Source organism: Rhipicephalus microplus, chromosome 7, assembly GCF_043290135.1.
Source record: "Rhipicephalus microplus isolate Deutch F79 chromosome 7, USDA_Rmic, whole genome shotgun sequence".
NCBI classification, from domain to species: domain Eukaryota; kingdom Metazoa; phylum Arthropoda; class Arachnida; order Ixodida; family Ixodidae; genus Rhipicephalus; species Rhipicephalus microplus.
In genome coordinates, this window is record NC_134706.1 from 128,734,066 (window position 1) to 128,806,154 (window position 72,089).

General features: G+C 46.2%; 1 protein-coding gene across 3 annotated transcripts; it reads right to left on the reverse strand.

Moving 5' to 3' along the window:
* Positions 1-9,819: 9,819 nt before the first annotated feature.
* Positions 9,820-55,462, reverse strand: LOC119186999 (cytochrome P450 3A16). 3 transcript variants are annotated; one of them, XM_075868293.1, is made up of 14 exons: positions 55,318-55,462; positions 35,635-35,731; positions 34,978-35,036; positions 34,368-34,464; positions 29,457-29,582; positions 25,964-26,216; positions 24,800-24,930; positions 23,580-23,691; positions 16,931-17,024; positions 16,485-16,593; positions 16,318-16,406; positions 15,271-15,411; positions 11,716-11,881; positions 9,820-10,015 (listed from the first exon to the last, which is right to left on the reverse strand). In XM_075868293.1, exons 1-14 carry the CDS (start codon positions 55,371-55,373, stop codon positions 9,932-9,934), a joined length of 1,614 nt encoding a protein of 537 aa, XP_075724408.1. In that variant the 5' UTR covers positions 55,374-55,462; the 3' UTR covers positions 9,820-9,931. The 3 variants fall into 3 exon arrangements, with proteins under 3 accessions (XP_075724408.1, XP_075724406.1, XP_075724407.1); XM_075868291.1 differs by lacking the exons at positions 34,368-34,464; positions 34,978-35,036; XM_075868292.1 differs by lacking the exons at positions 34,368-34,464; positions 34,978-35,036; positions 35,635-35,731 and having other exon boundaries at positions 55,318-55,451.
* Between the last annotated feature and the right edge of the window lie 16,627 nt (positions 55,463-72,089).

A 72,089-nucleotide genomic window follows, 5' to 3' on the forward strand; every position in this document is an offset into this window, starting at 1 on the left:
CCGAAGTTTCTCTTCCAGGAAACCTCACGTCTTCAATAGGCCACTCTCCAAGCTTCGAACTTCTTCGCCGGAAACACGTCGGCTTCCCACACGCAGCTGTTGCCACGCGTCTTCGCTCGATAGCGGTAAACACACGCTCTTGCTTGTAGCTCGAGCCTTTACCCCTCAGGTGGAAATCCTCTTCATCTCCTGCCTTGTCGCTACGGACAAAACCTTCGCCGACTACACGGCGGTATACCCTACGCGCTCTTGCGCTAACTTCCGTCTCCTCCTGATCTCTCATCTCGGCTGCTCGGTTAAATACCTTGCGCGCGACATTCCAGACGGTTCTCGTCATTTCGTCGGCGCGATACGCAGCGAAGGCTGGGAAGAGGGCGAGACGGTTGGAACGCCCTCCGCGGCAGATGACTCAGCTCGGTATGACCACGCCTATTTCCTTCTGGAACTTTCCAGCGCTATCTCAGCCGCCGATGTGGGGCGAGGAGGTTCGTCGGCGAAGCCACGCTTCCGAGGGGAGAGAACGCGCCCCGGGGAGCCTTTAGATGTTTGTTTTCTTTTTCTTTTTTTTTCGTTGACCTCGCGCGTCTCTCTGGGCGCGTTACCGCGAGAATTTGGCGGCGCGCCCATTTTTAGCGCTTGTTCTGTGACAACTTGTCACGTAATCAACACGGACTACTGTGTGTGCGATAGAGGTACGCACGTATTGGCACATCGGGCAGCGTCTTGTGGATAGCCATCCACCAGGCATTGCTCATCGGAGCATCCGGAGACAGTGCAGGATGTGATACAGGAATAGCCGACAAATCAAGGCAGCCGTGGAGTCTCGCTAGTGACGTACACTTCCTGCAGAGCTAGTAGATCGCACTCGTCCTGAAGCAAGCGCTGGTTAAATTCGCAGTGTCGCCGCCGCAACGAGTTGGTGTTTACCTGGAGGACACGTGGAGGGCGCCTGGGCCCTTGACTAGCCATGATGGCTGAAAGTTTTCTGCAAGCCACCGGCCTGGAGGCAGATGACTTTCAGCGGACTGTCCGATGGGAGGAGTTCACCGACCGTCCGCAGAGTGACCTTCAGTGAGGCGATGATGGCGTCTCGCGGATCCTCCCGTAGTTGCGGCACGGCCTCCGGGGAAAGCGCCGCAGCCGGTGTAACAGGAGATGCATGGGAAGCAGTACTAGGTGGCACCGAACGGGCACTGGCCTACTGGCGGACAAGGGTTGGTACTGGGCGTGGTGGACGGGAAGCGGCCCGTGCTTACTTTCGCTTGGCTGCGCTAGCAGGCGGGCCCGTCGGCTGCGGATGATTTTCTTCCTGTACCATGATCCGCACAGCTCATCTGGAAAGCGGTACTGAAGAGGAGGCCAGGATGGTGGCCTCCTTGCGTGCCTCTTGCCATTTACGACAGGTGGGAGTATTCGCTGCGTCGTTATGACCACAGTTTACAGAATGTGCTCTGGCAGCACAGCTCTCTGTGGAGGCACGACTCCGACCACAATGTAGGCAGCATTTGGTGTGCCAGCAAATGGCTGTCGCGTGACCAAGGCGGCCACACTGCATACACTGCAATGAACGCGGCCTAGCAGGGAGCACCCGACACCACATCTTGATGAGGCTCACGTGCTCTGGTGGGACAGGGCCGGCAAACCGCAGCGTGACTGCATTTCTGCCTTGTACCGTAGACACCTCTGAGACGCTCGACTCAATGCCCTGCAGCAGCCTGTGATCCGCAAGGTCACCTTCCACACCATTTAGGTGTCCTGTGCTGTACCCTCGGTCAGCAGGAATTCGGGCGGACACGGGAATGCCGCCGCGCTCCGTGACACCAAGAAGCTCCTCCAGGCAGTCCTGGGAGGTCACGTCGGCTGCCACGATATTTCTCGGGGCTGTAGACTCGCACCTTGATGACACCACGCCACGAGGATAGCGCAGACGCCAGCATCAAGTGCGATCTAAGAATGAAGGCACTGTTCAGTGCTGATGGCCGAAATAAAACTGTCCCTGCTACAGCTGGGTCAACGGGAATCTCAGGAAACGTGGCAAGTGCCCTTGCACGTCGACGGGCCTCTTTTGAGCACACAAGAGTGAAATTTTCCGCAGCTGGAACGCTAGCTTGTGAAGCAATATTTTCCGCCGTGCTGGCGCTGTGAGGAACCTCCTGTGTGCATTGAGGTTGCGACGCGGTTGTAGTGCCTTTGTGCACCACAGGTTGATTGGGAGCTGCCGTGTATCGTGTGACCCACAGCGCTTTGACTTGTCCTTCTTCACCGTGTTTATGGTCATTGGCTGTGGATTATGTTTGAAAAAATCCGCAGCTGGGTGCTGTGGAAGTTGTGGCGTCGAAATAGCTGTGCTCAGCTCAGGCATTCCACCACCATGTACTGAAATCTGCACTGGACGCGGCAGTACGTCACAGCTCTCAGAGGCGTCCGTACATGGCGAACTTGGTTCCCGTTGCGCACGCCTTCGTGGAGCGTCGCACTTGCTTTTGTCGTCTTCGCTGCATTGTTTATGGGAGTCCGCGGAGTCCATAAGTTTGTCATCTATGGACGCAAGCTGCGGGCAATGGCTGGGGTTGAGCGAGTACATTGAGGCACTAAAGATGACATGGGTGGAGTCACCTGTTGTAAAGACCCTGATGATCATACTGTTGGACAGGCAGGAGGGCTCGGCAGCACAGCGATGGCAGGAGCGGTCATGATTCTAGCTGTAGCTGCTGAGGAAGTGGCGCGTCTCGTCTGCCACAAGTCCACAATAGTGGCGGCGTTCGCTTAGGGGGCCTCAGAGATTCTGAATTTCTCATAGCTTTTGATAGGCCCCAACAATGCCGCTGAAGCACTAGGCGAACGGCGATGGCACTGGCGAGGGGCTCGCGTACCGGGTGGTGCCGACTGAGCCATAGGAGCATTCATGCCTCGCGATGGGAAAGATGCGACTTGAAAGACTACCGATGGCCGTTAAAAGCAAAGTCACAGTCAACGCCTCCTAGGTATTACACAGTCAATGAGTGAGTATCACTGGCCGACTCACCCTAGATGAAACTGAGAGAGAGATAGGTTCAGGAAAGGAAACGACGCCACGTCTGCAGCACTTATTGGGAGCACCACCCAGCGCCTGTATGGGGGAGGGGGAAGAGCACTTCAAGGATGTGAAGAAGATAGAAGAAGATAAATGGCGTCCATGACCAAGGACTTGGCGGGTGGCTTCTATAGCCGGTTGTGTAGTACTGTGTCCTCAAAGAAGCGAAGAACCGCCTTGAAGACCTGGGTGTGGTGCCGTGCAGAAAAGAGAAAGTTCCTCTGTGTAACCGTGGGCAGACCGGGGCGACGAAGTGCGGTGAGCAAGACTCCGCGTTGTGTGCGACGCGCTGGGCAAACCCACAACAGGTGCTCGATGGTTTCTTCTGCCCCGCACGCAGTGCACGCAGAGGACAAGGCTCTGCCAATGTGATGACGCCGAGACGAAGGCCAGTAGCAGCCGATGCGTAAGCGAAGTAGCAGGGACCTCTCCCCCTTGGTGAAATCCCGGTCAGGCAGCCGGGTAGGTCGTTCCATCCTTGCTACACGATCGTCAGGGTAGCAGTGTAGCAGCAGCCTCCTCAATGTGAGCCTCAAAAACTCTAAGCGACTACAGTAGGCAGACAGGAACGGCGAAGTGATGTGCTTCTTTCGCCAGTGCGTAGGCCTACTCATTTCCGTGGATTCCCACATGAAATGGGATCCAGTACAGAGGAACATCAACGCCCCCGGCAAGGATGGCATGCAGTTTGGTGACGAGCACCTGCGCTGTGAAGCCTGCCCGTTCCGGCTTTGCCATGGCTAGCAACACAGCTCTTGTGTCGCACACGACCGCCACGGGCACGTTGGGGGGTTCGCTGCCAAGAGTTCAACTGTCAGGTGGAGACCGGCCATCTCTGCAGTGGTAGAACAGGCCACAAAAGGCACACGGCAGAAGGCTGTCCAACCAAGTGCTGGCGTAACGCTAGAAGCTGCGGTGGCTGAGCCTGTGTCTGGGATGACGGCGCCGTTTGTGTACGCAATAAGCCCTCCAGGCAGCTCTTCCTCTATCTTGGAGGCAGAGGCCTGCTTGAGTGCACAAATGGGTGGGTGACGCTTGGAGAATCCTCCCTTAGCAGCGTTGATATCCGCTGGTTTTTCTGTTAGTGGGGGAAGGGGGACGGCTGGAGGCACCAGTTCCACAGCTGTTTGATAGATCTGCAGCAGCTCGCCCATGCGAGGTCCTGGTCGACTTTGCAGTCAGGCAAGTAGGGGGCACCCATCAGGCGCATCGGCTAGCCGATGATTGTGTAGAAGCCCACGGTGCTTTAGAAGCAGGGAAAGAGGCAAGACGCCTCTGCCAGGGTAGCTGCGACTTGGGAGGACCACGGCAGGCTGAGGACACAGCAAATGAAGCCCCTAAGCCTCTTACTCGAGGCACTCCAAAAGCCACCGAGGAAGTATTGCTACGGGAAATGGGTACAGCAGCCATGATGCTCCTGCTGCCGTGTGAAGACGAAGAGCACAGGATGTTGAGCAGCCGCGGCCCCTAAGAAAAATGCCCTTCACTGCCTTCTGTGTTCTCTTCACCATGCATATGGCTTTCTTGACAGCGGGGGCCCAGGACAGCCGAAGGTCGATGCGAAGCCCGAGGTAAGTCGCCACACTCTTCCACGGTATTGTGTTGCCCTCGATGGTTAGACGTGCCACTATTTTGCATGTTCTTGGTCTGGGGTTCACAAGAAGTGCCTTCGTTTCGGCTGGAGAGACAGCCAGACCTACAGATGCGACAAGGACGACTACAGCATTCAGTGTATTTTGCAGGCAAGATCGGACAGTTCGTATTTTCCTAGTAGGGCCGCAGTTCCACAAGGCGACGTCATCAGCATATGGAGAACATTGGACTGGGTAGCGCTGGCCAGAAGGATTGACACCTGGCAGGCGTGCCAAGACGATGTTGAATAAAAAGAGCTCAGTACAGAACCCTGTGGAACCCCTGTCGATACCGATTGCGCAGACCGGAGCGCGTGCCTGACTTTCACGTGGGAAATCGGCCCGACAGAAAGCCCTGCACAAAGCACAGCATGCGGCAGTGCACGCCTAGGGCTGATAGTGCCTGCATGACTGCCGGGTTAGGCAGGCGATCAAAGGCATTCTGCACGTCTAGGGTTGAAACAAGTTTCCAAGGTAGCGACACCTTTCTCATTCTTCGTTGCCTATGCTGCTGGAGCGCCCCCTAGAAGGTTCAAGACTTTCGTCAAAAAGCGAATGTTCGTGTTGAGTTGCTACGGTGAATAGACGTATATAAAAAGATGGAACGAAATGAGTCGTTGAAAACGGTTACCTTAAAGAACGTAAACGGTACTACACAAGAGCAAGTGGGATGTGCGTTACTGAACTGCCAACGTTGTGCAATTTTATATTTTACGCCACTAGGCATGGCGTCTCGCATCGTACATCGTCAAGGTATAACTAGTCCACTTCTCCGAATGTGTTTTGTTTGTGCTGTTATACAGTGAACGCGCTTCTTGCTGGATCCTGTCAGTGACCACAGGGCCTGACGTTGTAAAAGCGATTACTTCCAAACAGCCACGGCCAGACTGGTACGAACGCTTGACCAAAAGCACTTCGATGACGTTTTTGTTGAATGTGCCCATTTGGACAATCGTGATGTAAGGTGATTCTGGTGTGGTGCTCGGAACTTCCTGAAAAGTATGAGTTATTCTGGTGAGGTGTCCTGAAGCAGCGCATTTCGGTTTTTTTATGCCACGTTCTGGTCAACTGGTCAAGCGTGACTTATTTCTGAAGGTGCGTTGATTACACCCTCCAGCTGCTCTGTATACGTGCATACACAGAAGTATTTGTAAAAACTGAGATGCACTAGACGCAGATTAGACGCACTCGTGGCGTTTCAATAAAAAACGACAATTAAACTAGCTGCGCAGATCCGCGTAGACATACGTCGACGGAGTTGCACGATAGCATTCGCGTGAAAAGTTTCATAGCTACACTTCACGGTGCGCTTCATCAAGAATTGTACGAGGTAAGTTGAGGAGAGCGAAACTGTTTTCTGTTATTTTATGGCAACGCAACCTTGGTGAAAAACGCGGATATTGCATTCAACGAGCACCGCGAAACAATCTTGACTTGGCACTCACTTAAACGATCCTCCTCTTCAGTTTATGTCCCAGCTACGATTTCGTCTTCGGTCATGGCGAGAATCCGACTGGAGCCATATGCGCATGCGCACTTGTTTTGAACCTTTTGCTTAATGATAAATAACACCACCAGACATTTGCAAGATCACGTGCAAGAAATGCACAAATTACAGACGCGGATGGCTGAGAGAAGAAGGGGTAAACAGAGAGTGAGGAGAACGGCTCGAGAACAATGATTAACGCTATCTTGGAAACTTGTTTCATCTAGGGACCTTAGGCTCCAAAACGTCAGTAAGGAAGTATTGTTAGGCATTTCGGAAGGCGTAATTGTCTCCCACGCCCTAGAATGCGAGCCGTATCTACGCTGGTTGAGCGTAGAGGCGGCCATGTTGCCTCGAAACGCCGGTCCCAGCGTAGCGGCGTCTCCAACGTAATCGGGTGACAATCGGCCGTAAAGTTCCTGAAAATCGGCCCACCTGAATTATGCTAGTATCCGCGTGTTTCCAGTGAGTTGCCGTAGCGAATGATGCTTGTCTTCACGGGGTACAGTGAAGTTGCCCGTGGTTCCAGCCGAAAATTAGTGGAGCCGAAGCGCAGCACGGCCTACACCATCGCACGCTGGCAGTCCCCCCCCCCCCCCCCGCTCTGAACAATGAAGCCTATGGAATATTCTTCACATGGTTCCCATCAACTTCTTTGCAAAACTATGCATGCTTTCAAGGCACACTTCCTAATGATATCAGGGTCACGGTAACGTTGTGAGACAACAATATGATTATGAGAGACGCCGAAGTGGAGGGCTCTGGAAACTTTGACCACCTGGAGTTCCTAAACATGCACCGAGGTAATTGGGCCTCAAACATCTTCGCCTACTTATGAAAAGATTACATCTTCCTGAAGGGAACTATGAGGAGATGCGAAACCGGAGCGTTGCTTCTCACGGGTTGCGTCACGGGTTCAACCGCGCTAGCACGGGAAGCAAAACAGTAGTTTGGGCTAGTTGGTTGTGGTTCATTATGAAAGATAGAAGTGGGGAGCAGTACGTAACATCGACTGGAGCATAGAAAATCAACACAAGCGCACACTCGCAACCGAAAATTTATTGAAGGTGCAACACATATATGGCTTACAAAAATTGTCACGTGTTGCAAATTCTCTCGCCTAAAAAAGTATAAAATGAACGCTATTCCGCAAAAATTCCAAAAAATATCATCAAGGCGCATGTGCCCAAACAGAAAAGACAAGAAAAAATATACACAAGCGGCTGAATTAACCAAAAATTATTAGTGCAGTTTTTACCATATAAGTGTTCTTTCTCTGAAATGGCAATGAAGGGGTGGCTAACACTTGTTTCGCCGCACTTCCTAATGTGGAATGATTCGATTAGTTTGCGGGTGGTTTTATCGCTATGCTTTATTAGGACAGTAGCATCCACAAAAAAGTGTCGAATTTTCTATAAAACATAGCGATAAAACCACCCGCAAATTGATGGATTCATTCCGCAATAATTAAAACTTCGCAGTGTAAGCGTTAACTAAAAGCGAACTGCGGGTGTGCGCCCAATCGGAGTCTTCTGTCTCTGACGGCTCATTAGCAGCGATTGCCATGTTCCAGTAGTAATCATCGTTCTATCACTACGTGCTTTGCGCCTACTCAGGTTTATCTTCAGCGCAATGCCACGATGAGTCCCAACGTCAACGTCGCCGCCAGTGTAAATGTTAAAGCCTGCTGTTTTCTTCACATTGTTATATTTAGCGGGAGATGATGCCATAAATTCGCTTAGGTGCTCGTCGCTCGTTTGTACTGCGTCAGTTGTCTCCGGTTGCATAATGCGGCTCGCATGACACTGGCATTCAAGGAACAGGTGCGCCAGGGTATCCGGTGCACTGCAAAGCGGGCTATGTACCCATGTTTCGTTGTGTACAGATGGTGAATGAGTGTTCTATGAGTGTATCTGGTGTTCTAGAGAAGTCTGAATACATGATTCCTGCTTTATTATGGTTCTGGACATGGTGGAGGGCACACCCGTTGCTCCTGTCGGTAATGTATAGGAGTAGCGACGAATATGTTTTCAGTACATCCTTCGTCTCTTCAGCCGCGGGTCGAGTATCCTGTGGGCCGCGAGTTGCCCGGCTGACGTGCTTGCGGTCCCCTTCGATTACCAGTAGACTCTCGCAACCTGGCCCTCGTATAACGCATGTGTATAAGATTCGTGGGCTTCGCCACTTCAAGATCACATAAAACGAAATTGGAAGGCATTGGCAGCATGACCGTCAATGCTAGTCGCTAAAAGGGTTTGCAACCGTTTCTTATAAAAAATTAACAAACTGAGCAAGTGGCGAATAGTGACTGGCCACTGACAACGTTTGTGTGCTGGTATTTAATATTCCTTTCTGCAATACTTTGTCGTCCATTCATGAATATTTTTTTGCACTCCATCACACCCCTTACACACTTTAAGATTACAGGGAAAGCAGCTTTCAAAATAAATGCCTAAAATAAGGTGTCACCACCAATTTGAGTCTGCGGGTATTCTTCTGTGACCAATGAAGTTATTTAGGCATTCGACATCACCCCACCCCCCCCACACAAAAATGACAGCCTTAGCCAAGCATCGATTAGTTCATGCGATTTCTTAGTGTGATTTTTGGAAAATATGCTGCGACTGATCGTCATTGTAGCACGTGGTACGCTATCATGTATAAAAATAATGTCCTTTCCACGAAATAAACTGATCGCGAGGCCAGCGGTGTCCTTTAATTCCTTCTGTGCTTGCCTCCGCGCGCTGCTTCATAAGTAAACAAACTATCACCAACTAGCCGAACCATCAAAGTTACTGATCCTCTACAAACATTTAAAAATATTGTTGCCCAGCAGTGTCTGATGACAAGGCTATACAAATGGGCACATGGATGGACACTAGCTCACTTCGTTCCTGGACTTCTATACAAGCTATAGTTCACTGAACACAACAGTTCACCAATTGTAAATACACAAGCAAAATGTCCGTAAAGAACACAGAAGTTTGCCACGATGCTGTCACAGCAAATTATTAATTATAGGTCACCGGTTATGTGCCGTAATGTAATTGGAAAAGCTATGCTTATAGAAAAAAACTGCTGCCAAAATACGAAACGCATATCTGGATAAACTACCTGTTTTTAAATTACTCCTCTCTCTCTCTGTCTCTCTTGTTTCTTTACCGTGACATAAGTGACATTAGGTCCATGCACAGGAGTTATGTGAAATGCTTGCACAGATTTGTGACGCTGCTTAAAGAATCAAATGACAGTAGCAGGTCACTCGATAAGACGGATGCTTAGGCTTGGTGATGATTTCAAATCAGCTTATTTCCACAGCGCAAGAAAACGAGTTGTTATGGCGTAACTACAAAAGGAAGACACATGGAGAAGAAGTCAATAATTTTTCTTGTGCTTGTGTCTTCCTTCTGTAGTTACCCAGAAACTACTCGTCTTCTCGCGCTGTGCAAATTTGTTGACTTCAGGTCACGGGGGATAACAATAACAACAGAAGTGATGCCTTGCCTCGTTTCTTCACAGCGCAAGTGCAATCTAAAAAATTGAACATTTCACGACTGTGCGCAGCTATTGCATTCAGAGCAAGCTGATGCTTCCGCGAGTCGACGATATGATTGACAGCTTACAAAATGTTATGACACAAAGAGTTTTATTAAACAAAGACTGAGTAATATGTTGGAGAAAACACTCGTGTAGCAGAATAAAGTCAAATAATGCTGTTAGTTTCGGACAAAAAAAGCGTTATTAGATAACTTTTTTGATCTTGAGCCAGATGCCATCCTTAGGCTTCGCGAATATGAAAGTAGACTCTAGCTCCAAGTCTTTCTCCTGAAACATTAAACGATGGGCAGATTTAGCAAAACATTCTGTTGTACGACTTGGTTCATGACAATGGGAACAAAGTAGCACGAAAAGGACAAGAAAAACATGAGAACACTATGTACTGGCACTAAATCATCAGCCTTGTGTTTTCGTGTAGTGCTTGCGTGGTTTTGAAGAGTGAAAACTTGATAATGAAACTAGGTCGTTGAAAGCGGGTGCAGATAGGAAAGACGCCCAACTTCTCATTGAGTCTGATAAGCATAAAACACTTCCATAATTATAACTACGCATGTGCAAGAACTGAGGAAAAAAACACGTATGCACCCGATCCAGCGTGCCTCTTGGAAACGTGCTGAGCAAAATAAAATACGAAATTTTTAAAGAGAAGATTCGATCCTAACACATTTTACGTTGGGAAGTGAAGTAAACCTGAATGTATACACTTGAGCATGCCTTGTTTTTTCGGCGATGACGTACGTAGATTGATGATGGATTTGTGGGGTTTAACGTCTCAAAACCACCATATGATTATGAGAGACACCGTAGTGGAGGGCTCCGGAAATTTTGACCACCTGGGTTTCTTTAACGTGCACCCAAATCTGATCACACGGGCCTACGACATTTCCGCCTCCATCGGAAATGCAGCCACCGCAGCCGGGATTTGAACCCGCAACTTGCGGGTCAGCAGCCGAGTACCTTAGCCACTAGACCACCGCGGCGGGGCGACGTACGTAGACTAAAACGAAGAAATCTGTGAACGTATCACGCTGATGTCTTCAGGTGCATTGATGCCATCCGCCTTAAGTGTCTCCATCTTCAGCCTGCCTCTGACGTTGCTAATCTTCTTGGCACCCGAGAAGAAAGCAGAGCACCAGCAGTGGCTTGACTCTTTAGCATTATGGTATTTTTTTGTGTAACTTTGGGGTAGATGACTGCCCAAGTTTTCTCTGTACCTGAATGCTTTCAAAGAATATATATAAAATTTGGGTTTACACTGCTAAATAAGGAAACTAGAATTCATCAGCAGGCTAGAAGGTTTATGAACTGTGACAAAACAGTGCTGGGTCCTGCATGCTTGCTGACAGTGGGCCGTGTTTTTTGCTGTTCAGTCACAATGTTCAAGTCAGGGCGCTTGTTATTCCTGCAAAACTGCAGTGCAAAAATAAAGAGCCACAAAAAGAACACACAAATAAAACGATTAATTTCGGAATTAGAAATGTTTGAAAATTTGGTAACGATTAGTTTATATTGGCACTGAGATGAAAAAAATTCAACAGTAAAATCGCACAATTGCCCGTGCTTTCTTGCTGGGGCTTCATGCTAACATGTTTAAATTGAATATAGGTGAATGTAAAACTGGGTGTGTGGGTAAACATGCTAGTGATTTAGAAACACCGCAAGTGCACAATAGGAGACATAAGGGAGCTCTCTTTTGCTGACTCAAATTCATTTGCGTTGCTAATAACTATTAGGTGTGACAGACAAAATTATTGTTTTGGTCATTTACCGCCTCAAGTTAACTTGCGTCACTAATAACAATTAGGGGGGATTGGCAAAGTGAATGTTTGGTTACGGATAAAACCACCGAAGCTGAAAAGTCTCGCTTCTGTATGAATGCATACTTGAATTATGATTGATGGAGACGAAATCTACACTTGGGGTTCTTTGAAATGCTGAAAACATTATTCAGGAAAAAGCGCACAAACCTTAATGTGACGTTCATCCAGAAGAAGCTTGTATTTTGCCAATAATTTCGCCATAGTTAGTTTCATCTCCAGCTGGGCAAATCTCATGCCGACGCAGTTGCGGGGGCCCTGACCGAAAGGCTGGTACACCACGGGATCAACAAGGCCTTTATTTTGTGGGCTGAATCTGCAAGACAAGTTGGAATAAAGAAGTAAAATCATGATGGCTGACGTTGATGATGATTGAAACAGAATCGTCATCAGCCTGATTACAGCTTCTGCCGAGAAAATAAAACATCGTATATAATTCTGCAACTGAGCCAGCCGTGTGCTTGCTACGGCAATATTGCCACCACGAGCTCATTGGCCGACCCAAGGCTCTGCCTCCCCCTCGCACACTTGCCTTCTCATGGAGCCCTGTCTTCTCTTTGGCTCAACGGAGATCGAGGACCAGGCAACAAATCACAGAAAGAAAAGGTGGGAGACCCCACGTACAGTGGGAATCGATGATATGCGAAGCACAAATGAGAAATATTGATATGTCAGCACAACGTTACGAAGTGGAGGTAAATGATGCCATACATGACTTCCGTGTCATGAATAGCATGTTTGGATGTGTCCTTTACCTTCGTCATCTAGTCACGTCACGTGATACCAAATGTAGTCTATGTGGAGCTAGTGAAGCGGCCGCGAACACGCTATGAGCGTGGTATGCTGTCATGTTCCCACATGACACGCGTGTCAGTATTATCATGTTTGCACCAGTCATAGATTTTGTCATTTATTGCCGTCACGTAACGCCAAATTTGGTATGTGGGAATCTAGCAAAACGGCCGCGAGTGTATCATAAAGGGCCCGATGTACTCTAATGTAGCGTTGACGCGCGCGCACGCTGAGCACAGCGACGCTACGTTAGGGAAACGCGAGCACTCTATATTCTGGCGCCAGGTGCGACCAGCGTCCGTTGGTGCGGCCGATGGAAACCGGCACGAAATGTGACAGGCTGCTTTTTGTGCCGATGCGTTACCCCGACAACACTGCGTCTCCCGTTTTTTGTGACGGAGGGACGCTGAACGCGCTGCAACGCGCATGCGTCAAAGCAACGCAGCGTGGCGGGCGCCTGCGAGTACATGGCAGGACCGACGCCTGGCATGGCAACGCAGGCGTGCCGGCGCACCACGTCACGTCGAAATGTATTGGCTCCTTGATGGTAGCATGTAGTCATGTTCTCACATGACACGCATCACATGATTATCATGTTTGCACCAGTCACATATCTTCATCATCCATTGGCGTCACGTAATACCAAATTTGGCATATGTGAAGCTAGTGAAACGGCCCCGAGTGCATCATGAGTGTGGCATGTAGTTGTGTTGTTGCATGACACGCATGACATGATTATGATATTTGGATGTGTCATTTACCTATGTCGTCCGTTCGCATTGCGTAATACCATGTTTGGTACATATGAAGCTAGCAGAACGGCCGCAAGCGCATCATGAGCATAGCATGTAGTCATGTTGTTACATGACACGCATCTCATGTTTACCCTGTCTACACCAGTATCATACCTTCGTCATCCATTCACGTACCGTAATACCAAATTTGGTAAAAGTGACGCTAGCGGAACGACCTCCAGCGCATCATGAGCGCGGTATGTAGTCATATTGTTACATGACACGCATGTAATGATTCTCATATTTGCACCATTCACATACCTTCGTCATCCATTCACGTACCGTAATACCAAATTTGGTATATATGACGCTAGCGAAACGGCCACGAGCGCATCATGAGCATGGCATGTGAGCACGTTGTTACATGACACGCATGTCATTATTTTCATGTTAGGGTCAGTCGCTTGCAATCATGCCATACCATACCAGTTTTGCAACATGCCATGTGAACGAAACCATCACAAGAGCTGCAGGACCATGAAATGTAAATCACGATATTCATGACATACATGCCATGATTTTCATGTTGTGACTAGTCAAGTATGTTCTTCATACAGTCATAAGTTTGGTATCGATACCATTATCGACACGGCCATAAGAGCTGAAAGTCGTAGGCGGATAGATAGGTAGATAGACAGATTGATAGATTGATCGATCGATAGATAGATAGACAGATAGATAGATAGATAGATAGATAGATAGATAGATTGAAACGCTCAAAGTAGCCGTAGTTCGCAAAGAAATGCTTCGCATTTAAAACTATGCACGTTAAGAGACAAGGAGAGAGCGAAATAATGAGTCAGTGAACAACAGTATGTTAGGAGCAATATATAGAAAAGAGCTGAATACCAATTCAGTCGTAGTGTAGGTAAACACCTGCAAAAAATAATAACCTTCGAGAAAATAAGTATAAAAGCAACATACAGTGTTCGCAGAACAAGGACGAATCGCTGTGAATAAATATTTGCTTTCTATACCTCCAGAAATGTGGCATTCAGTAAAAATATCTCTTCGGGAATTGGACCTCAGCAACATTGCAGGTCTCCAGGCTACATGGGAGAGTTAAGTGGGGCAGGGAACAAATGTGTGCTTAAGACAGGTTGCTCGATTTAAAAAAGAAATGGACAGGGGCAGCGCATGTAGCAAGATAACCAGTGGGTGTTAAGAGTAACTGGCAGGAATTACATATTTGTAGACATAATGCAGCACTTTCATGCTGAAACAGAAACTGAAACATTCAGAAATAATAGGGCTCCCCATTGTCGCTGCCTGTTTCAATTTATGCATGTTTTAAGTGCGACAGCAGCAGTGTAGTATGTTTTGTCATTTATACCTTACAGAAAGAAAAAAATGACGGAAACATAAAAGACAGCGGTACAATGTTCGTCACACAGCTATATTTTGGAATTGACCATATATGCCTTTTGCAGTGGATAATAAATCTCAGCCTGTAGACAACCAATCAGTACCAAGAGTATATTTTGTACAACTCCATGAATACCCGCGCTGTAGATATAAAAGTAGCATAACATCGCTAAGCGATACAAGAAACACGTTGTTGTATCTTTTTACGTGATAAAACTATTCGTGAAAGAATGGGCCGATAATTCGTTCCGCTTTTTTCAACTGGATTTCTCTGGAGGAGTCGAGATTTAAGCGACCCCGCCTGCTCCATCTACATAGGTTCTGGCACGCAAAAAAAATTTAAAATTTTTCAGAAAACCTCTCACATTACGATACTTACTAGGACCGTGACTTTAGATGAGCATCTGCTGCAAGAGGCAAAAAATTTCTTAGAAGTCTTCTTCGTGGACAATTAATTTATTGAGCGTTCGTGATCAACAGCCATGAGTAGATGCCTCCAAAATCACGTGTTAATCCTATACTATGTGTTCAACGTGGGCATAAATATGTTCATGTGAACGATGTATTGCGAAGGGAAGTCCGGCATGTGAGCCGTTCATTGCAGATTAATTGTGGCATTGGACATACAATTGAAGGAAGCACTCGAATGGCTACGAATTATGCCAAACAGACAACCTTTGTAAATTTGCCTACGTGTGACGCATTGAGTGGCTGGCTTTATGGTAATTTACATGGTAAGAGAAAAGGGAAAAACCTTTCGGGATCGAAGACTTCGGGTTTCTCCCAGAAATTCGGGTCATGATTCAGGTGGTGGTTGGGGATAACGATGCTTGTTCCAGCGGGTATTTTCATATCCTTGTGCACGTATTCACGAGCGCATCTTCTCGTCGTGAACCTGCCAAGCACAGAATCAGCGTAAGTAATTCCATCAACGTCACAAAGCGAAAAGTGACAGCAATGGTAGTGGCATCGGTCATGTCATTGCATGGTAGTTCATTGTGACATGAGAACTTGAGAATACATTGTTTTGAGTTTTTGACGGTGAGGAAAGTAGCAACAAAACTAGTAAAGTTTGAAGTCCAAATTAGGTAAATCTGTGGGCCGCCATGTTGGTCTAACGCTTATGCTGCTTGGCGGCCGACCAGAGAGTTGAGGGTTCCACTCAAGACGTGGCGATGGAAGTTTATATAGACACCAAATGGCAGAGGCAAATTTACTCTGTGGTGCCATGCACGTCAAAAAACATTAGGAGTTCAAAATTTGAAGAGCCCCGTTTTTGCTGAGCCTCAGAATATTATATATAGCTTTTGGCACGCGAAACCTCGGAAATATTTATTACAGTACTATCGTCATGGGAACTACAGTAGGTAGAGTGTGAACGTTATGAGCAGATCAATTTCGTTGGCTATTCGTAGATTATTATGTTGTCTTAGCGGACATGTTTCAATTTTACATTTACTCCCCTGGTGCCACCACGCATGAAATCTCGTAATAATATTTGAAAAAAAAGAAACAGGAAAAAGGTGGTGATACCTAAATGTCTGTCTTTAGCCGAGTGTTTAAAACGTGAAACAGTGTTTACCATTGAGACCCTGTAGCACACAGAGACACACACGCACACACACTCACACACGTGGAAGTGCACCTGAAAACATATTATATGATGTGATAGGAACGGCGTTATCCTTTCCCCACTTTTGATATAAATGTTAGCACGTTCCATGAATCATCCAGGCAATTACCCCGAATGATTGTCGGCTCTGAATGAAGAGAACTATTAAAATTACATAGAATGACTCACCCTACGACTGGCGAATAAAAGCGTAGAGATTCTGATATAATCTGGTCCAGGTATTTTATGCCAAAGACGTTGTCGTACGTGAAGGCACCCTGAAAAAACACGTTTTTACTGTGAATGACGAGCGAATAGAAAAAAATTGTGGAGAGATAGTTCATAAAACGACCTACGTCTCTCTTGAGGACGGCAAGGACATGTTCTCTGAGTCGGTCCTGAATGTCCTGGTGTTTCGCCAGAAGATATGACAGAAACGCCATCGATGAGCCTGTCGTCTCGAACCTGTAAGTTATGCAGTACATAACTTCTTCAATGTTGTTAGAAGTTGCTAGACGCGAGCACGCACTGCGATTCCGCGAGTTTCCATTCAGATGTTACGTCTTCATGTATTGTTTTTCTTCTGCTGAGCCATAACAGTACTAGATGGCTTATCGTTTGCCACTGTGAACATTTTGGACAACGATGTGATATACCACGCTTTGTGTGTGATTACTTTGTTGTAAAATTTTTCGTTGAATTTAAGCATGTAGTTGTCCAAATGACTTCCTAGTCGCTGGCCACAACATTTCGTCCACTTAACGTCGAGCAAATAAGGTTTAGAACGTGCGTTGATTCTTACCCCGCTGTGAAGAAACTGAAGCCATTGGCCAAGATTTCTGTATTCGTGAGAACACACGTTTTTCCACCTGCCTTTACCTTTTCAGGCTGGTTCCCTAAAAGATAAGGGAGAGGTGACTTACGTACGTGGTTACAGTTTGTCGTTAAAAGCATGGTGCACATTCGATCGATCACAGGAAAGGCGATTGATTGATACCTGGCGCACAACGTCCCTGAACCACCATAAGATATTTAGAGACGCTGTAGTGGAGGGCTCTGGAAACTTTGACTACCTTGGGTTCTTTTCCGTGCACCCGAATCTGGGCACACGGGCCTACAGCATTTCTGCCTCCATCAAAAATGCCGCCGCCGCAGCCGGGATTTGATCCCACGACCTGCGGGTCAGTACCCGAGTACCTTAACCACTATCCACCACGGCAGGGCGGTAACAGAAAAACAACGAAAGAACAAAAATTTTGAATTAATAACCAAAAAATGATGGCAGTTTCCCAAGTGGGAACACTGGTTAGCATGCGGAGCATATATGTTGAACTGCGATAAATGTGTTTTCTAATTTGCGACATGCGTGTGTGTTATTTATTTATTTATTTATTTAAATACCTTAAGAGCCCAGAGGGCATTACATAAGGGGGATACATTCAAGAGGTTACTATAGCATCAGTAAAACAACATGTCAGGGAGTAATACTAGTTATCAAACTGACCGATAGCCCAAGCAACAGTACTAATAACACAATAAGCAAAAAACACAGTAAGCAGCTCACTATAACAGGAAACATATTTCAAGAAATAGCAATAAACATTCTCTAAGCATGCGTTACACATTACACGAGTAGTGAACACGAGTGAACACGCACGTACGTATGCTGCGGAAGAGGCTGTTTATTGATGAGACGCTTTGGGTATTTTGAGCAAGATGGCCTTATGGTCCGTAAAGTGGAGGGTGGGTGGTTCTGGTTGCAGCGGTTGAAGGTTGAAATTCGCAAAGACATGGTCGATGCAAATCCCGCGAACTGTGGTCGAATGATGTTTGCCGTCGCACTTTGCTCGTTTCAGCGAGTGCCGCGACTCCATGTAGTCAACCACCCAATCGTCCTTGATGGCGTCGACGTTGAAGTCGCCAACTATCACAAAGGGTCGTCGTTGTGGTCGTTGTTTCAGGTATTCTTCCCCGGCTTCGTCAACGTACTTCTCCATGGCGGCACGCCATAAGTCTGGCGCGAGGTACATCTTCATGACGTCGACTCTGGAGACGCTAGCGACGCAGTGTTCACCGTTGGCGCGTTGTTGAGTGCCGGGCTCGACGCTTACGACTCCCGTTTTTGAGTACACGAGCATGAGTACGTGGCCTTGCTCACCGCATCGCGAGCTCTTCTCAGTGCGGCCTTGTCCACGGACGAAGTGTCTTCGGAATTGCTTGCGGTTCCGCCAACACATTGGCTGACGCCATTGCAAGGGACGTCAGTAAGTGTGTTTGCGGATTCGTTAGCATACGTTTTCTCCAGCGACATCGGATGTAGAGCAACCACACAAACCAAACGAAAAAGGGCGGCGTGCCCCGACACACGGTTATTTATAGCGAGCGCTGGCCCCGGCTTGCGCATGCGCGCGTTAGCATACAGATTCCACACGTAAAACTAAAGGTCGCGCTGCGCGTGGAGGGGAGAAGTGAGCGCAGTGCGCGCTGCGTTGAGAGGAGGACGGGATGCACAGATGGCTGGCAGAGGAGGAAGGCAGGCTGGGGACGCTGACGGCGCATGACTAGCCCCTAGTATAACATAAGTCACAGCTTTGCCGCAAAGATGAACAATGAACAAACTTGAAGGTTACGTGCCGAATGGTAAGCAGATTAAAACGTGTCCCACGTTTCTAACTCACAAATGACGCACGAAACGTACTCGCAGGTACAGATGAACGCGAATAACTGTCTCAGTTGTTATTTCGCTGCGTCTAAAAAGCGCGCCCTTTTCGCCAATGAAGACTGTACAATGGTTGCAGTGACCTTTGTGCGCGCGTTAACTACAAAAGTGAAACAGTTCTAGTGAAAACGCAACGCCAGCCAAGGCTTACAACCTAGCTCCCCAGTTCTTAGGTGCATGTGTAGGGTATGATGGAGGCTATTAGAATTGCATTGAACAGATACGAAAGTTGGTGTTTTTTAAATTTAATTTGATGCAGATTTCACATTTATATCTTGCTTTGTTGATGTCCTGTGACAAGCTGAAAGTGCACTGCGATCTTACGAACACCCTGTATTTAACACAAATAAAAGACTTGAAGGAGTGTCGAAAAGGATTTCAAACATCTTCGCATTATTAGACTGGTGTTAAAACCTTATTAGATACAATATGCTGGCTGAGAATGCATACCAGACAATTTTCATTGTCATCATCATCCTCATCATCATTCTGAATACGTGCACTTCAGGACCAAGTCCTCTCCCATGTTCCGCCAGTTAACCTGGTCCTGTGCTTGCTGCTGCCAATTTATACCCGCAAACTTCTTAATCTCATCTGCCCACCTAACCTTCTGTCTCCCCCTAACCCGCTTGCCTTCTCTGGGAATCCAGTTAGTTACCCTTAATGACTAGCGGTTATCCTGTCTACGCGCTACATGTCCAGCCCATGTCTATTTCCTCTGGTTCATGTCAACTATGATATCCTTAACCCCCTTGTTTGTTCCCTAATCCACTCTGCTCTCTTCTTGTCTCTTAAGGTTACACCTACCATTTTTCTTTCTATTGCTCGCTGCGTCATCTACAATTTAAGCTGAACCCTCTGTGTGTGTCTGCAGGTTTCTGCTCTGTAGCTAAGCACCGTCAAGATACAGCTGTTATATACCTTACTTTTGAGGGATAGTGGCAATCTACCTGTCATAATTTGAGAGTGCTTGCCAAATGTGCTTCACCCCATTTTTTGTCTTCTGGTTACTTCAATCTCGTGGTTCGGCTCCGCCGTTATTACCTGTCCTAAATAGACAGGTCATAACCGCTTTTACAACTTGAAGTGCACTATTACCTATCTCGAAGCTCTGTTCTTTTCCGAGGTTGTTGTACATTACTTTCGTTTTCTGCAGATTAATTTTAAGACCCGCCTTTCTGCTCTCCTTGTCTAACTCCGTAATTGTGAGCTGCAATTCGTCCCCTGAGTTACTTAGTAATGCAATGTCATCGACGAGGCGCAGGTTACTAAGGTATTCTCCATTAAATCTTATCCCTAACTGTTCCCATTCTAGGCTTCTGAAAACCTTCTGTAAGCACGCGGTGAATAGCATTGCGGAGATTGTATCCCCCTGCCTTACACCCTTCTTGATTGGTAGTCTGTTGCTTTCTTCATGAAGCACTGTGGTAGCAGTTGATCCGCTGTAGATTTCTCGCAGGATGTTTATATATACTTTATCGACGCCGATTCTGCAGTGTCTGCACGACGGCTGATATTTCGACTGAATCAAACGCCTTTTCGTAATCTATGAGGGCTATGTATAGTGGTTGGTTAATTCTGAACATTTCTCTATTACCTGATTGATAGTATGAGTGTGGTCGATTGTTGAGTAGCCTGTTCGAAATCCTGCTTCTTCATTTGGTTGATTGAATTGTAATGTTTTTTTACTCTGTTAGCAATTACCTTTGTAAATGGCTTGTATACTACGGAGAGCAAGCTGATCGGCCTGTAATTGTTCAAGTCCTTGTCATCTCCTTTATTATGTATTAAGATGATGTTTGCGTTCTTCCAAGACTCCGGTACTCTTTCTGTCAGGAGACACCTCGTAAACAGGGTGGCTAGTTTTTCTAACACAATCTGTCTTCCATCTTTCAGCAGATCTGATGTTACCTGATCCTAACCAGCAGCTTTGCCTCTTTGCATGCTCTCCAAAGAGTTTCTGACCTCTTCTGTCATTACTGGTGGGGTGTCATCTGGGTTACTGCTAGTTCTTATAGTATTAAAGTCGTGGTTGTCCCGGCTACTGCACAGATCTCTGTAAAGTCCTCCGCTATTTTAATTACCCTATCCATATTGGTAGTTATTTTGCCTTCTTTATCCCTATCCCAAGTTTCGTCTTCACTGCTTTGACGCTTCCTCCGTTTTTGAGAGCGTGTTTAATTTTCTCCATATTATACCATCTTACCTCGCATACTTTACGCCTATTAACCAACTTTGAAAGCTCTGCCAGTTCTGTTTTGTTTGTACTGGGAGCTTTCATGATTTGACCCTTCTTAATGAGATTCTTCGTTTCCTGGGAAAGCTTGCCAGTGTGCTGCCTAACTACCTTGCCTCCAACTTCCACTGCACACTCCGTAACTATACTCGTCAGATTATCATTCATTGCATCTACGCTAACCTTGGTTTCCTCACTAAGAGCGGAGTACCTGTTCTGAAGCAAGACTCTGAATGCTTGTACTTTCCCTCTCAGTGCTAGCACATTGATTGGCTTCTTACGTATCAGTATCTGTCATTCCTTCTTCAAGTCTAGGCGAATTCGAGACCGTACCATTCCATGGTCACTGTATCGTACCTTGCCAACCACTTCCACATCCTGCACGATGCCTGGGTGTGCACTCAATATAAAGTCTATTTCGTTCGTATTTTCGCAATTAGGGCTCCTTCATGTCTACTTTCGGTTTTCTGGTTTTAGGTAGAAGGTATTCAAAATCCGTAAATTATTGCGTTCTGTGAATTCCACTAGTAGCTCTCCACTGGTGTTTCTATTCCGATGCCATAATCGACTACTGCCTGGTCTCCAGCCTGCTTCTTCTTTACCTTTGCATTTAAGCCTCCCGTCAGTATAGTATACTGTGTTTTTACCTTACTCATTGCCGATTCCACGTCTTCATAGAAGCTTTTAACTGAAGCGTCATCATGGCTGAATGTAGGCGCGTAAGCCTGTAGCACCTTCATCTTGTATACTTTATTCAGTTTAATTGCGATACCTATTACCCTTTTCATAATGTTATAGTGATTCCATATGTTGCCAGCTATGTTTCTTTGAATTAGGAACCCCACTGACAGTTCTCGTTTGTCAGCCAAGCCCTGATAGCAAAGGACGTGCCCATTCTGTAGCACCGTATAGGCCTCATCTGTCCTCCTAACCCCACTGAGCCCTATTATATCACATTTAAAACCTTCTAGCTCTTCGAGTAGTACAGCTAGGCTTCCCTCACTAGATGAGGTTCTAGCGTTAAACGTTGCCAAGTTCAGGTTCCAATGACGGCGTGTCCGTATCCAGAGATTCTTAGCACCCACTGCTGCGTTGCATATCTGATCGCCGCCGTGGTCAGTTGCTTCGCAGCTGCTGGGGACTGAGGGCCGTGAGGTATTTTTGACGTATGCATGTGGGAGGTAGGGGCCAGATACTGCACCAGGGTGGCCAATCCTTCTCTAGTAAGGGAGTGCGTTCCCAGTGGTGGATACCGGTGAGGCCGCACCCCAGGCCTCTTAATGCAGTTCCATCACCAGGCGGATTCTTTTATCCGGTTGAGAACTGCGAGGCACCGGGATTCGAACCACGGACCTTTTTCATCCGAGGCGGATGCTCTAACCACTACGCCATCGCTGCACTCCTGAAGTGTACTAAGGGCTATCCATTTGTTTCACAATGTTGATGTGGGAAAAGGACCAAGCAGGTCTAACCTAACACGGTAAAATAGTTCGGTGGGTATGTCAATTGGGTGAAGATGGCCAGCGGGTAGCACAGACGGTGTTTTACGACAATGGCATAGGTCACACGTGGCGACTAATCAGTGTATCGAGCGAGCAAGGTCTGGCCAGAAGAAACGGCGTTGGACCCACTCGTACGTGCGGGATACACCAAGGTGTCCAGCCATGAGAGCATCGTAAAGTTCGGTGAGAACACAGTGGCGCAAATGCTGAGGCACAACAATGAGAAGGACGGGCCCGTCTGGTCAGAAATTGTGACGGTATAACACGCCCTTTTGAATGACAAAGTAATCGACGGAAGCATCGTTTGGGGAGGAGTTCATACGACTGATGATATCAAGCAGCACTGGATCGCGCTTCTGTTCTTCCCCAATATTAAGGAAGTCGGACACTGACAAAATAGAGTTCTCCGTGGGCTCATCAGTGTCCTCAGGATCGTCGACAGGTTACCGGGAGAGGCAATCGGCATCATGGTGTAGGCGGCCTGATTTGTAGACCACCGAATAGGAAAACTCTTGCAGGCGCAAAGCCCAGCGACCAAGGCGGCCTGATGGATCTTTCAGACAGTTGAGCCAGCAGAGCGCGTGGTGGCCGGTAACCACCGAAAATGGGCGTCTGTATAGATAAGGTCAAAATTTCACGAATTTTCAAATTTTCAGTGACAATTTTCATATAGCTACCTTAAAAAATTGTTTTTGATATCGAGGCAGCGGATTTTAAGTGACATATATCTGCAGTGTGACGTAAATTGGAGAAAGCCACCCACAACTTGCTAGGTCCAGATCTTAAGAATAATGAGTGGACAGCTGTCTGGAGAAACTGACAGTGAGGTCGCGTTTCGCGGGATGGTTTGCTGATGCTCAGAACTTCGGAATCAAAGTTAAATTCTTCATGCGTGTTGTCTAAAATATCTTTGTTCTATGAAGTCTAAATATCGTATCAGTACATTTTTAACCTAGACTGATACATGGCATGAAACTTCGGCAAAGTTTAGTACCTTCAGATGCGCTATCAGCATCCCCGGATGCCGTGAGCGAGTGCACGTTCACAAGGTTAGCGTCCTCCACTTCAGCATTGAGCATCAGCTGCAGAAAATCGCACCTATTTCTCTGAAACCACGAAAATTAGACAATTTATTGACAAGATTCTTATAAATCCTACAAATAATATTAATAATAATAATAATAATAATAAAAACATAAAATTGTTGCTGTAGTTTAACGTCTCAAAACCACCTGATGAGGCTCCGGATATTTCACACACCTGGGTTTGTTTAACGACTGCCTAAATCTAAGCAGTTGAGCCTCAAGCATTTTCACCTTCACCGAAAATGTGGCCACCACACATAGAAGGTACAGAAATGCCAACTGATATAAATAGTGTTGTACGTACTAGTGACAATGAAGATGATCTTTTTCATCTGTGAAGGTAGAGTGCGATTGAAACAAAACTGATTTGCTGAATGAAACTGCCATGTTTACGAGCAAGATGCCACCACCTACTGTTGACTACCACCAGCTGATGCTTGTCAGTGGTAGCAAACGTGTTGTGTTATCTAATTACAAGCACTGTTGGAGATTAGCTGCCATACGAACAACGTTATCTCATTCAATATAAATGCAATATCATGTTACGTGACAGCATCACTCATGTCCCGCAATGACGTTCTTAAGTGACATCAGCATGATGCCTCTGACCAGATAAGATCATGGCGTCGTCATTACGCTAGCAACGAGGTCATCATTGAATTCATCTCATCATATTGTACCACGTGACGGCGCCTTTCACATAATCTTGTGGCTGACGTTTTCTGGTGAGGTCACCACAGAACAAGCGCCTCTCCTGTATCTTTTTAGCTCTCTATTGCCATATTTTTTGGGGCAAACTTTGCATTGATAATATATTTCATACCTCTCAAAAAGAGACCGTTTGCCCGGTGCTATTTTTATTGTTGACAGTAGGGACTGTGACTTTAATCACGGTAACGCACACGCTTCGAGTACACACATTTCAAGGTACATCTTCACTGAATGATCAAGGCTTAATTAAGTGTAACAAGCAGGAGAAGCGTGTACACGTTTTGCAAACATATCTTAAACTGAAATTTCACATTTATCTTCCCGTTTGTGCCCTTGAAAAACTCTCGGAACCTGACCCTGGTAGAGGGAGAGATGGGCCATCAATATAGTGGCGTTGACGGCTACTTAAAAGACCTACCTCATGGTTTTCACGACGAAACTGTATGATGGAAGTGATCTCGTCAAAACACTTGTCTGCCGCTGTCTTGTTATGGCGGGAACCGAATGATATGATCAGCCTCCACAAAGGATTAAACTCCGGAAAGCAAGCTGGGAAGGAAAAAAAATGAAATTGGGCGAAAACATTGAAAATAACAAAAGAAATCGTTGCGATAGACAAGGATGCGGTGACGTCATGTGACATCGCATTTTTAGGTGGCGAGGCAAGGTAGGTCCCATTACTTCTTGCATCACCATCATCATCATCATCATAACCATCATCATCATCAGCCTGACTACGCCCACTGCAGGGTAACGGCCCTTGCTTTATTGTGTTATTATACCCGATGCTGCGCTTGCTGCTGCTGTGTTATACCCGCAAGCTTCTTAATTTCATCGGCCCACTTAGCTTTCTGTCTCTCCCTCCCACGCTTGCCTTCTCTTGGAAACCACTCAGTTACTCTGCGCGTGCAACGGCTATCTTGACTTCGCGCTACGTGCCCTGCCCATATTTCAATTTTTTGTATATATTTTCGACTAAGATGGCCAGCTCTGGCTTGTTTCTTGATTCGCTTTGATCTCTCCTGGTTTCTCAATGTTACACGACTCTTTTTTTGCACTGATCTCTGCGTCGTCCTTAATAGAAGCTGAACCCTCTTAGTGAGCGTCCAGGTTTTGGCTACATTGCTAAATATTGGTAATCCTATTCAATAACGGATAAATCGTACTCGCGCTCAATTTAACCACACTGGGTTTGCTATTTATTAGCATGAACTTAAGTGCTTGTATACCTTTGACAGTGAAACTTGTAGAGTTTACTCTGGGCCTTGAGACTAAACTTTGTTTTTTTCGCTCTAAATACGAGTGGCTGTATGTCAACTGGCCCCAACACAGGCGAAATGGTCGACACTGTGCTTATGCTAGTGTCCGTGTTTTGCTGCACGATGTACCAGGCCACAACGTTTGTTGTCTTTTTTTTCTTTAGTCGAGTGGTCGTATTACAACGCCCACGTACTCAGGCTGAGTACTTCAATACAACAAAAAGGTGTTTACACAACAGAAAAGTTTTCGAAGCACAAAATTTACCAAAAACACTATTTTTGGTGTTATATGTTTAGGGTAGGTACAGTATTCTTAAACTTACCAGTAAGGAAATGTATCCATGACCGGCGAAATTGTAGCAAGCTATCCAACGTTTCCCGAAACAGCGACTCCGTTGTGCTCTTCATTCGGTCCTTTTGCTGCAGGTCGGATTCGACACCAAACGCCGATCGAATGATGACGTCTGCGGTGAGTCTCTGGAAGAGATCGCGGAACTCGAGAGCTTCGTCCTTCTTCCTCAGGGATTCGATGACTTGAAGAAACTCGTTGGAGCTGTCGTCTATTAGGCTTGCCATCTGAGAAGTGAAAGTCGTGTATTTGATCACTGGCTGTATATACACAGTTGAAACAGGGTCTGTATTTGCAACAACCTCTTACGCTAAAAACTTCTGACAAGAGAGTATTGCCACCAATCGCCATGCGAGACATAACAATAACGAAGCCAGCTGAGCGATAAGAAAACGCCTTTACCAAATAGTTATGAAAGAGGTAAATTTGGCTCCAGAAACCCAGAACCTCCGATTCATGTGACTAGTTACATGGTCGAATTGTGTGTTGGAATTGTTTACTATTGCAATAGCAATTTTATGGACACGATTGGCTGGATTTAGCTGGTGGCGTCGACGTCACTCACTGTATGCACGTATACGTAACACACACACACACACACACACACACACACACACACACACACACACACACATATATATATATATATATATATATATATATATATATATATATATATATATATATATATATATATATATATATATATATATATATATATATATATATATATATATATATATGAAAACAGAAGAAATAAAAAAAACAAAAACAAAGACCCCGGCCCGCGGAATCGAACGTGAGAACTGCGCGTCGTGAATGCGAGGCGTTAACCACTGAACCCACGAGAGGCACCTCCTTGAACGTTTAAACGGCAAACTATTTCCATCTGCCACTTACCGCTGTTGGCGGGCATTTCGGGGGATGGGGGGACTATCCTGTTTTTAGCATTATCCGGAAGATGACTCAAAGAGCACGCGGCTGCTCTCATCTCTCACACGTACTATGCCCATCGGAGAGAAGGGGAGTGGACAATCTCTCTTGCGCTCTTATCTCCCGGTGGGGAGGATCGCACGTTTTGGCTGGTGTTGGCTTCGCACTGGAACGGTTCTGTTGTAGTTGCGGGGCGCACCGTGGTCACTGCAATCGTTGCACAGCCTCCATTTGCGAAAAAGGCGCGCTTTTCAAACACAGCGAAGTAACAACTGAGACGCCTATTCGCGTTCATCTGTACCTGTGAGTACGTTTCGTGTGTCATTTGTGCGTGAGAAACGCGGGGCACGTTCCGATCGGTTTGCCATTCTGCACGTAACTTTCCAATTCATTGCTATCGCGTTCATTGCTTCGCCTTTGCGGCAAAGCCTCGGCCTTTTGTATCTATCAAAGTAAAAATTTATTGTTATGGTTAACATGCTAACTACTACGTAGATATGTGTGAAACCGTTGCGCAGTATCCACACAAACTTCCGCTCAGCCCCACAAAACAGCACGTTTAAAATTGACACATAATTACAAGCGCCTGGTTTAGTTATTATGGTGCTCGGCAGCTGACACGAAGTTTGCGAGATAGGATTCTGGCCGCAATTTAGATGATACAGGTCGGGGCAGATGGATTTGAGAGTACGTTAGGAAGCCCAGGTGGTCGAAATTTCCTTAGCCCTACAAAAAAGGCCTCTCTCTTATTTATTACAATAACGCCACGGTGATAAATTTGTTATGGTTCTTGACTGCAGACCCGAAGGTATTCATAACAACTTCAGGTCGCGGTGTTGGTGTTTTGGCGAAATCGAAATGCCCCAGGCCCACGTACAGTGCGATGCCTGGGCAGGTTAAAGAGCACCTGATTTATTTGCTTTATTTCATTACCCACAGCGCATTACAGTGGTGGAGCGTTTACAAAAAGTAGTATACAAAAATAGGGATGGTCAACATCTCCAGAGCCCTCCGTTATGGTGTCCCTCATAACCTGATCATGGCTTTGGCGAGGTAAAATCCCAACTATTATTACATGCGACTACATAATATTATTAGATATCATAGAGTATATTATGTTGTGTAACCTGTAGTTACCACATGTTTGCATTTATGCATTGTCGTACAACCTAGAGCAAGTTGTTTGCTGTTTCTATGTATTCTGCTGTATAACCTATACTTGTTGCACTATACTTGTGCAAGGTGGGAGACATGAAGGAGCTTGTGATAACCTAGCTTCTTCTAGCTTTTCAAGTTAGTCGTGCACTCATCTGCTTGGTAAAAACCGCATTATTCCTGCCCTAATTTTGAATATAGTAATCGACTAGGGCGTAATTACGAATATACTGACCTGTTTTGTTTTCAATGGTAAGCTTTCAAACAAGAGGCATTTATCTCGGGCCCAATTGGCAAGGTCATGATCAATGTGAAGCTAATAATCCAATCCTCACTTGCACAATCCTAATTATCATATAAGTTAAGACTAACTACCATGGTCTTACTTAGCGTGTTCATGAATAACGTAACGTTAATTAACAAGGTTCAGATAGCTCTTCAACTAGCATGTTTTAGTTAGCCTGGTCTTAGCTCACATAGCGTCATTAGCTTGATGTTCTTAAGATGTGGCGCAATTACGCTGGCCTTACCATGACTTCCTTAACTTGCCGTAATTAGCTTGGTCATTGCATGTCCTGGCCTAGCTAGCCGAGTACACTGCCCAGTGAAGTAGCTAATTACCAGGGCGCGAGTGATCGGGTGATGATGAAGTCTACGAAGAAGGCGCGCACTAGCTGAGCAGCGCGCTAGAGTGTGAAGGCCGGGCATGATGATTAACACGTGGTCTCATGTTTAGCTGTGGTCGTGATATTGTTAGACGCTCGGTAGTAACTAATCTCAGAGGCAACCTTGTTGAGTATTCTAAAGCAATCTTAGTAGAGGTATTGAAAGCATCAAAATAAATTTAAACACCCCGTGCGTCTGAAAAAATATCATCGCGTTAAGTTTCTGACGCCTTCATTGCACGGGTGCACTTCTGCACTTGATGGAAAGAAAAACAAAGGAAAGAAGATGCACGTGGTTCGAAACCACCACCCAACTTTGTCGACCGTCCTTGACGCGATGCCAGGTTCCTTCGTAACGAATGAAATGCAGCGCGCTGAGGGGTGAATTGGACTTTGTCGTACTATTTGCTCAATCAAAAGTGGGTGTCGCCAGAGCTCGCAAGGAGCCCGAGCTGATCTCCAGTTTCGCCAAGCTCGAGGGATCCTGCATAGTGATTTAGATTTCGTTTGAGATCGGCAGTTTTCCTTATTAAAAAAAAGTTATTAAATATTTACACGCACTCTGTTGCAGCTTGTATGTCATCTTTTCGGTGACTTTAATACTTTTCTTTGAATTGTGCAGCTGCCGTCAAAACCTCTTTTCCCGTGCCCGCTTCATCGAGTGCCAGTAATGTAGTATGATGGGCTACCGAGGTGAATTACGTTTTCACTCACCTTCTTCATGTTGCTCGTCGTGAAAGCGGGCGTCAGAAGACTGCGCATCTTCTTCCAGCGCTCTCCCTGAGCGTGGAGAATGCTTCCTTTGTTGATCGGATGAGTGCTCGCGAAGCTGGACCACACCTGTAAGTGTTCGTACGCCTTAACATTTATTGCTTCGCTGTGAATTGGTGAAGTCCCTACGCACTTTTCGTGCATGGTTGAGGCACCATTCAACGTTGCGAATACAGAACCAATACAACATAAATGAACAATGAGGATTCTTTTTTCATGTGCAAATTATGAGAGTTGACGATGCTTGGCGTGTGCTCGTTTATTTGTTTTGATTATTTATTACAGCGAAAGGTGTTATAAGATGACAACTAGGGCCTCGCGCAGTGCCGCAGTTGTCCAGCACCACCACCGGTGCCTGTAACCACATCGCGCTAAATCGAAAAAAAAACCTAGCATCAATGACACAGTAGAGTTCCAACCCAGGTCAGCTGGGTGCCAGCCCAGTATTCTACAACTAAGCCAGGCTGTTTTTCTGCTTATTGCTTCTTCATAGGCGCGCACAGCAAACTACCAGCGCAACAAAAAGAATGATTTTTGATTTGATATGTGGGGTGTAACGTCCAAAACCACCATATGATTATGAGAGACGCCGTAGTGGAGGACCCCGTAAATTTCGACCACCTCTGGTTCTTTAACGTGCACCTAAATCTGAGCACACGGACCTACCACATTTCCGCCTCCATCGGAAATGCAGCCGCCGCCACCGGGATTCGATCCCGCGACCTACGAGTCAGTAGCCGAGTACCTTAGTTTCTGAACCACCGTGGCGGCGCACAACAAAAAGAAGCAGTAACAGTCCGACACAAACTAAAATTCCCTAAGTGCTGCCAAGAGCTCCACCCTCGACAACCACTCAGGTGCAATCTCCAGAGTTTTCTGTAGTTCAACGCACTTGGCCATACATTTACGGAAATACATTCGTGCAGGTCATTCATCCTGATCGCAATAAAAACCCGCCATACGGGCCCGCCATAAACAGTGAAGGCCACATAGAATAATCAAATCAAAAGGCATTCCCTTTTCGTGCACTATTGACAGAAATCTTATAGCATAAGAATTTAAAGGTAATTCTTTCTTTAACGTCCTTGGAAGTACATCCCAAAAATATACTTCCTCCCAACAATGTTAGAAAACATGGTTCATAGTTAACAGTTTTTCACAGATAAGGCAATTTGTCCCCCAAGGTAGGTAAAAACCACGGTCAGATTTAAATGTCCCGACAGATAATGTACAAGAAGGACTTCGCGGCAGGAACCACTTGCATTCTCTTCACTCGTTTAAGCACATCTTGCGCTTAACCTCCAGTGTACATAGCATGGTACAGGAGTTCAGGTAAAACAACATCACACACATCTTTTTACAACTTTTTTGCGAGTGACTGAAAACAAATATTCATATGAAAATTTAACAGATAAAAGCCGTGCAGTTAGATTAACCTTCTTAAGACACCCGCCGACAGCACCAGTCATGTCGTTGGTTTGAACCACATATCCAGGTAAATCCCGCATCAGTCTCAGTTGGCGCACTGTACGTAAGAAAGAATCCCTTGTGAAGCGAAAAAAAGAACCTTATGACTTGGCATATGAAAGATGTGGCAAACCCAGCCCTCCATGTTTCACTTTTCGAAACAGATTAGTTCGACTGCGTCTCTCCCAGTTCGAGGCCCACACGAATACTGCGAAGATGTGATGGGGCATCTGTATGTTTGCCCTTAAATCATGCAATACGTGCATCACTTATCAAAGTTTTGAGGCAAAGAAAAGACAGTCACCCTCAAAAACACTGACAGATGATTACCGTTGCATCTATCGGCTTTCGTCCGGATTTCTTTCGCTTGTTCTTGCCAGTAGTTCTCATTATCTTCATAAAATTCCAGTGGCACCCCAAGGTACTTGACAGGTGTGGTCATCCATTTACATTGGCAAAATAGTGGGTCTTGACGACCACTCTCCATGCCAGAAACCCAGAAGCTTTCCCCAGTTTACTAGACTGTAAGTTGCATTGCCGAACCTTTTAACTACAATGATAGTAGTAGTAACACTATCTTGATCGGTACAGCAAACAGCCACATCGTCGGTATACGCCAAAATTTTAACTTGGGATTCTTATAATCTAAAGCCATGAATGCTACTGTTTTGAGTTATTGCTAAGCACAACGATTCTATATATAAACTGATCAGTAGGGGATTCATTGGGCAGCCCTGACCGACAGAACGCTTTATGTTAACTGTATCTCCTAGCGTCTTGTTGATTTCCAGAATGGTCGTGCAGTTCTGGTATGCCACAGATACCCCATCTCTGAATGCAGAATTAACGTTGACATGGTCAAGAATGGAAAGCAGAAGGTTACAAGAAACACAATAAAAGATTTCTCGAGATCAATCTGTAGAATGGCTACCGCTCCTTGATTGGCATCTTAACACTCGAGTACGCAGCGCATCTTGTGTATATTGGTCACAATGGAGCGTCCTATAATCCCTCATGTTTGGTGGGGCCCTACCCATTCTTTGATTACCCGTTGAAGTTGTCGTGCTAGTACTTTCAATAAAAAGTTTGCAATCACAATTAGTCAGGGATTCAGGTCTATACGAAGAAGCAAATTTTAACTTCTTTGAGTGTTCTGTCTTAGGTATCAAAACTATATGTGCTTCACTGAAGGACATAGGGAGGCCATTGGGTTTATAAGCTTGATTGAAGACATCTGCGTGTACTTGGGATAGTATTTTAAAACTCCTTATCAAACGAAGCACGAAGCCCGTCCGGCCCGGAAGATTTACCAGGGTTCACTTTATCTATAGTCCTTTCTACTTCCGTTGTTGTTATGATTACTTTAAAGCTGATTTGGTGTATTCTGACAAGTTCGGCGTTTTGCTAAGGAACTCTTGCTAAATGCCTCTGAATCAATAGGCGCGGCAGCGAAGAATACCCCGTAGTGTTTGCCAAACGCTCGTCCTTTGCTCTCATTGTCTGAAATTTAGATACCGTTGACTTCAATGACATTTGTATGATTTCTTCTGGCATTACTCTTTTCTAATCCAAGTGCTCGCTTAGTCGGGCGATCATCCACAGTCATTGATGTTGCTCTGGCTCGCACCAGCGCTCCGCTATAGCGTTTCTTCTCACATACCTCTATACTCTGTTTGATACTCCTCAAATCCTCTGCATGTACTCCGGGTTTTTACATTTAAAAGCTGTTAGCCTCTCAAGTGTTCGTCTAAGCTCTTTCTCCTTATTTTAGATTCAAAAGACAAGATGCTAGATATCTCTTGCTTGGGACTTGTTAGCAAACTTGCCTCGGGCAGGCTTTATGTCGGTAAAGTAATTGCGTTAATACGACTTATAAAGCGTTTTAAACTAGCGAAACAACAACCAGTCGTCACACAATGCTTATAGTGTAATGGATGGGTAGTCCAATCCTTTAACCAATTACAAAAGCTTGTTTTTGTTCACGTATTAACTGTGGTGCATACCAATTTTAGACACAATTCCTCATCGTCGATAGCCACTGCATGAATCATTGGGACGAAATTCCTCGCAAAAGTTTAGCGGACACCACACTTCTCAGAAGAATGACGAAAAATAGCATAGCGAATGCCAGTCTATTACCCAAATTTTATTAATGCCGTAGTGGGTACCGAGCAAATGTGTTTCCAGCCATTACGCAGTGATTGTTTAGAAAAGGCTCTGAAAGGCCGCTATTCTAGCTTACGATGTGACTGTGCTGCGCCTTCCGCGCAGGCCTGGCGCTTTTTATTTATTTCTCATGGCGCAATGTTCCCTCCTAGCTTTCTCCTCCTTCACTGTCGAGTACAGCACCTTGGTGCTTGTGCTCCACGCAACAATGCTGTTGCTCCAGGAGAGAACTACCACCGCCATTGTAACAGTGAGACGCATTGACGTAAAATAAGTGGCCTTGATTTCACAGTGTAAAGGGACTCTGCAACACATTTTGAGCATGGTGAGAAAACGCTGCCGATCGGTGGTAGTGGCCTCCCAACAACACGCGAGCCAAATTATATAGCGCAGCACTTGGCTTGAAATTCACGATAAATTATCAAAGTCAGCTGAAAATTGCTATCTGTTCTCTCAAGAAATCACGAAATATGCAAAAAAAAAAACCACACGTAGCAAGCCCATCTATCAGCCATTGGATGAATTCAACACGGCGCGCTCACTTGTTAGAAAGATTGCCGCGGGAGGCCGCTACTTGTTCACGCGTGCGCGCCCAATCAGACAGAAAAATGCCGCGCATACAAGGAAACGAAAAAAGAAAAAGTACTTAAAGTCAGGAGGCCGCGTGATGTTTCTCTTGAGCCCTGCAATTCCTCCCTGCTCAGCTTCCAGCGCTTTAGTCCGGACTAGAGAAGAGAGAATGCAATTGCAGCATGCCACATACATTTGTAACTCCGCTCGACTGGACAGATTCTTAAAATTTTTGCGGCGTTGAATTCGTGAGGCAATTAGCTTTTCCAGGGAATTAATTTCATGCTTACTTGAAAAAGTGTTTCAGGGCCCCTTTGAGGACGCATGTAAATGACACTGGTCATAACGATTAAAAGTGTCACTTTTCGCTCGTGATAGCCAACATTCTCCAACATAGACGCAAAGAACATAGCCCTGTTGGCTCGTGATATGGTGTATCGATAAATTAGTACACGCGTAGCACTAGGTTAGTCTTATCTAACTCCGAATGAGTGTTGGGTATGATACACAGAAATTCCGGGAAAAGTATTGTGATGAAAATTTCCCGGCACTATTCACTTTAAAAATTCAGTTTGAAAGCATATCAGTAACATTCATCAGGGGTCTACGGGCATGCCAACAGCTGCACGAATTATGGACGTTTATGCTCACCCCTCGGCCATAAAAATTGTGGAAATCTTTTATTTGGATCTTCTTGATTAGCTCCGGGTCTTTCACGATAAGAAATGGGTGAGCACCGTTGTAAAAACTGAAAAGTGACGTCGAAAAGAAGGTTACATGAGGAGAACTTAGCTTAACTACAATGTGCTAGGTCGAAAGTATATGTTGTAACGATCACATCACAGTTCGGGAAACTCGCCACATTCATTGTGTCTTTTGGGGTATCGCAAACGTTTTTACATGGCGCTGACTTTTGAACCTGAATGAGAAAGTTCGGGTAGTCGTCATGGCGATAACGTGCCCGTATTTCAACGCAGAGTGTTGTACTGAGATACCCTGAATGTGAAAGGGCTAATCATTAAGATAAAATTGTACTGCACTTCACGTTTTCTAAAATATTTATGCTTTACGCAACGAACCACTAACTACTGTGTAAAGCACAAAAAACAGCTATACCATACTAAAGCCATATAGGAGCCCTTCTCCAGGTATAAAGGTTTCCGTTATTGTTGCCAATTAGCTAACATTGCTTTAATTTACTTTTCACAAAGCGCATTTCTGCAGAAAACAAAATGCTTACGAAAAATAAGAAAAGTGGTACACGTAACCAACAATGTCACCATATTTGTCCAACCATTCCTTGTATTTATCCAGTGTTCCCTACATAGGAACAACAGGATCAACTGCTAGAATACACACAATAGAAAAATCAAACAGTTCAGTTCTCGCTAATTGCCTCTGTCGATGCTTTTAATACACTGTTTTGACATATACGGCACTTTAGATTTATTTTCCTTCAGTAAGTTAGCCAGCTTTATATTATCAGTTAATGTTCACACGTTCTCTTTGTGTCCCACACCACGGTAATGATGGTCATAAGTTTTTCACGTGTGAATATTGAGGTCCCTTCATGACAGAGTTTTTTAGAACATTTAGTTTTTTTATTACCTAGAATGGTTTTTGGACAGCTTTATTAGGCTTCGTAAACAACATAACGCTTCAAAGCTTCGAAAATCATGTGGCATTCACTTTCAGGAACTCTCGAGTGATTTACCAAACCTGTTTACATTTTATGTGAGGTTTACTTTTAGGGGAATTCTCTGATAACTTCAGAAATCTGGTTCAGCTTTCATGCGACGTTCATATTGGCAACAATCTCAGATGGTTTCTCACTCTCTTTACATGCTGTACTCGTTACAAAAAAATGACAAAGCCGTGCATTGCGTAAACACGTTCTTGGAGGACATTTCGCCTTTACCTTTTGTATAAGTTCGGATAAGTTTCCAGAAAGAAAACTTGGTGGGGGACCTGGAATTCCAAGGTCTTTAAAAAAGGAAAGCCGCCTCCTGCGTTGTCTGAAAAACACAGAACACATATGGTTGTGATCATTTGTTTACAGCTTATTTATTTTTACAGCTTCTTTATCCAAAAAAACCAGTTGCTTAACGAAAGCAAACACGAAAATAAGGTCATGCGTGCTTCTTACAACAGCCTGTCATTAGTCAATAAGTAAATAGAGAAGTCATGAGCCAACGGCAGGGGCCGCCATTATGGTCGGAAACGTGCATGACTGCAATGGCGTACTCACATAGGGAAGGTAACCGCCGTTACGAACAACGACGGTGAACCACGCGGAACTGCAGTGAGCGCCAACTATGGTTCACCGATTTAACACACATTTAAAACGTCCTCGGTTAAGGCCAAGGACGCCTTAGAGGTGTGTAACCACTAAACCACGGTTGCCATGCTCGGCTGCCTACAATCGCGGGGAGCGGCATATCCGCGGTTTCGCACACCGTGTAACATAAGCGAGCCATGGTTCGCTCGAAACCGCAATTACGTTAACCACAGGCTGCCTGCGTAACAAGAGTGTAAGTGAGCACTTTAAAGAGCAACCGATTTATACGGGGCAGACTTGGCGCTCCTCTTACAATACTGGGAAGGGCCCCTCCGCCTGCACCCGTCTCTGCTCGCGCGCACGCCTATCAATATGAGGGACGCTGCAGATTGGACAAGGAAGTTTTCAGATAGGACTTAAATATAGCCATATCCAAGTATAGGGGTAATCTGAGCTTTTTTAGGTAAATGATGTTCTATGTAGCAGTGAAACCAGAGGGAGTGCCCCCTCGATTTCTCTGGGCGCAAAAACCTCGCGTATCTCAATGATCCTCGCTTGAACTTCTCCTACAGTCATTGCTATCTTCATCTCTCGTATAAGCAAGGCACGTTTCAGAAATACGAAAAAAATTTATTATATGTAGCGCTCGTCCTGTCGTACTTTCGTCTCCTTGTTTTCAGCTATGGCTTCACAAAAAGTTCGTTTTCTTTGTGGTTTGTCATGTTCTGTCTTAGTTGTTTGGCATCTCTTAACTACATGATAGTGCAAATAAGGGGGAAAAAGCCATGAAATCCTTAACTGAATAATTTGGAGGTCCATGTAATTTGTGGTATCATTCAAACTTAGCGCAGAAGAGTAGGTGGTCCTAAAGGTAATTGTATTGCAAAGCTGTACTAAGTGGAAGCTTCTCAGGTTGAGACTCTTATATGGTCCGGTGGTTTAAAGAAATCAGAGCATATCTGCGGAGTGAGTGATGAGTGTGACGAAGCGTCCGTTGGTCCATACATGCTTCTGGACACACGGACGGATGGATGGAATCACGGAAGGGAGCACGGAGGAAGGGATGGATGGATGGAAGGACGCACGGATGGACCCACGGAGAAAGCGACAAACTTAGAGATGTACGGAGGCACGGACGGAAGTACAAACGAACAAACAGACTGATGTTCATGGACGGAAGCATTCATGGACGGAAACATTCATGGACGGAAGCATGAATGAATAGACAGAGGAATGACGCACGGACGGACTCATGGATGGACGGACCGTCTCACTGTTTGTCCGCCCATCTTTTTGTCTGTCTGTCCGTCCATTCTTCCGTCTGTCTGTCCATCCATCCCTCTGCCTATCTATCCGTCGTTACGTCCATCCTTCTGTCTGTCTATTTGTCCGTCCATCTGTCTGTTTGCCTGTCCATTAGTCCATCTGTCTGTCTGCCATGCAATGAAACTTATATGAAACTAAACCACATGAAACACGCGTTCACTTCATCTATTGATCATTTCACATACTGCAACAACATTGCGCCACATAGTGAAGATTCTTAGAAGTAAGGCGCAGCTGGACTTAGCCCCAGCGCAGATAGAGTGAGCCACAGAGCGACGAGCTCCGCCCCTAAAAAAAGGGAGGGTTGGTTTTCTGGTGGATGTGATAATCGACAGAGATCGGTCTCGGGACCCAATCGGCAAAGTACGTGAAAAAGGGGCTGACTGCCATTTGCGACTTGTTTAGGTTTCTTGCCAGAAAAAAACTTGGGCAGTGTCCGTCGAGTGTAGGTTACACCTGTACAAGTATTATTTGTTGAAATCCCACGTTTCAGCCTACATTAATATCTTCTAACTTGTGTGAAAATTTGGGAACCCTTAATCTTCGCCTTTAGGAGTTGAACGCGATTCGCAACTTTCACGGCCTATAGGTGGCGCGACCCTACATCCAACATGGCTGTCGTTGAGAAGATATCCCCGAAAGAGACAGTACCGGAGAGTACACTTCTGGCGAAGACTACAATATGTGGCGCTTCAGCGACCTTATGATTTATGGTGTTGAGACTGTAGGGGAGCGCCAACATATTATATTTGGTGAATAAATTCTGGGTACAACAGGGTAGAGAAATATGCGCAACATTGTAAATAAGGCACACACGTACGCACGCTCTTCATGAGGCGTTGTGCGTAATCGCGCGCAATGACTGGTGTCACGTTGAAAAAGTGTTATACTGGGAGTCTCAGTACAAATTTCTCAGTAATCTCAGAAATATTTTCGGAGACGTGATTTGCCTTACTGTTTTGATTGCATTGTATTCTGCGCAAAGCTTGTTCAGCTCACCTAAAAGCGCGAAGCAAAGTAAGCTGACGAAAAAAGTTGTTTTTCAATTCGAAGCACAAGCACCATGTCATATTACCGGATATAAGATTTGAGGATGCTTTCTTGACCAAAATAAAACAACCTAATATCAAGAGAATGATTTCGGCAAGCAGCACCAACGAAACCCAGTGGTAATATAAGATTCTCACGTTTAAGAGGGGTCGTTCCCGTTACTATTCTATGCTTCGGTGTTTGATAAGTACAAAAGATAGCATGGTAGCCATCGGCCATACCATGCTGAATGCGCCAGTTCTCGTCCGAAATATAGCATGGTACGAGACAGAAACCACAAAAAAAAAAAGAAAAACCGCCAACAAGAAGTAAGACCGAGCACAAATTGCTGCAGCTCGTGGAGGTCATGGAGGTCATGGAGGCACTTCGTAGGCGCCTCAGATGTGCAATAATGCAAAGAACGTTTCTAAACCGGTCCTTTCATTCTATTCTAAAGGGGGAACGCTTTCCTAATTTAGTTCTTGTTCTGCTTGCACAGCGACTGTGTTGAGCAGACGATCTAAGCAACAACTGCAAATTATGAACAGAGACCTCGATGATGCTGTGCTAGTACACAAATTGGGTCTGCACACATTCACGGGCGTTATTTGCCTGTTAATTTTGACCTTTCTAATCATCCATGGCTTTTTGGGGCGCTAGTTTGAACGGGAGGTTTTACTTTTTCTCACGGTGTATGTAGGCTAGGAGCATCGAGGCTCGCAATCAGTCGGATTTCTTTCTACTTTCTCTTCACCGTGACAAACCCAAAGGGTTCCGGTAATTTCTAAGCCGTTCAAAACGTTGCAAAACGACCCCAAGTGCAGTGAAACAAGCAGCAACAACTGCGGTTTGATGCTGGTCCAAAACACCGATCATCTCAACAGAGCTTCCAGCCGCCACCTCACAGCGACGCCACGGTACCTGGAAGTGGCGAATAGCGAAATCCGGCCCCTAGTGAGCCATTCAACCGCTAAGCGCATATTTATTAATATGTTTTGTTACATACACACACACGGGCGCACACAGATAGCACACAGTAGATCGTACCAGCACACGCGCGCGAATGGTACATACAGGTCTTTGATTTAAAGCGAGTCGCATGACCTCCAAGATACACGCCACGTGCTCACCATTTCGGAGGCCACAAAGAGTCTCACAATGCCTCACAGATAGCAGCACATTATCCAGCGTTTGCTGTTTGCTTGATCAATGCCTCTAGAAAGGCAAGATGTGTTTTCCGCTAGATAGACACCATTGTCCATTTTTAGAGCTGTTTCAAAGTTCCTGTGTGTTTTTAGCGGCGATGGCTGCACTATCCTGGCATTTTTCAACGTAGTTTGGGGCTCTCCCAAATGCACTTACAAATCGCTGAACGCGCTCGTTTTCGTCGTGACACCTGTAGAACAAAATGCGTTAATGGGGCCCTGAAACACTTTTTAAAGTAATCATGAAATGAATTCACCAGAAGAGCTTATTGCTTCATGAATTCAACGCCATAAAGCTTTTAAGAATTCGTCCAGTGCGAGTGAAGTTACAAAGGTTTGTCGCATGCGGCAATTGCACTATATCTCGTCCGTTGTATTTCGCTCCAGTGCGTTACCCAGACAACACTGCGTCTCCCTCTTTTCGTGACGGAGGATTATCGGACGCGCTGAAACGTGCATAGGTCAAAGCAGAGGAGCGCGGCGTGTGCCTCCGAGTATATATAGCAGGACCGGCGCCTGGCGTGGCAACGCCGGCGCGACGCGATTAAATGAACGTCCGCGAGCACGCGCACCGCGTCACGTCGAAATGTATTGGTGCCTTGACTGTGGCATGTAGTCGTGTTGTATATGGACACGCATCTCATGATTATCATGTTTGCACTAGTCACATACCTTCGTCATCCGTTGGCGTCACGTAATACAAAATTTGGCATGTGTGAAGCTTGCGAAATGGCCGCGAGCGCCTCATAGGTGTGGAATGTAGTAATTTTGTTACATGACACGCATGTCGTAATTGTCATGTTTGGATGTGTCATTTACCTATATCGTCCACTCGCGTGACGTAATATCGAGTTTGGTACATGTAAACCTAGCGAAACAGCCGCGAGCGCATGCGGAGCTTAGCAGGTAGTTATGTTGTTACATGACACGCATCTCATTTTTATCATGTTTGCATCAGTATCATACCTTCGTCACCCATTCTTGTACCGTAATACCAAATTTGGTTTAAGTGAAGCTACCGGAGCGGCCGCCAGCGCATCATGAGCGTGGCACGTAGTCATGTTGTTACATGAGACGCATCTAATGATTACGAGGTTTGCGCCAGTCACATATCTTCGTCATCTATTCCCGTACTGTAATACCAAATTCGGTATATGTGACGCTAGCGAAACGGCCGCGAGTGGATCATCAGTGTGGCATGTAGTCATGCTCTTACATGACACGCATGTCGTGATTATTGTGTTTGGATGTGTCATTTACTCATGTCTTCCGTTCGCGTCACGTAATACCGAGCTTGGTACATTTGAAACTAGGGAAACGGCCGCGAACGCATCGTGAGCGTAGCATGTAATCCTGTTGTTACATGACACGCATGTCATGATTTTCATGTTAGGGTCTGTCGCTTGTGTTTGCCATGCAATCATGTCATACCGTACCAGTTTTGCAACATGCCATGTGAACGGAACTACTGCAAGAACTGCAGGACCATGAAATGTAAATCATGACATTCATGACATACATACCATGATTTTCATGTTATTACTAGTCAAATATATTCTTCATGCAAACATGTTATGCCATACCAAGTTGGGTATCCATAACAGTATCGAGACGGCCACGAGAGCTAAAAGTCTAGGCGGCAAGATAGATAGATATATACGCTCGAGGAGGAGGAGAAAAACTTTATTTATCCCAAGAGGGTAAGGTGCGGTTGTGGAGTGTCAGAGGAGCTAACCCAGCGTAGGTCTCCGCTACCCTCTTGGCCCAATCCAAGATCTGGTCCTGAACCTCGGGCGCTGAGCTGCACATAGCAGCCTCCCTCTGCTCCTTACTTATATATTGTAGAAAATACGGTGGTGGGTTTCGAGTACACCTCCACATGATATAGTCTAGGTTAGCTCCTTGTTGACAGAAAATGCCCAAAAAGGCGGGTGTATAAGTTGGCGAGAAGATGGGAAAGGAAACGCACGCGTCTGTAACGGGCGCCATGGTATTTCATGGTAGCGCGAAGCTTCATGTTGTAAGGGGGGGTATGGGTATATATTGCGCTGTAGGTGGTTGGGATTTGTGATATTGTGGAAGGTCAAAAGACGATCTCTCGTACCGAAAAAGGCCGCGTAGTCTAAGGCGCCATCAAAGGCCTGCGCTCGGCTGGTCATTCTTCGAGCACAGGTATGAGCCGCATCATTGTCCCTATGAGAGCAACCTCTTGTGTGGGAGGGTGTTTCTCAAGAGTCGAAAGAGCAGTTGATGAGATGCGACCTACACTGAAGTTACGTATGGCAGTTTTTTAGTCCATTACAATCTTAGTGATATTGGGGATCGATTGATCTAAAGTGATCGCAGCCTCCTCTGCCTCCTCTGAGGAGTTGAAAGTGATGGATGTCGTTGTGAGCACCTTGCCCTTATAATAGATAGCAGAGAGGGCATAAGATGAGGAGGATGGATATTCTGCCGCATCGACATAGAGGACGTCATTGGCTCCAAGCAATTTTTCTGAAGAGCTTTTGCTCTTTGGATTTGGTGCTTATTATGAATATATTGGGTATATGTTTTTAGGAAAATGAGACATGAGCAATTGTTTGTGTATGTGATGGGCAATGTATTTATATTTGGTGAGTGAGGTGAAGTTAATTCGGGTAGACGATAAAATGTGGCGACCTGCACTAGTGGTGGCGATTCTTGCGTGTTGAGCTGTTAAATGGGCTTCACGGAGTTCACATAGGGTATTTATGACTCCTGTTTGGTGGAGTCATGCGTTAGAGGTAGTGACTGCAATGCCTAGCGCGTATTTGTAAACTCTGCAGAGGAGGGTGTTGACCAATTTTGCCTCTGCTAATTTAAGGTGAAGGTAAGGGGGAGTATATGTGATTTTACTAACCAAAAAAGCTTGTATTACATGAAGTAGCTCTGACTCTCGGAGCCCTCCATTTTTCCCCGAGATTCTTCCTACCATTCCTAGGGTGTTTTCAACGGTACTGCGTAAAGCTTCGAGTGTGTGTGTATTAAGTCAATTGTTTAAATAAATAAACCTAGCGCACGTACGCATGATTTTCTAGGAATGAGGCACCTATTTATGTGAACTTCGATCATTGGAACGTGTTTGTTCCAACGATGAGTTGGTAGAAGGAGCAACTCTGATTTACTCAGGGTGCAATAGAGATTCACCTGAGATGTTAGTGTAGCTATTATATCTACAGCTCTTTGTAGGGTGTCTTGAATGTGTCCATCTGAGCTTCCTTACATCCATAAGGCTATATCTCAGGCATAGATAAAATAGTTCAAGTCAGGGAAGCGTTGAAGACTGTTGGGTATATAGGTAGCATAGCGAGGTTAAAAAGGATTGGAGAGAGCACTGGCCCTTGAGGCGTTCCGAAGCTGCCTTGTGTATTGGGTGAGAAATGTTCTTATCCTAATGTTAATGTAGCTGTGCGGTCTGTGAAGAAGCCTTTAATGTAAGAGTAGGTTTTAGGGCCACAAGAAATGCGGTTGGGGCCAGCATATTGTCACGCGCTAAGTGCACGAAGAAACGTACAAGGAGACGCGACTGTCAAAATTTGAGACACAAAGAAGGACGTCACCGCTGGCACGGGCTGCTCATCTTCATCTTCTTCGTTCACTGGCACAGAACTGGCTCACTGTTCGCTGGCACAGAACACCCGGTAGCACTACTCCTCCCCCCCAAGAGAGCATCGACCCGATGCTCAAGAAAAGTGGGCACAGTAGTGGGTCAAAGTAGGCAACATAAACAAACAATAAACAAAGTAGCGCACGAGAGAAAATGCGTCCTGGGCCCGGAAATCGGAAATACATGGCATTCACTGTTCACATAGAGAGTTCACTGGCAAACGAAGAAAACTCGCATCACCGCGTAAAGTATGGTTTTAGGCGGACGACGTGTACAGTTTCTGGGCGTGGTAACCTGCGCTGGGATGATGGTGAGCCTCCGTCTGGAACCACTTTGTAGTTGACGTCGCTCACACGTCTGAGTACTTTGCAAGGTCCAAAGTACTTCCTCAAGAGTTTCTCACTGAGACCTCTCCGCCTAATGGGTGTCCAAACCCAAACTTGGTCACCAGGTTCATAATTACCTTCTCAATAGCGGATGTTGTACCGCTGTGCATCTGCGCACTGTTGAGTTTTTATGTGCACACGGGCCAGTTGCCGTGCTTCCTCAGCCTGCTGAATGTACTCATTGATGTCGGGGGCTAATTGGTCGAGCTCGTCGATGTCCTCATACGGGATCATGGCGTCTAGCAGAGTTCTGACATCTCGACCATAAACGAGCCGAAATGGCGGGAAGCTTGTAGTTTCCTGCGTTGCAGTGTTGTACGCAAATGTTACGTACGGCAGGATGTCGTCCCACGTTTTGTGCTGCACATCCACGTACATAGAGATCATCTCGGCTAGCCTTTTGTTTAGCCTTTCTGTTAAACCATTACTCTGAGGGTGATGCGCAGTGGCCTTTCGATGGGTTGTATAACTGAATTTGAAGATATTATCCAAGAGCTTCGCTGTGAATGATGTCCCTCAATCAGTGATGACATATGACGGGGCGCCATGCCGTAGCGCAATTTGATGCATAAAAAACTGGCGACTTCAGCTGCGGTTCCTCGTGGCAATGCCTCCGTTTCAGCGTAACGCGTCAAATAATCGGTTGCAACAATAATTTATTTGTCCGGAAGAGACAAAGGAAACCGGCCTAGAAGGTCCATTCCCACTTAATCAAACGGGGTAAGGGGTGGATCGATCGGTTGTAGATGGCCTGCAGGCTTTAAGGGGGGTGTCTTGCGACGCTGGCATTCACGGCATCCCTTCACGTAGCGTTTGACACAGGCAGATATTATAGGCCAGTGGTAGTGTTGTCGCACCTGATCCATAGTTCTCGAGTAGCCCAGATGGCCGGATGTGGGCTATTCATAGCAAGCTAATAAGACGTCATCGCGGAGGGCTTCAGGCACGACGAGATGTGATCTGTCACCAGCACCAGTGTTCTTTTTGTATACGACGCCATTTTGTAGGCAAAATGATGGCAACGTTCGCGACATCGGATGAGGAATGGTCGCGGTGCAACCTTATAAGTGATCTATAATCATTCTTAGATCGGCGTCATTTCGTTGCTGAGACATCAGATCTGGCCCGCTTGACATTGCCACGAAGGCGCCGTCCTCTTCTGCGCTTGTACTTGCGGATTGAAGAGGTGCTCGTGATAGCGTGTTGGCATCTTCGTGCTGTTTGCCTGACTTGTAGACGATGGTGACATCAAATTCCTGTAGGCGCAGACTCCATCGTGCTAATCGTCCTGAAGGGTCTCGTAGATCGGTCAACCAGCACAAAGCATGGTGATCAGTAACCACTGTAAATGGTCTTGCGTAGAGATATGGCCTAAACTTTGTAATTGCCCAAATGACCGCAAGACATTCTTTCTCTGATGTAGAAGAGTTAGATTCTGCGCGAGACAGTGTGCGACTTGCGTAGGCTATTACCCGTTCAATGCCGTCTTGTCGTTGTACCAAAATAGCTCCAAGACCAATATTGCTGGCATCAATGCGTACTTCTGTGTCAGCATCTTCATCGAAGTGGCCTAGCACGGGAGGGGAAGAGAGCCGGTGCTGTAGTTCCGCAAAGGCAGTCTGCTGTTCGTCAGCCCAGACAAATGGTTTGTCATCACGCGTGAGGCGTAATAGTGGCTCCGCGATGTTGGAGAAGTTTTCAATAAAGCGCCGATAATACGCGCACAGACTCAGAAATCGTCTAAGAATTTTCTTGTCAGTTGGAGTTGGAAAGCGGCGACGACAGCAGTTTTGTCAGGATGAGGCTGAACACCAACGGCGCTGACGACGTGACCAAGAAACTGTAATTCTTCATAGCCGAAATGAAATTTCTCAGGCTTGAGTGTGAGACTGGCCGATCTAATGGCTTCGAGCACATCCGAAGGCGACGAAGATGCTCGTCAAACGTTTCTGAAAACACAACGACGTCTTCGAGGTAGACGAGACAGCTTTTCCACTTGAGGTCTGCCAGGACGGTGTCCATCATTCGCTGGAATGTGGCTGGAGCGGAACAGAGGCCGAAAGGGAGCACTTTGAATTCATAAAGCCCATCCGGCCTTACAAAAGCGGTCTTTTCCCGGTCACGTTCATCGACCTCTATTTGCCAATAACCATTCTTCATGTCGACGGATGAAAAATACTTCGCGCGGCGCAGCCTGTTCAGAGAATCATCCACTCTGGGCAGCGTGTACACGTCTTTCTTTGTGACATTGTTCAACTTCCTGTAGTCGACACAAAAGCGAAGCGTGCCATCTTTCTTTTTCACAAGAACGACTGGTAATGACTAAGGGCTGCTTAAAGGCTGTATCACGCCATCCTGAAGCATTTCCTTAACCTGCGTTTGAATCACGCGCCATTCGGTTGGCGGAACACGATAAGGCTGCTGCCGTATGGGATGCGCGTCGTCGTAGGTGAGAATATGGTGTTTCGTAATCGGTGTTTGACGTATCTTCGAAGAACGTGCAAAGCATGTGTGCAATTCCAGCAACATCTCGCTCAACCGCTGCTTCTTCGCTTAAGAAAGCATTGGATTGATGTCGACGCTGCGAAAAGGCGCTTCAGCATTACCGATGCTCTCGGAAGCAAAACACTCGGTGAAATTAACGACTGGGTCGGCCTAGGCGATGACAGTTCCAGGAAAAAGGTGCTGGTGCTCGTAGCTAAAGTTTGTGACAAAAACGTTGCAGTGATCATCACGAAGGTGAACAAGGCTTCTCGCTACGCAGACACCCTGAGGCCGCAAAAGCGAGTGATTGCTTTCTACGACTGCTTCGCCGTGCATAACTCCGTCCCACGCCACCTGAACCACAACGGTTGTACGGGGTGGTAACGTGACAGCGTCGTCGATAACGCGAAGAGACACTCGGGAGTGGCTGGCGTCGGCGTAAGCTGTTGTGGCGTTTGTGGTCGCGAAAGTGACTAGACGTCGTCGAATGTCAATTATAGCACCATGCTCTCTGAGAAAATCCATGCCAATGATCAGGTCTCGAGAGCACTGTTGGAGGACGCTAAAACTGGCAACAAACGTACAACCACGGACTTGCAATCTTGCCGTGCACATAACGAGTGGCGTGACGATATGCCCGCCAGCTGTACGAATTGGCGTGCGGTTCCAATGAGTCGTTACTCAGAAGGGCGGCCAGTTTTTCGCTAATTATGGAATAGTCCGCACCAGTGTCCACCAAAGCGTTGACTTCGCTACAATGTAGCAGAACAGAAATGTCTAAGGAAACTCTTCCGCAATCAGCCGGTGATGTCGTTGTCGATGTATTGTCGGTACCTTCAGTCCGCGTCGATTTGGGGCCGTGAGCATGACCAGTCTGAGCGGCCTTGCCCCAGAAGGTCGCTGTGGCTAGTTTTCCCGACGCGGGCTAGGTGACCGGCCCTGCACCACGCCCGAATAGGTGCGATGATTTGGCGAGAACCGCCATGGTGATGGAGAACGTGAGTGGTGCCGAGATGTCGATCCGCGCTGCTGGGCAACGTAGTCCGCAATTTTCGGAGGCCGCTGGCCGAACCTAGGAGGTGGGGAGTTGACCGAAAAACCACGAAGTCCCAGCTTTCGATATGTGCACTGTCGGTAGATGTGTCCAGGTTCGCCACAGTGATAGCAAAGAGGACGTCGATCAGAGGCCCGCCACACGTCTGATTTTCGCGGAATTGTTCGGCGGTCGCTGAGATATGGGCTCGCTTGGACTGCCTGAAGCATGGCTAGGGCCATGGTATGAGTCGGAGTGAAATGCGGTGCAGGTTGGCGCAGAGTTTAGTCTGCCGGAAGCATGGCAGGGGCCACGTTGGGAGACGGAGCCAAAGGTGGTGCTGGCTGGAGTAGAGTTTGCGCATACGACATGCAAGGGAAGTCATTTAGGGGTCGCGGCTCTGTCTGACAGGACGGTTTTCGTAGTGCCTGCTAAACTTCATCTCGGGCGATGCCGGACAAAGAACTGACAGTGGGCGCCGAGAGTACAGATAACTTCTGAAGTTCTTCGCGAATTACAGAGCGTATGAGCTCTCGGAAGAAGTCGACGTGGCCCCCAAGACCGCTCATGTAGTCCGTAGCAGAGGCAAAGTTCACTTGTCGCTCGTACGTCTGTGTCCGTTGCCGAAGCGTGCTTTCAATTAGGACGGCTTCAGCAAGAAACTCTAACGTAGTCTTGGAAGGGGGGGGGGGCTGCATGCAAGACCACCGAACAACTGCTCCTTCACTTTACGCATCAGGTATCGCACCTTCTTTTCTTCCGGCATGTGAGGGTCGACTCGTCGAAAAAGACGCGTCACGTCATCAACGTACATTGCTACGCCTTCATTTGGCATTTGCATACGGCACTAGAGTTCACATTCAGTTCGCTCTTGACGATCGGGACTTGCATACGTTTCGAAAAACCGGAGTTCGAAGTCCACTCATGACGTAAACAGACCTGCTCATTTTTCGTACCAAACACGTGCCCCGTCATTCAAACTGAAGTAGACATGTCGGAGCTTGTCTGTGTCATTCTACATGTTGTGAGCGGCAACGAAGTTATAGTGGACTAGCCAATCTTCAACATCCTCATGAACAGCACCATGAAAGGGGTTTGGCGTTCGTGGCTTGAACAGTGTATATTGAAATGGCATTGCGCCTTCCATACCGGCTGGGTTGGAGCCACTTGGGACGGCGCTGCCTGGGATAGTTGGGGCCGTCATCCTCTCTGACAGAAGTCCGAACTCGGGGTCCAGTCCACGCATCCTTCGGCTAGCACTGTGAACAGGCGTAACCACCGGTATGGGGCTGGAGCTTCTTGTACTGGGAGGGGTTCGGTGCATAGGGTACCCCGCACTTCCACCAGTCGTCACGCGCTAGGAGCTCGAAGAAACGTACAAGGAAACACGACTGTCAAAATCTGAGACACAAAGAAGGACCTCTCCACTGGCACGGGTTGCTCGTCTTCGACTACTTCGTTCACTGGCACAGAACTGGCTCACTGTTCGCTGGCACAAAACACCAGGTGGCAATATATAGATGAGTGGGCTACGTTATTGAATTATTTATGTATGGCGAGACCAAGGATCGCCTGAGTATCCTCGCTCTGGTTAAGGATTATGATGTGTTGAAGGCGAAGCATCGCATCTTGCCCCGAAAGTGAGGCCCTAAGGCCAATAATTTCTGGAGGCAGTAGTCCATTATCCTCCACGTGTATCAGGAGGCGTGCAAGTACAACAGGCTCCATAGCCTTTCCGAGACATGGTTTTAAGAAAATGGGCCTCAGATTTTCTAATAAGGGAGCGTTGTTCTGTGTGAATATAAATATGACTCTGGCGTCTTTCCATGAAAGGGGAATGGTGCCCGTGCATAAACAGTCGTTAAAGTACTCAACAAAAGCTTTGATAGACATAGGGTGAAGATTTCTAAGTAATATTTGTTGTTAACGCGGTCGGGGCTTGAAGCCGACGTGATACGGAGTGTTGCGAGGGCGTGCCTAAATTCCGCCTGTGTTATCGGCTCATCTAATGACTCATTAGGTTTCCCTGTGTAGGATGGTATAGAATCCTTACGTAATTTAGGTAAATGAAACGTGCGGATGTTATCAAAAAGGTGTCCTAAATGGTCACAGAGCTCGTGTAATAGTTTAGTGATAGCGTTGACTCAACACCTTTTTGAAGATGTTGAGTCCACTTAGTAAGGTCTGCAATACGTGAGGGAGCGGCGCTCTTGCAGGTCTTTCTTAATTTTTTCCAATCTGTGAGCATCAGGGGTTTGGGTGCAATGAGTCTGCATTTTAGCTGTAAGGTAATTCTAATAATGTAATGATCACTGTCAAGATTACTTTGGGTGTTAGTCCAAACCATTGTGGGAGCATTGTGAGTGAGGGTAAGATTGGGGAATGTATCTTTGTTCACACTGCTCCCCAAATGAGTACAAGGTAAAATGATGTGCCTTAATATGGGGCCAGAGGGTTCTACCTTTCGGTGTAGATGCGGTGTAACCCCACGCTGGGTGAGAGGCGTTGAAATCCCCACTATGATAAGGGTGGGTTTGCCGGCCGAGGATGTAGCTAAGGCGAATAGGGAATCGAAGCGGTGGCTTTTCTCTTGTGGTATACTATCAAATTGAGAATGTATAAGAATGACGAGTCAAGTTTATCAGGTAGTATTTGGGGAAAGTCGTGCTTAATGTCGTTGTCAGGAAATTTTGAATAGGTAACTGTAAAGTGCTTCTGAGTTAAGACAGCAGTATTTGGTTTGGTATCAGCCGGGTTTCGATGCGTTCTATAACCTGACAGCTGCACTACGCTATTTTTATTGTAATGTAATACTTGGGAAAGGAGTAGTTTGTGATTTGATGTACTGCAGGAGCTTTGCCTTCTTTCAGCGAAACCCCCTGCAGTTCTATTGCCATACGACAAGTCCAGTGTGGTTACGAGGAGCCATTTTCCCTAGGTCGATTTGGCTTAGGTTGGACAAGCTCTGGATGGTTAGCGTGGACCGTGTCAATCCACTGCGTGACTCTATCTAGAGTTCGTTGCACCGGTAACATGGCTTGTTGTATCGAGGACACGGATTCATGTAGCTTCTGCAAGGAAGCTGTGGAGAAGGTGATAAAGTTGTCTAGTTTTTCCTCGAGTTCGCTTACTTTTTCTTTACCGTTATCAACCTTCTCTAGTTTCGCTACGACTTGGTCTAGTCGCTCTTCGAATGACAATGTGGGAGTCGAGACTTCGTTTTTAAGCAGGTGGTTGAGCGGGGTACCTAGTTATAGGGGTGTTTGAGGGAGGAGCTGGTGGCGGTGAGATAGGTGTCGGGGTAAGAGATGAGGCGGGGATGTCTGGGGAGGTAGATGGTTGTTTAAAGGAGTGAAGCTCTAGGCGTCGTTTTAGATTTTCTGCCCTCATTTTGCACTGTCATCCTGCAATAGTTTGAGCTGCTTTTGAATGGAGCTTTCAAGGGAGGCTACGTCAGCCCTGCTCATCTCACGTCCAAGGCCAGTCCGGTGGCTGGGGTCTTGACGAATGCTTTTGTTGCGTCTTCGACTGCGGATGCGGCTTTTTCAGCTTTGTTGTCTTGTGTTACTGGGTGAGCGTCCTCTAGGGGCATTCTTGAGAGATGTGCTTGGATCGAGGAATGAAGCTGCATCTTGCTCGAACGTTGAGTGTGTGTGCTTTAGTTTGGGCTTGTAGAGCTGTGAGCACTGGGGGGAGCCGGTGGGGTGGTCACTGTTGCACACCACACACTTAGGTTCACATTTGTTATCAAGGAGTGGGTTCGGAATGCCAAACATTGAACATAAAGAATAAGGGGCGCCTGGGCATACGTCTGGTCTGTGGCCAAGTTTGTGGCAGAGATTACAGGCTTCCTTCTTATCATGATAGGGCACGCATCTGGTGATGCCACCCTGATAGCTTATGTAGAAAGGCACGCGCGTACCTCTGAAGGTGACCAAGATGGAATTGTGCAACCCTTCGGCGTCCGGTCAGGATGAGGCCTAGTCTGTTATAGTCCAATAGACTTGACAAGATGGTTTCAGGTGTGTGTTCCGTAGGAATATTACAGATGACCCCTCGGCAGGTATTGCATGGATCGGTAATTTGGGGGACAACTTCAAAGCTGCGCCCATCCATATTGATGGATTTGATATGGTGGTATCCTTCGGTGCGTTCCCAGTCTAATGTGCTTATGAGCAGGATATTGCTTACAGAGTTGAAGCGGTATTGGTCGTGTAGGAAGCTTGTGAGCGCTGCCGCTTTTAGGACGACATGTATGGGCTTCGGAAGGGGAGTGTCAGCTCAGCTGAGGCCTCCACGTATTCGCAGGACTATTTGTAGTCGTCCGCTGGAAGTAGAGGGGTAAAGGGGGCACTACGACTAGACGATGGGAAAGCTTTCTGTGACTGTTCTTGCGAAGTGTTGATGGCAGCCGTCGATTTCTTCGGGGATGAAATGGCTTTCTGGCCCTGGCATACACTGGACGCCAGCTGCCTTCATCATCGCCGAGAGCTTCAGCGGAGGCAAGCTCCTCTCTCTTGGTCTCCTGTTAAGAGGGAGGGACAGGAGGCAAGCTCCTCCCCCTCTCCATCCCAAGATGAATGAGCATGTTGGTAGGCCTAGCCGGTAGACCCACCGAGGTAGTGAAACACTGCCAAAAAGTCGATGTTCGTGGATGCTAAATGCGAAACACTCACTTGAAATCAATTCAGATTATGTGGTCGATCCCGTAGAAAGCTTCACATTTGTTCAAGTTGCCATTGAATGACTTGAGCAGTCAAAAACAGGAGTTTTGTCGGAGCGCTTGCTAAACGCGGCCGCTACCGGTGGCCTCTATGGTGCGTCTTTCGGATACGGTCGAAGTCACCGAATTTCGCTGAGAAATGCTTTGCATTAAAGAAAGGCAGATCTCACGTACATGAGAATCGACGTTATGTGAAGCATGCGGAGGGAAGATGACCATGTTTCAATTGAGCGACACGTCACGTAATGACCCTAAATATATGCACAAATGTTTCATGCACAGGCATATGTTGAAGAGTTGCTGTTGTTTATACAACCAGTTGTTTGCACTTCCACAACGATGTCAACTGGAACAAGCGTATTAGCAACAGCAGAAGCTTATATGATGCGCTGATGCTCGCGAAAATGCTGGCCCTAGACACTGCTAAATAAATGAACTTAAGCGCATGGCAGGTAACCACAATTAACGTTAACCCGACGTGACGCCTGTATCAAAGGAGTACATACGTAATGTTTATAAGATTGGGTAGGCAGCACTGCCACCGATATTTACGTTTCACAAAGATTAGAGTCAATTTAAAGGCTAGTTCCGGGACCTGGCGTAACTCTGTGGTGAAATGCTTCATTGTCACGCAGAACGCTTGGGTTCGGTTTCAGCTGGGGCCCTGACATTTTTTCTTCGCATTCGTCGGGTCAACGCTGCCGATGCCAGGTATTTTTTAACGTTGTCGCGTTAAAATTGCCCATGCGCGTTCTCGTCGTTACTGGGTAGATACTAATAAATAATCACCTGTGGCATATACTCGCATACCAGTGGCACATACCCGCCCGTAGGTATGTGCCACTGTCCACGGGAAGTGTTTGACGACGTATGTGACGGCACTGTGACATTATTCATTGTCTCGACCAGTGCATCACATTCGTTGAACCATTTACACTTCCCCCCTCCCCATGCTAATTTTAGTTCACGCCAAAAGGGTGACCACGAGAGCACCCAAACGTAAGCGGCTAGATAGATAGATAGATAGATAGATAGATAGATAGATAGATAGATAGATAGATAGATAGATAGATAGATAGATAGATAGTCAGGCTCAAGTCCACTGAAGTTCGCTAAGAAATGCTTCGCATTCAAAAGAACAAAAAAGAGGCACAGTAAGTCCGAAAACAATGGCCCCTTGTGATTTTTTTGTGTGCTTCCGTACACAACACATCTGCACTGCGGCAGAGGCAACTTGTATTTCTCTTGTATATATCAAAATTTTAACGCTTTTGTAGCAGTTTACAACGACATGTGCACTTATTCACACTTTTTAAGGCGTGTATATTTCAAGAGCCAACGTAAGCTCTAAACGGCAGGAGTGCGGCTAATTGCACACTGCACGTATATTTACAACATACTGCGGTCTTGAAAAGACCAAGCAGTAGAGGCCCAAAAATATAAGTGGAAAACACACGTAAGCGTGATAGATGAATGATGTGCACAAAATACAAGAAGATAAGTACATTATACAGAGATATATAGAAGAACCTAAACACAGGTTAATACGACCTTCAGAACAACGGAGATGGGTCGATCTCCCTATTATACATTCACAATTGCGATAAACAGTAAAGCAAGTCGAGTACAGACTACAGTACAGACAATATGGCACGCTCAAAATGGCAAATAGTCTCAGAAGTGAAGACCACTTCAGGCAGCGAATTCTATTTCGATACTGTACGTGGGAAAAACGAATTCTTGAACATGTTTGTGTGGGCTTGATACGGAAGCAAATTGTGCGTGGGCCGATGTCTCGTGGGGCGCGATTGAAATGGCTGAATGTATACCGATGCATTTACCTTTGTGGAACCAGTATAAAGAAAAAACAGCAGTTTCAGCCTATCGATTTTTCGTATATCTTCCAGGGTTGAAACGCTATTCGCCAGCATTAGAGAAGTTGGTGAGTCGGTGGTCCTATATTTGTTGAAAATGAAGCGTATAGCGCGTCTTTGCACCATTTCAAACAGGTGCTCATCTTTTTTTAAGGGGTCCCATACGACCGAAGCGTAATGCAGTGCAGAAAATATTATCATTTTGAAGGCTAGCAATTTGACATGAGCCGTGACGCTTTGAGTTTATGCCGTAAAAAGCCCAACTTGCCTGTGGCAGATGCGCAGATGTTTTCCATGTGCTTTGACCACGACAGAGTATTGGTGAACGTTATCCCGAGGTATTTGTACTGGCTTTTTTCTACCACTGGTGCACCATTTATTGAACAAGAAAACAGAAAGGGTTGTTTTTTCTTCGTTACACGAAGTAGGACTGTTTTGTCAGCGTTTTGTTATTTCATGCCCTTGCCTCCGGTAGCTCTTTCTGAGGGATGCCTCATCACTTCAACCGCCTTCAATATTCCCCGAAACATTCATGATTCACAACCTTTGGTATGTAAAATGGTTGCGCAATTATTTTAAAGAGCAACTAAATGACCTGACGTATGCAAAACAGCCCACGCACAAGGCACTGCACGTGCGCCAGCACCACCTGTTCGTGCGTACACTGAATATAAACTTTTCTGTGCAATACCAAGACAAATCACTTGCACGACAAGGATAACAAACAATACCTCTGATTCGGTCAACGTGCTGCTTCTAAAAAAGCGTTTTTAAAAGCAACTACCAATTGCCCGATCTGAATATTCTGAAACGACCTGAAGCCTCTCGAACGCGAGAAGATGGCTAATCTTAGAAACAAAGTTGGAAAACAACAAACTGCATTTTTCGAAGACAAACTGATGAATAAAAGAACACCAAAAATATTTAATAACGCTGCTAATCTGAACTATGCTAAAAAATGGCGTCAATTTTTTGCCGCTCCATGTTTTTTTTTTTGCATCCGCGGAGTAAGACATCCGTTATCTATGATTGAACAAGCCAGAAAGGAATTTTGTACGCATTTCCGCTCTGTCAATGATTGACGCTTGTATTCTAGTGATTAACGTTACAGATTACAAGAAGTGCTACGCGATGGAGCATTAAAGTAGAGTCAATGTTCACAGACGAAGGAGTGAGCAAAAATATTTGCAATATTTTATGTTCCAAAATTGTTAACTGCCGGGTGCAGTACATGCGGCTTTGGTGAGAGGTTCAGTCATCCAAGCTACACGTTAGTACATCTTACCATGAGGTACAAAACAGGGTCAAGAAAGATGAACATAGAAAATATGCCTCAGCTTGCATTTTTATTGCAATACGCGATGTAAAAAGGAATAACAACTAAAAAAACGCTCAAATTGATTGCAGCGTGTGTATTATACCGAAACCTACACGCGCCAAGCAGTGTATTGAGCGCGCAAGAAGCTAGTTTCTCGTTTATGAGGACGATACGCACTTACGTATCTGTCTGCTTCCCTGGGAAGTTTGTGCGCGTAAATTTGAACGTCTAAAGCTTCCTATTTATTCTTCTAACGATAAAGAGTTCGCATATATGAGTTATAACCCTTTGCAACGTGCGTTCAAAGTGGTACTTACATGAAGAACCATGTTGCGAAGACGACGATCAGGCTCAAGAGAAACACTTCGAGCATGATTCGCGCGAGTGCCGCGCCCTTGTGAAGCCGAGTGTAACAACAAGAGTTGTGCCCGAAGGACGCCCTGTGTAGACCTTCTGTGGCCTCTCGCACGCACCTGTGATAACTACGCCAGAAGGGTTGTTCGCTTCTCTGCGGAGCCGGAAATCGTGCGAGTACGCATTTCATGATGTCGCTGTTATTCATGATGTGAGATAGGTACTTGTTTCAACATACAGATGCGCGTCCGCTACGTGGTATAATGTAAAATTGCGGGGTGAATCAACCTACTTTAATGTATATCAGCGCCCAAGTACAGCGCACGAATGAAGGAATTCATTCAAGGACCGCATCCATTGCTCGCGGATTGAGGCAGTACTGGAGATGCGATGCATGGAAAAAAGGAAAAAAATACGCAAAAGAACAGCTTCTGTTTCACTTTTTTTTCCCGGCGCAGTTGGGAATATTGGTCAGAAATTCTGTGGGATGAAACATACAGAAATAAAGCTTAAGCAACACCTAGCGTTGAACTTAAAGTCAAAACATCCCGCATGATACGAAACCACCAAACGACGGCTGACCAATCGCCATCGACATCTCATGAAGTCAGCTTCTCCAGCGTCATCGTAGCTTGAGTCTATCGCTTAGCTTCGGGTTTGGTCTGGTGTGGTGATCTTCTAGTGTGGTTTCTGATGTTTTGGAACCCGTTATTGTTCATTTTTGACTTTCCCTCGTAAACGTCTGTGACCTGCGGCTGATGTCCGCCTAAAAAGCCGTGCGCAAGTATATTCTGCCATGGTTGGGATAATTCATAATATGTGGATGCACTTCACGGTCGAGAAGACTGGAGGTGGGAAACTGGGAGTCGCTGTCTGTAAGCACTTCAACAGCAGCTACTCTTTTCTCAATGCGATATCTTAACATGATGAAGCCAGCAGTAGTTGCCAGTGATATTAATTCTGAGGATGAGCTTGAACTCCATCTTTTTATTCTCTTGTTCAATGTTTGCGTAGTGGAAGGCACGACAAAATACACATTTCTTTGTTCTAAATGACCTAAATTTTTAGAAAGCCACACCCAATAAATGAGAGCTTAATCAGTTCACGGTGATGCTTCTGACTGCCTTCGATCTGTTAGATGCCACATTCATTTGTGAAAACAGGGAAATCATTTCATTTTTTCTATTTATATTGTTACGGTGCATCATCGACAGGAGCAAGCGTGGCACTTAGCGAAGATGAAGAAGACGCCTGTGCGTTAGGCGCTTGCACGAGAGGCAACTCAGACATCTTGTTCGGCTGCCGACTCTCGGTGGACGCTGTCCTGTAAGCCAAGACCTCGCTCCGTCACATTTGGTGGAAGCGTGCTGGGTAACCGCCTCGCAACGGAACTTCGCAGCGGCCGACGTTTGAAGGGTCATTCCACAACGATGACGGAGAGTACGGCGTCTGCATCTGCTCCTGGTGTTCCTGCGGCCGGAGATGATGCGGTAACTACATCTCCTTCTGCGACCACAACCTTTGTGCTCGAACCCCCGCGGGATCCTGGCACGTTCAGCGGTTCCGGCGATCCAGATGAAGTTGACGTTGAAGATTGGCTGGCAGAGTACGAACGTGTGAGTACTCGATACCGATGGGGCCCGACTCTTATGCTGGCAAACCTGTTATTCTATCTTAGGGGAACCGCCAAATCGTGGTATGAGAACCATGAAACAGAACTTGTGAGTTAAGCAGTGTGCAGGGAGAAACTGCTAGACCTGTTCGGAAAGCCGATTGGAAGAAAAATGGCCGCGAACAAAATGCTCGCCTCTCGGGCGCAGACCTCGACCGAGTCTTACGTCTCCTATATAGAAGATGTGTTGTCGTTGTGTCGCAAAGCCAATGCCGATATGCCGGAGGCTGACAAGGTCGGGCATATTCTTAAGGGGATTGCGGATGACGCATTCAACCTCCTCATCTGCAAAAACTTTTCTACAGTGGACGCCATTATAAAAGAATGTCGGCGCTTTGAGCAAGCGAAGAGCCGGCGGATTAACAGCTTGTTCACCCGCCTTCCGAATACGGCTGCAACATCATCTTACGAAGACCGTGCAAGAACACAGCCACCACCTCTAGATTCATCGAATCAGGTGACCCGAATTGTACGGCGCGAACTTGAAGCCATTGCCTCTGCTCCGGCTCACACCGCTGCAAGTGACACCACCCCACTCACTGCTAACATGGTTCAAGCCATCGTCCGCCAAGAACTCGCCAGCATAGGTATTCCCTCGGTGTGCGCTTTGCCCAGCCCGCAGCGAGCTTCATGGCGTCCACCCTCGTCCTATCGCGAGCAGCAGTTCACGGCCCGATCTCGCGACCCTGCGGCGTGGAGAACCGTCGACAATCGACCAATTTGTTTTCATTGCCACCGTATCGGTCATGTCGTCCGTTACTGCAATTACCGCTGGTCCTCGCCACCTCGGACTTCATCTCAACCTCACTACCGACAGGACAGCACCCGCTTCGCGTCTGCCGTGCAGCCTTCTCCGCAAAACAACTACCGAAGGTTCAACAGCCGATCTCCGTCACCGCATGGGCATCAGTCGCGTTCGCCTCCAGGACGTCGCCAGTCGTCTCGCTCACCGCAGACTCGCAGGCCGTCATCTCCATTCAACCCCGCTCCTGCCTACCCGGAAAACTAAACGGTGCAGCGCCCGGAGGTGACGCTGCATCTTCGACTCCCTCCACAAATCCTCTCTTGACGCTTCCGACGAGACAAAATTTGTTAGACGTTGCCGTTGACGGTGTGCCTATTTCTGCCCTTATAGATACTGGAGCGCACATTTCTGTAATGAGTGCGAACCTTCGCCGACGCCTACATAAAGTGCTCACGCCTGCCGCTTCCCACAAACTTCGTGTCGCTGATGGGAGGACCCCTGATGTTCAAGGGATGTGCACGGCCCGTGTGTCCATTGCTGGTCATCCTACATTAGTTCAGTTTGCCGTCATTGAAATGTGTCCTCAAGACCTAATACTTCGTTTGGACTTCCTGTCACGTCATTCTGCGCTCATTGATTGTGCCACTGGTGCTCTTCAGCTCGAACTGCCGCAGTTGCCGATTTTCCAGCAGACTATTCTCCCCGTTTACGCTCTCGTCACCACGTTCGCTTGCCTCCGCAAGCTGCTACATATGTCACTTTGTCGTGCTCACGTCATGTGCCCGACGGTGACTACCTCGTCACTCCTATAGTCGACGTACTGATGCCCGAGACGTCGCCCTTGCTCACACTGTTGTCGCCGTCGCTAATAATACAGTGGTTATACCACTACTCAGCGTGAGTCTCTTGACTCAAGTTATTCCGCAAGACATGTCTTTGGCCACCCTATCTCCACTTGACAGCTGCAACGTTACTGGTTTGGACACCGATACTACATCCCCCTGTCTTGGCCGCAATTACACTCTGCCTGCAGATGACATTAACAAGATGATTGCTCCCGACCTCACTGCAGTGCAAGCTGCCAGCCTCCGTAGTCTGCTAACATCATATAGAGACGTTTTCGACTTTGACCACCGCCCTCTCACACAAACAACTGCAGTGACTCACCGGATCAACACTGGTAATGCCAGTCCTATACGGTGGCGTCCATATCGCGTATCTCACAAGGAACGCCAAGTAATTCAAAATTAAGTGGATAAAATGATTACTAAAGACGTAATAGAACCCTCATCCAGCCCCTGGGCCTCCCCAGTCGTACTCGTTCAGAAGAAAGATGGCAGCTGGCGCTTTTGCGTGGACTATCGCCATTTAAACAAAGTGACCCACAAAGATGTCTACCCTTTGCCTCGGATTGATGACGCCCTCGATTGCCTCCATGGTGCCCAATACTTTTCGTCTATCGACCTTCGATCCGGCTATTGGCAAATTTCCGTCGACCCCATGGATCGTGAAAAAAACGCTTTCGTTACGCCCGACGGCCTCTACCAGTTCAAAGTCATGCCGTTTGGACTGTGTAATGCGCCGGCAACTTTCGAGCGCATGATGGACTCCCTTCTCCGAGGATATAAGTGGTCCATCTGCTTATGTTATTTAGACGATGTCATCGTCTTTTCGCCCACCTTTGACAGCCATATAACACGTCTGTCAGCTGTTCTGGATGTTTTTCGAAGAGTTGCTCTCCAGCTCAATTCGGCAAAATGCCATTTCGGACGTCGCCAAATCACCATACTCGGCCACCTTGTCAGTGCCGATGGTGTTCAACCAGATCCCGAAAAGGTGCGAGCAGTACAACAATTTACTGAACCACGCTCAACCAAGGACGTCCGAAGTTTTGTAGGGCTATGTTCCTATTTTCGTCGATTTGTCCGCAACTTCGCCGACATCGCTCGACCGCTTACTGATCTCTTAAAGAAGAACGTTCCCTTCGCTTGGGGTATAGAGCAAGCGGACGCCTTTTCGGCTCTTATCCATCTGCTGACTACGCCACCAGTACTGGCCCATTTCGACCCAGCATCACCTACAGAGCTTCGGACCGATGCCAGTGGCCATGGAATTGGAGCGGTCCTTGGCCAACGACAGCACGGGAAGGACCGCGTGATTGCTTACGCCAGTCGTCTTCTTTCACCTGCCGAACGGAAGTTCTCCATCACTGAGCGTGAATGCCTAGCTTTAGTGTGGGCCGTGGCGAAATTCAGGCCTTACCTGTGTGGCCGAACTTTTTCCGTTGTTACGGACCATCACGCTCTTTGCTGGCTGTCATCGCTAAAGGACCCATCTGGACGTCTTGGTCGCTGGGCGCTCCGTCTGCAAGAATACTCATTCGTGGTCCACTACAAGTCGGGACGCCTCCAAACAGACGCAGACTGTTTGTCACGTTATCCGGTTGAAACGCCCGACTTGAAAGACCTTGATTCAGACCCCTGCGTTCTCTCCATCCACGCTTTGGGTGATATCTCCACCGAACAACGACGTGACCCGTCGTTACTCTCCATTATCGAGCGTCTGACCTCTGCTCCGACAGACCCTTCCGTTCGCCTGTTCGAACTGCACGACAACATTCTGTACCGTCGCAGCTTCAACGCTGATGGCCCGGAATTACTACTCGTGCTTCCCCATCACCTGCGTACCAGCGTTCTCGAACAACTACATGACGTACCTACAGCCGGTCACCTAGGCGTCTGTCGTACCTACGATCGTGTGCGATGTCGCTTTTTCTGGCCCGGACTGTATCATTCTCTGGTTCGCTACGTCACTGCTTGCGACCGCTGCCAACGCCGCAAGCGCCCCTCTGTGCTACCGTCTGGCCTCCTACAGCCCATTGACATACCAACGGAACCATTCTTCCGTGTTGGCCTTGACCTGTTGGGCCCGTTTCCTACGTCCACCTCCGGAAATAAATGGGTTGCAGTCGCCACAGACTACGCCACACGCTTTGCCATCACTAAAGCACTGCCGACAAGCTGTTCCACTGACATCGCTGACTTTCTCTTGTATGAAGTCATTCTTCATCACGGCGCTCCGCGGCAGCTGCTTACTGATCGAGGAAGGTACTTTCTTTCACGTGTTGTGGATGATATTCTCCGCGCCTGCTCCACTGAGCACAAGCTTACCACCGCTTATCATTCACAGAAAAAGTGATTGACCGAGCGTCTGAACCGAACGCTGACGCAGATGCTGTCAATGTACGTTTCGCCAGATCACCGTGACTGGGACAAAGCACTTTCCTTTGTCACGTTCGCGTACAATTCTTCACGGCACGACACAGCTAGTTATTCGCCGTTTTATTTGCTATTTGGCCGACATCCAGCATTACCATTTGACACGCTCCTTCCTTCGGCTGCCCCCTTGTCTACTGAGTACGCCACCGATGTCGTTTCTCGAGCCCATGCAGCCTGTCAGCTTGCCCGTGATCGGCTGCACTTGTCGCAAGCACAGCAAAAAGACCGCTATGACAGTCGCCACCAAAGCGTGCACTTCTCGCCTGGGTCTCTGGTACTTCTCTGGACACCAAACTGCCAAGTCGGCTTATCAGAGAAGCTACTATCACACTACCATGGCCCCTACAAAGTGTTACGACAACTTAGTGACGTGAGCTACGAGATCGCACCCCTAAACAATGCCTTTTCGACCGCCTCACTCCAGACAGACGTTGTACACGTTTCCAGACTGAAACCGTATCACCCTCCTCGTTCGTCGCCGCCGTACTAAGCGCCGTCACGGCGCTTCCGCCGCAGGGGAGTGATGTTACGGTGCATCATCGACAGGAGCAAGCGTGGCACTTAGCGGAGATGAAGAAGACGCCTGTGCGTTAGGCGCTTGCACGAGAGGTAACTCAGACATCTTGTTCGGCTGCCGACTCTCGGTGGACGCTGTCCTGTAAGCCAAGACCTCGCTCCGTCACAATATAACAAAAGTTATTGCTTTTTGACCATTGGCAGTAAAATGTTACACATGGCAATAAGCTAATGTCATATGCTGAAGAAAATTTGTTCTTGTTTGATTTTTTTTTCGAAATTTCGAAAAAAAATTGAGAAAAATAGGTGTTTTTTCAACTACCCAAAATTTCCGAAAAATTTGCCTATTTAGGCAGTACTGCAGTTTAGAGAATTTCTTCCCCAGAATCACTGGGGAAGCGAGGAAATTCCTTCGAACGACCTCCATCAACTGAAAAGCCAACGGAGCGCATTAGCACAACACTGCGAATGGTTTGACTACAGCATCCATCTGGACCTGACGCAGTGATTCTAACAACAACAACAACAACAAAAACAATACACGCCGACTTCTCGAATCGTGGCACATTCAGCAGATAGCGGGGAACAATAACGGCTCCACTGACACATTGCCCTCCATCTACTGCTCGGGTTTACGACGAGTCGCGGCGAACATCTCACTCAAGGCGAGCAAGCGTACTAAGCAGTGCACATCTCTGGCTTCCTAAACCCTGCGGAAGAAGCCGGTCTGGCTTCGAAATGTAAAGTTTTGTGATTACAATTTTGTTTGAAGTTTTCTAATTTTCTCATGCTAGCAGTTTGTCTCTGAGACTGCATTTCCGCAAGAATGGCCTCACAGCTGCGTACATCAGTCAATATTATTTTTGGAGATTTGATTTGTCGTGACATGATGCATCTATCTCGATAAAAACTGGCATACCAATCGGTTTACTTAAAAAAAATGGTGTTGCGTTTAAATCCGTGAGTCGTGGACATGGGTGAAGAAACAAACGGGACACTGAAGCGAAAGTTATTTTTTTCACGTATTAGTAAAGAAACCTTCATAATAATGAAAACACCGCTATAGAACACGCTCTAAAATCGAGAGGACATGTGAAAAGGACCTGGCGACGCCATTACGAAATTGTTTGCACCGAACGTTGTTACGTCAGATATGTCGATGGCATCTACTTGCTCATGTGTAGTTCGTAATCGCAATAAAGCAAGTACGAGGTCCTCTCACGGGGCCATAAACTTGCCATGCCAAGTTTCAGAAAATTTTATTGAGCCGATATAGCAAAAATACGGAAAAACGTTACTCGTGGTGATTTCAGCGCAAAATTCAAATCTGAAACTGGCATGGCAATTTTTTTTTCTTGGATAAAACCTATGGTGGTGAAATATAGAAAATTAAAGTTCTTAGAGTACCATTTAGGGGTATAAAATGATTAATTAGACCAGTTTAGCATACTTTTAGGAACTTCTCCACGACAAAAAGAAACCAGTGCACAGAATAAAACAAAGAGGAGATCATTTGGGTTGGTCATCGTCCGGCAGTGGCATGAGGCAGGCCGAGAATAATAATGATGGTGGCGATGCCATTCGGTACTCCGTCCAGGCTTTGAGGTAATTTACCGCAGACGCGCATGTTGGACCAACGCAGCAATTCCTGGCGCTAAGATCAACCCTTAATAAATTGCGTGCAACACAATAATCACCCCCAACTTGAGTCTCAATAATGGATTATTCTTCATTTATTTACGCCAGAGCAACATCATCTAATGGCGTTAAAGGTGAGGTAGGGTGAGAGCTTAATGAGTAAAAAAATTGAAGAAATAAGTGTGGTAACAAGCTATACAGCACCACGGACGACTATATGTTGCACTAACGTCCACCATAGTGGTATATTAACGCATACATATGCAAAAACTTATAAACAATACAAAATAAAACTCCACAACATCACATATATGTAACTTACCAAGAATGTGTAATATAGTAATCAATACAAAATTATATGAGCAATAATGAACAATAGAAAAAATCACTGCCCAAGCACTCCGTACAAGCATTTAACAAGCAAAAGCTGAAACCTGTGGCCCCGATGTTTAGCAGTGGGTTGCATGCGACGCTACAATGAAGCCTTTTACTATTACTGGTTGTATGTTAGTGCTTCTTAACGAGGTTAGACGCAATTTTGGCTTGGGTTAACCACAGTGCTTAGGTATTTCGCATGCTGCACATTGTGTCTTGTACAAATACGGTCAGAGAGGAATGTAATGAGCGGTTAAATGTGTTGCAGAATACGTTTTACGCAGTGGTTGTTTCCGAACAACAGGTGGTGACAGACGCCACAACCCAAGCCACTGTGCCGCTGGAGAAACTGCCGCCGCAAAGAGCGTTCACCGCGGCGAAGGCGCTCCCGCAAACACCACATTTGACGCCGCAACCCCACGTTGTTGCAAGCGCATGATGTCGCTAGCCAACTCAGCCGGGAGGCTTCAGTAAAAACTGTTGCGCGTGGGCTCGCGCCACAGCTGCGATGACGCCAGTAACGATGCATCCAATGGCGAGCGTGCGTGGGGACGACGTAACTGACAACACAGCCAATCGAGAGCGCTTATGATGGTTTTTCGTTCCTGATGGCCTTATACAGCTTTCCCTGTAAAAATAATACGAGTACACAAGCATACAGCAGGGATCTTTAGCAGTAACATGAGTGAACAGTAACTATGATACATGAAGAATTATTTTATCAGTATTAAAATATGCAATTAGGTAATTTAAATATGAGGACTAGTATAATTTATTCAAGTCACGTATTGTTTCAGAAAAAAGATTGACATGCTAACTGAGGGCCTTGTTCAGGAATACTCTTCACCATATATGAAGAGTATTTTGATACTTTTTTATAAAATGCCTGTGCATACCAATTTTTCAAGAAAAGTCACGGATAATAAAAGTGAGAAAGCTTTCAACGGCTTCATTATATAATGGTTTTTATTAGGGCTGTGCCAGACAAAGGAAACGGAATTTGAAATTCCGTTCCTCCATTACACCATTCAAGGTATTTACTCCCCTGATGCGAAAATCTATGGTCCATAGGGCGCAAACATCCGTCTGCTGTCGTGGTCATTTCTATGACGAATTCTTTAGGAACAATGCTGTCGACTGGAGATGGCTTGCCACTAAATGACGCGGACAGCGATTGCGGCAAGCGCTTCCGGGATCTGAGTACTTTCTATAACGGGAGTATCTATAATGAACATTATGAACGATAGCAGCTAGGGCATCAGTACACACGCATGTGGTCACTGCATATACATCATGATATTCTTCGTATTAAAACAGGTAATAAGTTTGATCCGATATGTCTTGTACGCGTTTCTTCGCTATATTGATTCTTTTTGTAAGCTTGCGCAAAAAATTTTTTCTTCTTATCATAGTCTGAGCTTGTTTGCGTTCGTACTGGTTTTCATTGGGGCTGAAGAACAATGAATCGCTAAGAACAATCAATGACTGTGAATCACCAACTTGCCCAATCGTCCAATTTTATTGTTACTGCAAATATGTGAACGTCATTGCAACTCACGTAAAATGATTTTCATTCAGCGGATAACATAATAAAGCTTCGTTTTATTGCGCACAAATCGAGTGCTACGCTGTGGGAGACAGCAATATAGCAGAACAGGTCGTCGAATAATTCTGTTCGGTTAGAGCCTTGATATGACCAGACAATTTTTTCGACCTTGAGCCAGATGCCATTCTTGGACATCGCGAATATGAAGGTAGATTCGAGCTCCAAGTCTTTTTTCTGCATAAATAAACGATGCGTAATATCTGCTCATGTCTGGATGGACTTAAAAATGACTATGCAGACTTATGCAGTCTGCAGACTTAATGCAGACGTCTGCAGACTTATGCAGACTTATGCAATGACTATGCAGTCTTATTGCTAAGTGAGTGTTATTGCTAAGCTCGACAAACCGCAGGCTGCGGGATCGAATGCCGGCTGCGGCGGGTGCATTTTCAATAGAGGCGGAAATGCTTTAGGCCCGTCAGATTTGGGTGCGTGTTAAAGAACCTTAGGTGGTCAAAATCTCCGAAACCCTTCACTACGGCGTCTCTCATAATCATATCGTGGTTTTGGGACGTTAAACCCCACATATCAATCAAGCAGCTTGACCAACTGCTCTTGAAAAAATGCAGTTCACAAAGAAAAAAACGTAGCCAATCGCCCTTTCTTAGAGTCGGTAAACACCGGAAGGGAAACGTGTCTTTATAGAGATAATCGAGCGTTATGTGTGCATTGTTTCGCTTCAGGGCCGAACGAATGAATGCAACGACAACAAATTGCAAAGTCATGCGAAGAACGGCAAGTAAATCGAAACTTGCGGCGCGCACCTAAAATAGAAAACACGCACAAAATGAGCACGCACAGGCCGAGTGCGGACTAATACTTGTCAAAGCTCGACTCTTACAAAGGACGCTGTTCAAACAGAAAGTCGCACGGAAAGAAAGCCCAAGTCGGTACAGGACGAGCTTGAACAGCAGTCGAAATCCTTAGTTCTTCATGTGATTGCAGAAGGCTCTTTTCGTAAACGCGAAAGCGAGTGGAGGGCCCTTTGTTCACTCCTGAATATTTAGTCTCACAAGCCTGATAAGCACGCGGGCAGAAGAGGTCATGCTCAGCGAAGGCGGCGCTTATCGTAACGCGAGAGACGATTACCTTCCAAGCGCCCCCAACGCGAGCTCGCCATGCCATCTCATTACTGATGACAAAAACACACTGAAACATTCAAGCTATGCGGACCACCAAACGGTACATAGTGCATATGATCAAATTGCTTGCCGTTAGCACTCATAGCAACTTACGCTTTGTGGGCCAGCGCCACGCCCAGCAGATTGGGAAGTCGCTGGATCCACACTCGGTGGCTGAACCTTTCCTTCTCGTTCTTCTAAAGATGGTAATCTTTCTTGGGGACCTTCGACGGAAAAAATGTTGGTCTCTGTCTGTCTGGCTGGCTGTCTGTCTGTATATTTGTTTGTTTGTCCACCCTTAACAATACTCAAACGGCCAACCCCATCCGCAGCTCTCACCAATACTGCTCAAGCTTCGGCGCACATACGTGTGTGATTATCAATTAAATAGCAATCGTTGCGCATATCTAAGGTACCATAAGAACACATCGATGTTTTTATGTCTGCATTTATACTGGACAGGGCACACACAAGTAATTCTAAGGAGCGTAGCGTTATACACGCTGCGCTGGCAGTACAACGTGGTGCTTAAAAAGGCAAGTGTTACCAACGCTTTGCTATAACGACACGGTGGTGGCACCTGCCCGCCGCTTTGCGTTCTGCACTTTCTCGCCTCCGAGAGTGGCACGCATCTTTCTCTGCAGGCGCGCACGCCTTCCTTCATTTCCGAAGATAACTGCCAGATGGCACTCGTGTCTAACGTGCCTCGATGCGCTCGTTCGCCTCCGCTGCATGCTCGAGGCACTCTAACGTATCGCCTCTAGAATACCAATCACCAATTTTCTTGCGCAGAACATCAAATAGATGTTTTGTTCACTCTCTCTAGCCGCAAAGCTATCGTCTTTCGACGGCGTTTGCCATGTACCATGCCGATACCAGGCCAATTTTTTTGCCATTTGATAGAGTATATTTTACAAAGTCATATATGTGACGGAAATATGTCAGCGGAGAACTTTAGTGGGCCTCAGCATAAAACACTTTCGTGTAATAAAATAAAAAAACACGCAGGCTGAATGATCAGTAATCATAGAATTACCGACGTGTCTAGAGCCATCGCCTCAACGTGAGTACTTCTGTTGTACCTTTGGTAATTACAAAGCCTTCCGTAAAACTGATGACTATATAGGATAATTATTCATTGTATCCCAACAACTGTTTTGTTGTAGAGAGACAGACCGATGCACGGACGAACAACGAACGAATGAACGGATGGACGCATGGACGCTTCACCCCACTCATAATCCGTCACTCTGTGGATATGCTGTGATTTATTTAGATTGAATAGTCTATTTAGTGCATTTTGAACATAAAGACGCAGTGAGACTCTGGAAAAAGTATGCGTAACTTCAGGGTACTAGTAAAGATCAGAGTGGTTTAAGGGGAAAACAGGTGTTTAAGAATAATATATAAGTAGAAATCGAAAGAGCGACCTAGAGACATTGATCTTAATCAATGATGAGTAACAGTCATAAATGTTGATCTGAATCACTGGTAACTGAGAGTCAGACTGGAATAGCATACTGGCAAATATAATGCAGCTTCTTCGAGCTAAAAGAGAGAGAAATTGACAGAAACGGGGTCAATAAGGATTTTATTGTGCTTGTTTTAATTTATGCGTGGTTTTATTATGCTGCATTATACCACCAAGTACGAAGTAAACATTTTATGTTTTAATAAACCCGTCTACAGAGAGATTGAATGAAGTGAACATAAGGGACCGAAACGTAAAGCTTGTGCAACAGATATTGTCCAAAATATCATGCACACGTTTTATAATAGAGAACAACTCTCAATCTGTCGGTCAACCATGAGGGCTGCAAAAATATCTCGTGCAACACCATGAATATTCACACAGTGGATTTAGCAAAGGCATAACTTAACCATGTACTACATGAAACACGTAGCGGAATCCTTTTATATCTTTCAACTATTTTTAAACGCCGATGAAATAAAATGAGCTTTATGGCTTGGTGGGGAGAGGTCAAGAGTAATGTCACTTCGGTTACTCCGTTTCTCTAGGTTCCGTCACGCAAAAAAAGTTTTTACAAAAACTTTTCACATTACAAATATTATCTGATAGTTCGCTTAAAAATCATCTTCAGTGGAAGGCGAGTATATCTTGAAAGTATTGCTTCGTGGCCATTACTAAGTGCTTGTGCTGAGCAGCTTTTGCTTACTTGTGTATGAAGGGATTCGCTTCACCAGATAATGCGGATATAACTTCAACAAAAACGCTTGCTTGTAAACATTCTATCCTCCTCAGTCCCAAGAATGCACCAATGAAAAAAGAATTTACAAAACTGAAATATTTTACTTCCTGCCCTTAAAAACAATTGCAGAATAATGATGAACTCGAAAAATCGAACGATTATCTCAAATTGTCGTGGTGGCCCTATGTGCACTCCTAATTGATTTAAGCCTGTAAAATTGAGTGCAACAAAAATATCAGAACGAAATGGTTTTCACTATGATCTACAAGGTGTCCACATATAAAAAAATGCACCATAAATGATGTCGTTCAGGCTACAACAAACAAGCAAAAATAGTCACTTCTCACGAGGACGCATCCCAGCACTCTAGCAGTACTCAGTCAGTTTCATTCGCTCACGTTGTGAACGTGGCTAGACACACGGCGCCACTTCTCAGGGATTCGTGAAAGCAGCACATTCTTATTGTGCCAAAACAAATTCGCACAGGCGGACGCTGAATTGTTATGATCTGTAGCCTTTCAAACAAGAGTACCCGATTGGGTACCCAGGGGCTGAAGAGGCTATCGTAACGAGGACTGCTGACGGCCCATTCCCGACAAACGGCCGGAAGGGGAAGGTTGTGATGAAAAAATCCGTAAACTGGGGTCCCGTGCTCGAGCGCACGTTTCGACAAGCGGACCTGTCTTGCTCAAGGCTAAAACTGATCTGGTTCTAGCTTTTAGGGAGACAATTACACTTGTGAGAACGTCGGCTCAAAGGCTCATCGTTTAAGGTATTTTTTCACAGCAGCTGAATTACGATAAAATGTACAGCAGCCAAACTAGCAATTCAAGGGTAGCAAACTCGGGAAAATGAAGCATCTTTGTTTTTCTACGTTCCATGCTCTAAGCAGCAGTTGTACAGACAATTCGCGTTGTAAAACAAAAATGTAGGAACCTTTCACGATTGACGACTTGGGGTTTCTAACAGTGATCTTTATTAGGGAGGGCTCGATAACGCATCGAGCGCGCGCGGTTCAAGATACCGGAAGGCGCCTTTGGTGTCCCGGAAGTCATCGCTATGAACAGTCGCCTACTTCAGGCGTGAGGGATTTTCCCTTGTTTTTAATGAAATTTAGAACTGCAGAGCAATAAATTTTACGAATCGAATGAAAATGTCACCGCGAAGACATTCTACGCCCAAGTACCTCATCTCACTGTAGACGACGATAAAATTATGGTGTCATTTGACTTCGTCTCCCCTTTTACCTGTGATTCTGTGGCACTTGCTGTGAATGACTAGGAGGCTGCCCTGCATGATCATGAGAAACTCTGTGAACGCACTATGTTTGAAGTGCAGGATATCATGAGGCTACTTGATTTCTGTTTGAATAACACTTACTTTATTTTTCGTGGGGTAATCTACATCAGCTGCATGGAACCCCTATGGGTGCGTTGATCTCGGTGACGGCGGCAAACTGGCTATGGAGTTAGTGGAAAGCCAGTCTCTGACTTCCTTCGACCCTGCTCGGAAGGTATTTTTCCGATATGTTCATAATGGCTTTAACATCATTAAAAACGCCCCGGCTGCCTTCACGAACCACTTGAACAGCCTTGAGAAAGCTATAAAATTCACCATTGAAGAAGAAAGTTCTGGACGTCTACCTTTTCTTGGCGATATGGTACAGCGGGACCAACAGCGTCTGTCTTTCAGTGTTCAGAGGAAAGACACACATAGAGGGTGGTATCTTTATTTCGCGTCGGTCAACCCCGTAAACCACAAAAGGTCTGTGGCCTTTCCTTTAATAAAAAGGGCCCAAAGAATTTGCAGTAGGCAAGAGGACTTCGACTCTGACCTAGCATGCATCCGACGTGAACTCGGTGCCTGCAAGTACCCCAGAAGTTTTCTTTCTTCGTCGGAGAAACAAGTCTTATGCCCGACTGAGCCACGTGACTCCGTCAGCTGGTGTCGTGCCTCTATTTTGTACGTTTCCGGTATCAGCGATACAAAGTGCAAGTCGCGCGCACTGCGAGCCGCAAGCTTCCTAACGAGCTCATCTGCGACAAAAACAAAATAAAAAAGAAAAAGCTCCCTGGGGTCATTTATAAAATTACTTGCGCTGATTGCGAGTATGTTTAATTTGGTGAAAGCAGAGAGTTTGAGCGACGTCTGAAAGAGCACATGAGTGACGTGAAATATAATGAAGTCGCTTCCAGTGCTCTCGCAGAGCACGAAGAATTAATGCACCACTGCCTCAACGGGGGCCGTGCTTCCGTTATCGCCCGAGAAAAGAACTGCACAAAACGGGACTACCTGGAATCTTCAACTATCAAGACAACCTGCAACACGCTGAACCGCAACGCCGCAAATCTACCACTGACGAATGCAAGATGCCTCAAGCGATTATTTTAGTGGATTTAAGCTGGGCCTCTTAGCTTGGTGAAGAAGGCTTTCATGTGGAAGCCGAAACATCTCTCATTGCATTTTTGATACCCCCTTGGTCGGCGTCATTTTCTTTTATGTGAACAATGCCATTACTTCCCGACAAGATGAGATTTCATCCAACTTTCGACTTCCCTTCAAAGGTTTATTTCTTTTTACGCATGCTGCAAGGAAATTTTTGTAGTTGCCCGCTCATTTTATAGCGCGGGTTGTTGGAGATGTTTGCTTTTTGATATGCAGTTTCCTATGCACGAGGCCTCAAATATACAAGAAGTGGGTCAGTAATTTAAAGAGAGACAACTAAATGCCGTCTGCAGGAAGCCTTTGGGGTGACCATTTTGCAGAGTTATGTTGCGACCACTCTGTTCCAAAAACTCATCTTCGAAACAATGTCATCCCAATGTTGTTTTTTTTCCCGGATAAATCACAAAAAACAAACCTTCGTGTTCCTGACTACCATTGCCCTCATTCTTACTTTGGTAAAAAATGCCATGACAATATTTTTTCTTTCTTACTTGACAATGAGTAATAGGTGAATAGCAAAACAGTGTGTCGTCTGCTATGATACTTCCGGTTCGAGTCACATCTCTTCACCTCTTCAAGGTGCCTTGTTGCGCAGTGTAGTGGGGAACGAAAGAAGTGCAATATTGCGACGCGTTTGTTGCTGCTTGTCCAATGGTTTTCTTGAATTCTTCCGCAGTTTATCTACAATATTTCGCGCATTTCAGATTCTTAAGCATGAAGTGAAAAGGGTGAACGCTAAGAACGTCGATACGCGGATTTTGAGCGCGTTTTTGCTTCGAAACACGCCGTAATCTTTCGCAAGATCACCTAAATTTAGCATTTTGAGCGCAAATAGTTGCCACTAAAAATAACTCACACATTTAAGCTCATGCTTCCAATGTCAATATACCCTCAATGAGAATATTGGTACGCCGATGAACTATATTTGCACAAAATATTCGGTATTTACTACTTCCTGAGAAATTTATGAAAACATCTGAGCGTCTAAAAAGCCTATGGCAGAAAACAACCGCTAGGTTAAGGATATCGGACGACTTAACCAATTGAAGTCTCTTTCGAAGCAACGAGTTGCGTGGTATGGGGCCTCTTTTAGGTCCGACTTGCAAGCGTGGAGTACTGATAAGCCATG

Excerpts from the sequence above, each read along its gene's own strand:
- LOC119186999 (XM_075868293.1), bottom strand. The coding sequence starts at position 55,373 with ATGCTCGAAGTGTTTCTCTTGAGCCTGATCGTCGTCTTCGCAACATGG. Across the intron at positions 16,407-16,484 it reads TTGCCGTCCTCAAGAGAGAC|GGTGCCTTCACGTACGACAA; the intron begins GTAGGTCGTTTT and ends GTGTTTTTTCAG. Across the intron at positions 10,016-11,715 it reads TGGATGAACGTCACATTAAG|GAGAAAGACTTGGAGCTAGA; the intron begins GTTTGTGCGCTT and ends TTAATGTTTCAG.